At 34.8% G+C, this 72089-nt stretch overlaps 1 protein-coding gene across 1 annotated transcript; it reads left to right on the forward strand.

Annotated features, from left to right (window-relative positions):
• Positions 1–1555: 1555 nt before the first annotated feature.
• LOC137402599 (collagen alpha-1(III) chain-like) lies at positions 1556–26520 on the forward strand. Its single transcript, XM_068089104.1, has 8 exons — positions 1556–1606; positions 2245–2391; positions 2579–2641; positions 2979–5344; positions 21376–21523; positions 22439–22501; positions 23539–25674; positions 25895–26520. The coding sequence occupies exons 2-8, from the start codon at positions 2245–2247 to the stop codon at positions 25985–25987; spliced, it is 5016 nt and encodes a 1671-aa protein (XP_067945205.1). The 5' UTR covers positions 1556–1606; the 3' UTR covers positions 25988–26520.
• The last annotated feature ends 45569 nt before the right edge of the window (positions 26521–72089 follow it).

Raw genomic sequence — 72089 nt, forward strand, 5'->3', positions numbered from 1 at the left:
AGAGTTGATTTGCAACTGAGCTTACTTGTAATACAGAGTTGATTTGTAACTTAGCTTACGTATGATAGAGAGTTGAATTGTAACTGAACTTACCTGTAATACAGAGTTGATTTGTAACTGAGCTTACCTGTAATCCAGAGTTGATTTGTAACTGAGCTTACCTATACTACAGAGTTGATTTGTCACCGAGCTTACCTGTAATACAGAGTTGATTTGTAACTGAGCTTACTTGTAATACAGAGTTGATTTGTAACTGAGCTTACCTGTAATACAGAGTTGATTTGTAACTGAGCTTACCTATAATACAGAGTTGTTTTGTAACTAAACTTACCTGTCATACAAAGTTGATTTGTAACTGAGCTTACCTGTAATAGAGAGTTGATTTGTAACTGAGCTTATCGGTAATACAGAGTTGACTTGCATAAAAGCGAAACAAGATTAGCAATTGACCAAAATAGCTAGAATGTTTTTTACTATGTCCACATTCTTGAATGGTGTAAGTTTTGATATGGAGATGAACTTGATTTGCATACATTTTATCTGTATCAGTGTGCATTTTATGCATACACAGTGTTGTCGGCCAGTGTAATCACATAAGACTTTTTGCTAAGCAACAATATTGTTTTTATTTTCATTTGCTTCGTACGCGTGCTACTTTGAAATGTACTTTTATTAGACATTCGTTTTGCCTTTATATAACTCATAATCTCATTGTCATCAACTTTGTACATACGCCACCTATAAATCAACTTTTCTTTTAAGAAAATAATCTAATAAACGTTTCAAAGTCAATCTAGCATTAAGTGATGATTTATTAATTAGGCCAACATTATAATACACTTGTATTTTAAACTTAAGCCAACAGTCTAACTTCTTCTTTGCTGTCCATATAAGAATTTGACATTGAGCACTTAAACAAGTTCTACAATACTTACTGTCTGAAATGGGGCCATGCAGGTACAGCATCAAATATTTACCTATAACAAACGATCACCTTAGTTCTCTGGCAGCACTAGGGAGCTGCTGTAACTGTATCTGAATGGCATCACATCATCTGAGGTGTATGTATTGAAGTGAGCAATGATCCAGTGTACTTGATAGACTGTGAAACCACTATTGAGTATAACTTCAAATCAGTTGTTAGCGCTACCAGAGATACGGTTGATACCCTTTTCCATTCTATTTCACAATACCAAGTTTAAATATGCTATTCAGTACCAAGAAAGCCTTATTTCCTACTAACACTGTGAATATCCTGTTTAGATACAAAAGTTTGTGATGTCATGTAAAGAAACACTACCATGCGTGTTAGTAGTGGTAACAAGCTGTACTCCGTGCCGGCAATTTGAATTATTCACAGGAAGGCGCAAGAGATTCATATCGGCGAAGAGCAGGTCAGATGCAGAGAAGCGACCAGATTGCGCAGTTCATGTGATTGATGGGAAGATATTGAAGGATCCGAGGCGTGACGCACATCCTCCTTAGAAAATGCACTCGAGTGTGGCTCAGTATATAAGCCTTTACCAAACCTAAGGAAGAGCAGAACTGGTGTTGATCGCCAAGAAATAACTTTGTCAGCTGGACTGATCAGAGCACGCCTAACAAGGTAAGCTATGCTTATAACATAATGAAAAAAAGGTTTCTACATGAAGATTATGTTTTAAGTTAAGCAATTGAAACTGGCTTTTTTATGCATTTTTATTAGTGTTTGAAAATCGTTTTAATAGAGATTTTTGATCTTTAATCCCTTGAGATTGTATGTTTGTAGCTCTATTTTATGGAATATTTCATGAAAAGGTCAGACAGAGAGTGTTTTTAGACTTATTTTCAAGCAAAACCTATTTCATATTGTCTTCCCAGTCAATTACTAGGGCTTATGTTCAATCGAAAGAGGTGAATTGTTTGTAACCAATCATAAACAGCTAAACATATTTAACCAACCAAAAGATGATAAATGTTTATAACCAATCAAAAGAGGCTAAATATATTTAACCAGTCAAAATAAACTAAATATTTATAATCAATCATAAAAAGCTAAACACTCAAACCACTATAACCAATCAAAGAAACCGGCTAGGTGTGACAAAAGCATCTCATGAAAGCTCAAGATCGGTCAAACCAATATTATATGCCCTTCCAATTATTATTTGTGGTTTACATATATATCCATAAAGAATCCAGTATTTATAGCCAAATAATGGAATCAAAATTATTTGTTCACTGAAAGTACTTGCTATTTTTAAGATGGAAGGTAAAGAAGAGTATTATCCCACTGGAAGAAGCACTTCAAAGGCTCACAGTTTTGGAATTGTCTCCCTCGCGATATTAGTTATTGGAGTCATCGTTTCCAATGCTGTCATGTACTACTATATATTTGAGAAGATTGACCAGGTAAGAGTTGATATCTAAGGTGATTTTTACTAATACATCTCGGTGTTATTTGCCTTTCAACACTTTGACAATGCGAATGGCTAAAACTCGACTACAAAGGTTCAGATATGACCTTGACATGTAAAGCTATAAATACACAGTTTTTGTGGCCTCAAATATTTATTAATTTTGTAATTTTATATTGTAGGGAGACCAGAGGCTAGAGTCATTGATCCTCCAGAACACTCAAGATGAAAAAGAAAACTCAAGGGTAAGTCAACAATAATTTTAATAAAGGGAAGATGATATCCTGTGAGTTTGTGGAATAACTATGGCAAACCAGAGGCAGAAACCAATCAATGAATTTAATTTTATTTAAAATTTATTACAAAAATGTTAGTCTTGAATAGAGGTACAAATTAATGGTTTATTCTTAACTGCAAATACAAATCTACAACATGAAATGGATTATACAATTAACTCTAGAAAAATCTTTAGTAGTTGTCTTCTATTGTAACAAGGATATTGTCAGTGTGTGAATAAGATAAGGTGATATTTTGTTTAGCTTGCAAAGTCTCAGTATAATAATTCTTTTGTTTATATAACAGATAGTTAAGAGAAACTATTATGGAGGAGGCGGCTCAAGAGATTATGGAACTGGTACTAACAACAACGCTGTCGCTTGCGATTGTCCTGCTGGCCCTGCTGGTCCAAGAGGTTTCCAAGGTCTGCCTGGGCCCACTGGATCAAAGGGAGACCGTGGAATGCCAGGTTCCGCCGGAATACCAGGCTATGCGGGAGCCAAAGGTGACAAAGGAGAACCGGGTAGTGCTGGATCTGATGGATACCCTGGAGCTGTGGGAGCGACAGGTGTCGCAGGTTATCCAGGTGCATCTGGAGCAATGGGAGCTACTGGTGCGACAGGAATGCAAGGGTATGATGGAGATATGGGTCAACCAGGAGAGACTGGTAGCAAAGGAGAGCGTGGCAATGTCGGTGCTCCAGGAAGCCCAGGATTAACAGGTTATCCAGGAGTACCAGGTGCTACTGGTCAACGCGGAGCCAAGGGAGATACTGGAGCTAGTGGTGCTGATGGCTATGTAGGAAGAGATGGTACACCCGGACAAAAAGGAGCAGCTGGTGCTCCAGGTTATGATGGACTCAATGGTAAAGATGGTGCGGATGGAGCACCTGGCTTATCAGGAGCTAAAGGAGACAAAGGTGTTCCAGGTGCACAAGGCTTCCAAGGTTCTGCTGGTGGTGTAGGAGCTCCGGGAGCGCCTGGAGAAAAAGGAGATGCTGGCCGCCCAGGGTATGATGGTGCTATCGGAGCACCAGGAGAAAGAGGAGAAACGGGAGCGGCAGGTCGAGATGGGTATGATGGCACTGATGGAGCTCCCGGTCTTCCTGGTGCTGATGGACGACCTGGTGCAGTTGGAGCTGCAGGAGAACGAGGAGAGGCTGGTGCACCAGGGCTCAATGGTAAAGATGGATATGATGGGATACCAGGCAATGACGGGACACCAGGAGCACCAGGCTTACCAGGACTAAATGGTGCTGACGGTATTCCAGGTGGACCTGGAGCTCCAGGAGCTTCTGGTGCTGATGGCTACAATGGCGTAGATGGTGCTCCCGGTCTTAAAGGAGAGCCTGGTTCACCCGGATATGATGGAGCTCCAGGTGCTCCAGGAGCAACGGGTCTTACCGGAGCTGTAGGGCAAAAAGGAGAAGCTGGAGCCCCAGGCACAAATGGATATGATGGTAATAATGGTGAGCCTGGTCAAACGGGTGAACGCGGTTATCCCGGTCCAGCAGGAAATGATGGAGAAACTGGAGCACCGGGAGAGCCAGGAGTCGATGGCATGCCTGGCAATCCAGGACGTGATGGAGTCGATGGCGTAGATGGATATCCAGGTACTGATGGTAACACTGGCAGAGATGGAGCGCCGGGTGCTAAAGGTGAACCTGGAATGCCAGGAACTCGTGGAATTACTGGAATGCCTGGTCAACGAGGGGAATCTGGAGCAGCCGGAGCTCCCGGTGCTAATGGAGCTGATGGCCGAGATGGCGTCCCAGGACAAGATGGAGAAAGGGGATTGGATGGTTATAATGGCATCGATGGGCTTCCTGGAGCTGCGGGTGCCCCTGGCCCAAAAGGAGACCAAGGAGATATGGGACGGCCAGGATATGATGGACTTAATGGTGAAACTGGAACACCAGGAGTTCCTGGTCAAGATGGTGCACCCGGAATGCCAGGCCTTAATGGAGCTGATGGGGCTAAAGGAGAGCCAGGGCAAAATGGATATGATGGAAGAGCGGGTGCTCAAGGAGACACAGGAGCCCCTGGTGCTCCTGGAATGAAAGGCGCTATGGGCCAGGCTGGTGCACCAGGATCACCTGGAACGAAGGGTGAGCCAGGATTGCATGGCAGTGTTGGTATCCCTGGTGGCGACGGAGCCCCAGGACCTCAAGGAGAGCAAGGAAATACCGGCGCTCCTGGTCGAGATGGATTAAATGGTCAAGATGGCCAACCTGGTCTTCCCGGACCAAGAGGAGAATCTGGAGCAAATGGCTATGACGGCACCGATGGTACTCCAGGACGTGATGGTGCACCCGGACTTAGAGGAATGAAAGGAGAACCTGGAACACCTGGCGCTAATGGTGGACCTGGACCAAAAGGAATGAGAGGTGCTTCTGGTCTTCCGGGAACAGATGGCCGACATGGACAAGATGGTCAGAGAGGCCCAAAAGGCGATAGGGTAAGTTTAAAACAAACATATTGGGTAATAGAAAATAAACAAAACATTTTGTGTGGAACAAATGAGTTTGCAAAATTAAACAAATGTGAGTCCTCTTCCTGTTACAACGCTAACTTTCTAATAATCAATAATTATAGATTGGCTATGTTAGCCAAAAATATTAATTTTATGATTTTTAACAGTGTTTTCATTACATTTTTAGGGTGCCTCAGGAAGTAGGTCACTGAGAGGAAGTGTAACACCAACTGATAACAGCAACAGTTATGGCTATTCCTCTAACCGAGATTACAACTCCGACAACTATGATGGCTACAGAGCAACTAAGGGCTCTTACTACTAAACCTTAGTGACAGTCAGAAGACAACTCCAAAGTTCATGTGTATTTCATTGCTCAATCTTCTCATCTAAGCTTACTTTCTGCTATTTTTGGGAAGTTGCAGTACTTAAACAAACAATTAATTGTTTATGTATCAGATTTAGTATTGATATTGCAAGGTAACATAACTTTGGCAGTTACCTAGATGGCGCTGGTCTGTAGCCTTTTTTAAATAGCTATTGCCTGTAGCATTTGTTACATAGCTGCGGTCTGCAGCCTTTGTATCGACACACCAAATGACAAATTACTTGCTCAAACATATTTATGTGAAATCAGTTATAATATTATCTTTATTGTTATGTAGACAAGCAATCAGGATTCGAGTTGATCAGCTATTGTGCAATCTTTTCTAATGTCAATGTGATGTGTTTATTGTTATGTTTAAATATAGGTGCTTATGTGAAATAACCAGAGTGTTCTAAATAAAACTGGTATATTTAAAACAAATGCACTTTCGTGGAAATTAAACAAAAATTTTCCATCTGAAATTCTGAAAAAACCATGAACATAATGAAGTTCAGTATAGCTTGCAGAAATGTTGTTAATTTGCCTCATACTTTTTGCCACAGAGATCATAGCAACACGATTACTTCCAAAGGCTGGTTCACGCTACATCACCATATCTCGCCGTTGATGCCACAATACTTTGGTGATCATTGATGATAACAATGTTCACATTATCACAAACCCATCTGTGTTTGCATCCGCCAATACTCTGTAACGTTGTGTTCACACAAAAAAAATTTTTTTTGTTGAAAAAAGTTTTTTGTTTTCGCATGTTTGAATCAAATTCTAGTCTTGCAGCAACTATCATAAACGGAAATAAATAAACCACGCTATCTGAAATTGCGATTTACTATTAGAGAAATGGTTCACATTGACAAGGCGGTCAGTGAGGCTCGACAAAAGTTTGACAGTTGCAAACTTTTCCGACATATTTGCTTTGCTTCATCGATGCCATCGGTTTATGGTTCACATAATCGACGATGAACACCGAAATTAAAACTCCAACATACAGCGATAAATTGTGAACCAGCCTTCAAGCTATAACTGGTGCACCAGATTGTTTGGAACATAAACCGAACTGCCTGGCATGGAGTAAAACTAAGCATCACATAGATCCATGCATTCATAATATCTCAATAAACCTTTTGTTCCCGTTTAATTGTCGTTTGTAAAGCTATTGACACAGAATAGCCAGTAATGAAAATGATCAAATACTTCACAATATCCTTCACTTCCATAGATATAATAAGTTAATATCTCTTGTCCTATCAAATCTGTAGTTATCCATTCGAAACTGTTTAACAATTTTTAAGTTTTGATACTGGTTTTTTACAATACCCTTCATCTCCATAAATATAATGAGTTGACAACCCTTGTCCGATCAAATCTCTAGATATCCATTCGCAACTGTTTAACAATCTTTAAGTTTTAATTACAAGGTCAAAGGTGAAGTGCACTAGATTTGTGCTTCTTAATGTGGTTTGGATCGAGCCCTTAAGGTTTAGTGAGTCTGCCTCAGGATTTCTCTAAAAGTCTCTCAAAGGCAACAGAAGTCACTTAAATTTACAAGGTCTTAAGAAAGCTGTATGGAAAGATGGAAAGATATGTACTTATGGAAAGATATGTACTTATGGAAAGATATGTACTTATGGAAAGATATGTACTTATGGAAAGATATGTACTTATGGAAAGATATGTACTTATGGAAAGATATGTACTTATGGAAGGATATGTACTTATGGAAAGATATGTACTTATGGAAAGATATGTACTTATGGAAAGATATGTACTTATGGAAAGATATGTACTTATGGAAAGATATGTACTTATGGAAGGATATGTACTTATGGAAAGATGTGTACTTATGGAAAGATATGTACTTATGGAAGGATATGTACTTATGGAAAGATATGTACTTATGGAAGGATATGTACTTATGGAAAGATATGTACTTATGGAAAGATGTGTACTTATGGAAAGATATGTACTTATGGAAAGATATGTACTTATGGAAAGATATGTACTTATGGAAAGATATGTACTTATGGAAAGATATGTACTTATGGAAAGATATGTACTTATGGAAAGATATGTACTTATGGAAAGATATGTACTTATGGAAGGATATGTACTTATGGAAAGATATGTACTTATGGAAAGATATGTACTTATGGAAAGATATGTACTTATGGAAAGATATGTACTTATGGAAAGATATGTACTTATGGAAAGATATGTACTTATGGAAAGATGTGTACTTATGGAAAGATATGTACTTATGGAAGGATATGTACTTATGGAAAGATATGTACTTATGGAAGGATATGTACTTATGGAAAGATATGTACTTATGGAAAGATGTGTACTTATGGAAAGATATGTACTTATGGAAAGATGTGTACTTATGGAAAGATATGTACTTATGGAAAGATATGTACTTATGGAAAGATGTGTACTTATGGAAAGATATGTACTTATGGAAAGATGGAAAGATGGAAAGATATGTACTTATGGAAAGATGGAAAGATATGTACTTATGGAAAGATATGTACTTATGGAAGGATATGTACTTATGGAAAGATATGTACTTATGGAAAGATGTGTACTTATGGAAAGATATGTACTTATGGAAAGATGTGTACTTATGGAAAGATATGTACTTATGGAAAGATATGTACTTATGGAAAGATGGAAAGATATGTACTTATGGAAAGATATGTACTTATGGAAAGATGTGTACTTATGGAAAGATATGTACTTATGGAAAGATATGTACTTATGGAAAGATGGAAAGATGGAAAGATATGTACTTATGGAAAGATGGAAAGATATGTACTTATGGAAAGATATGTACTTATGGAAAGATATGTACTTATGGAAAGATATGTACTTATGGAAAGATATGTACTTATGGAAAGATATGTACTTATGGAAAGATATGTACTTATGGAAAGATGTGTACTTATGGAAAGATATGTACTTATGGAAAGATGTGTACTTATGGAAAGATATGTACTTATGGAAAGATATGTACTTATGGAAAGATATGTACTTATGGAAAGATATGTACTTATGGAAAGATATGTACTTATGGAAAGATGGAAAGATGGAAAGATATGTACTTATGGAAAGATATGTACTTATGGAAAGATATGTACTTATGGAAAGATATGTACTTATGGAAGGATATGTACTTATGGAAAGATATGTACTTATGGAAAGATATGTACTTATGGAAAGATATGTACTTATGGAAAGATATGTACTTATGGAAAGATATGTACTTATGGAAAGATATGTACTTATGGAAAGATATGTACTTATGGAAAGATATGTACTTATGGAAAGATATGTATTTATGGAAAGATATGTAATTTGTTGTGAGTTCATGCTTGTATTGGTTTTTTATTTGAACACAGTGATATTATTACACAGTTCATTTTGTGCACCAGTACAACATATACATATATCGTGAATGTGAAAAACTAACCATATTTTATTTTTCAATAAAGAAGGGTTTGTAGAAAGGGCATATGAAACTGGGGGAGGGTGTAGTACGTCCAACAAAGTTACGAACCATAAAGCTCTAGATACATATTTGCTAGTGAATCCACTTAGTCCGATCCAGTCAAGATTCCACGCTTTGGATGAGTCAAGCAGTAAAAGCTAGTGAATTCAAGTGTTTTAGAAGTACTTTGTATCAATGCCTGTCATGTTCTCATGATCAGCCTGTAGATTAACAATGAGTATGCTTATATATGACATACAAAAATATTAACAAGAATAGTTTGGTTTATAGTAAAAACCAAGGTGTCGTAGAATAATATAACGTTATTTGAATTTTTTTTTCAAATATAAAATTATCAAAAACATGCAGTATATATTACAAAATCACCATCTAAATTGATCTGTATTTATTTTAAGGAAACAATATTTGGTCACTACTGCGTTTTACAGAGAATTCATTTCATGGCATGTAGCTTGCTTCAGTTCTTCCATGAGTGTATTAAGGGGAAATATTGTAGATGCTTGTCTGGATAATTAGTTATTCTAAATATATTCCAAATATATAGTATTTTAATCTGACAGATGGATTTTAATCGTGTAGTCTTTGACGGACACTAATTGCTCTGAAATTGAGACAAAAACATTATGTACCAATGACGATGCCCTTAAATGATCTGATTAGATGAAGATCACGCCGAAGAAAGAAATCAAAACAGTAAGTAATATACCAGGAATAATATAAAGTATATTATATATATTATTATTGTATTTTACAACCATAAATATTATATCACAAATATTATATCATAAATAGTAGACCATAAATATTATACCATAATTATTATACCATAATTATTATACCAGAAATACTATACCACAAATACTATACTAGAAATATTACACCACAAATATTATACCATGAAAATTATACCATAAATATTGCGCCATAAATATCATACAACAAATATTATACCATAAATATTATACCATAAGCACTATACCATAAACTTTTCTGTAAGTAAACCAGGTTTCATGAAAGTTGAAAAAGAGTGACTCAAAAATTTGCCAAAAAAGCAAGCTTTCAGTTTTCAGTTTTCAGCTTTATAGTTTTTATTTACATATTATAATAATATATTATTACATATTATGACATAAATACTATAACCCAATATTACATACATGTTATAACATATTATTACATACAAATTATAATATATTATCACATACATATTATTACATGTTATTATAAAAAATTAATACCTTGGCAGCCTGGTGGATTGTAACAGATCCTCTGGTCTAACAGCTACCGTATCTGCACAATTTTTTCTGAATGCAAGAAGGCCTTTGACCTGGTGCAGGTGTAAAAGCTTTGATCTAACAAGCTGAATGTCATCAGTAAGAATTCTGTATGATTTAATCCTTTCCCCAACATCCAATCATGTCTTCGTACAAATGCACAAAAAGATATAACTCTTTTTATAGCAACAATCAATTTTTTCTTATTAATTTTTTTATCACTCTGTGCGAGAATTTGTTTTGGGAAGATACCCATAAACTATGTTCAAGTCGTCAAAGAGTTGTCCAAAGATGAATCTCCTTGCTCTACAATAGCTGACTCCATATTTACGTCATTAATCTTAATTAATCTATATCTGGTTGCGTAACTCTACATGAAACCTACACCCGTGGGCTTAAGTCGATGATTGATGGAAGGTATACTCTCATACCCTTATTGAATAATTGAGAGTCGAGAGATTGGGCTATGTCCGCTATATGAGGTTAACCGATAACCAAAGGTCTTAACCAATGCTAAAATGTATATAACTTTATTAATATTTATTCATTCAATTTAGCAAACATAGGAATTAAATGCTATATTTTATTAGCCTAAAGCAGAGCAAATAGTCTCACATATGCCAATAAATACCAGGTTAATTCTTTCAAGAGAAGGCAACTCTCTAATAAAGCTCACTGATTGGATGTTTAGGTAAACATTGAATTTGAGACAAGTCCAAGCTATAAGTAAAAGTTAAACTATCTTTTAGCTAATTGCCTTATAAGGTGATTATGTCTTAGCTGAAGCTTTTGTCTGTGTTATTATTACCCAAATCCGTTACGTTCTGAACAATTATTGAATCAACTATTTGGCAAAAATAAAGTGAATATTGTACTCTGTAATATGTGATTGTTCAATCATACTCAAGGTTTGGCTTTTCATGACTGAACAAACCAGACTGACGTTTATTGCGACGTAATGAACCTCAGCTGGCTATCCACTCAAATCAGCCAGACCAAAAAGAGATCCAACTGGCCAAAGGTAAGGCGGAAGAGAAATGACCAGCCGAACTCACCTGAGCCAAAGGGGTGGTGGGCCCAAGGGGATAGAAAGGCCGGCAAGACATTTGCTCGGCACACTATCCAAGGAAGCGGTCAAGCAAGACTGTTGTACTACCTTGTATTATAATTCATATTTCATTTTGCTAGACTGAGTAAATATACTTACTCACTGCACTCTAAGTGGCTTAGTGTGGAGATGTCAAGGTTGCACGATATTCTTTACAGCGGCTGAAAGCATCCAGTTTGTTGCTCTAAATTTACTACTGCTTAATATTCTACTGAACAGACTTACATACGGTTACCTAATTGCAACTGGTTACCAAGTTTATTAAAAGAAGAGAGATGCTGAAAAATTTTGACAATAAGAATTTCTGAAAGTTACCCACTATCTTTACAGGAGTTGTCCACTTAGTCTTTTTAGCAATGCTTTCATCTACACATTACATTACACCTGCTATCAGATAACAAAAAAATTGGTACAACCCGTCACATGGGTCGAGCGGTCAGCGACTTAATTGACCACCAGGCCCTCAGGCCTGGTGGTCTCTCAGGCCTGGTGGTCTCACTCAGCCCTCAGGCCCTCAGGCCTTCACCCATCAGGCCCTCAGGCCTGATGGGTGAAACTGGACATCTTGAAATTCATCACAGGTCTGTGATGTGACACGCCACAGCCACAAGAGCAGGAATTAACAAACTTTTTTTCTGGTCAGCTACTACAACAGCCTGTCTTAGCCTGTCCTTGCCACTGATAACCTTTATCACTGCCAAGTGTGTGTTATTGGTCCAGCAAAAGCTAGTAGCACCTTAAACCCTTTAGCAAGCAGTTTTTCTGAAATAGTCTATCGAAAATATGTTTGATGAGACAAAAATGAAAACAGTCATTGTCACATCAACAGAATGCTATGATGATGATGACATGTAATAATTATTAATTCTTTGTTGGCACTCTGCGGTGCACACTATATACATGTATATGAACCATTGCCTTAGTTTGTAAAAGCATCAAGAGTGTTCATATACCCGTGCCCACATTTGTGATAGATTCTGGAAAAATGTTTATGGTTCTTTTTGTAAACTTTTTGCATCTACATAAACTGTGTTGCTCTGGTTTATCTGCAACAATCTCTTGATGCTGCAAGTATTTCAGCATGATCAGCAACAACAACACTAATAACAATAATATCAACGACAGCGGCAGCAGCAGCAACAACAACAAAGAACTATTGTAATAAAGTTTCTTTCAGTCCCTTTTTAAGTGACCGAAAGACATTAATTACAGTTGTTAGGAGAGATTGTACAAGTGGAGGACAACTCCAGACTGGTTAAATGACCTGTAGAAGTTATCTGTTGGATTATGAAGACAGTCTAAAGACACTGTCTGCATAGACATGTGTTAGCAATCTCTTTTTCAGTTGATTCACTTCAATAGGACTTTTAGTGCATAAAATCTTGGTTGTTATACAAACTGTTCTTATCAAGTCGTCTCCACTTGTATTCATTTAATCTGCATTCTCTCCGTTGAAACGCGTCTACACCAAACTCAAAGTCTGTACTATGAACAATTAATGGAATTTGAACCAACTATTTATCATTGCTACATGAGTCAGCAGTCAGCAGTGATCGCTGTCGCTGTGATCTGTGGATAAGTTACAGTTGTGAACAGATGGAGACATTGACCGGCTCTCCTTCTCAGTCATTCAGCTGCGTACTTAAATTTTAAGGTAGCAGCTGTGGCCCAGTTGTCTAGGGGCCTGACATGCACAACAGGTTGATGTTCAATTCCCAACAAAGGCATCTGGTGGTAAAAAGAATGAAATCCAACCTTAAATCGCTCTCTGTAAGTGGGCAGGGGTCCAGTCATGGAGGTTCCCTTGCCACTGAACTCAGGCATGTCTAGCCAAGATCAGAGCCATTGGTTTAAATCTGCAGAAAAAAAATCTTCAAAACGTAGCCGCTGCGGAGCAGTCATCATACCCCATCTTTGAGAGACTGCTCACACAGATGTGCATCCACATCAGCAGAGATGAGGCACTATAACGCTGAGGTCTGCAGTGTTTTCGTTACTTCTTCTTCAACTTCTCAAACATGCTGAGTCATACAAACTTAGAATTCTGTGCCAAAGCTCAAACTATTAATAACTGAAGGTGCTAAGTAAATCTATGGAACAGTTTTCAACTCTATGTTTTGAGAGTGTGGCCAATAAAGCACGCGAGTTCTTAAATTGCGTTCTTAGCACGCAAATCTTAAACAAATGGTCAGTGAGATAGAGTCCGATTTTAACAATTTGTAGTTGTCTTCACAAGTAGCAATAAATATACTGTAAGTGATCATTCCTTTTTGTATGAAATCAATATGAAACTCTATATTAACATTAAGTTAACGGTTTACTTAACTTTTAGGATTTTGCTGATCTTAAGCTGCATTTACACCAGCCAATTTCATGCCGATTGTCTGGACGATTTAACCTACTGACCAAGAATCGCCTAGCGTGAAAAGAGCAAAGAAGCCTGAGACCGAATTTTTTCAGAGAAAAATTTTATTGGGCTGCACCCAATAGGTAAATAACCTAGATCAATTTTCAATTTAAATAGCCAATAAAATCACTCTTCAGAACGAATCACACATTGTAATTTAATGTAAACGCCATATTTGTTTTAACATTAGTGCAGGTTTTTTGTGATGGCTTCAAACGTGGGTGTTAATTCCTTTGATAGCACCCCAAAGGATACAGCTTTATACTGATTGAAAGACCAAGATACAAGAGTAGCTAGGAAATGGCGTAAGATAAACAGTCAGAGCCCTGATTGTTAATCCCAACATATTCCACACAATCAGAGTGTTTTTTACTGGACATTCAGAGATGAATAGTAGTTTATTGTATCTGAAGTGGAACCACAGAACAGAAAAAGAGGTAAGTTCTGTGGAGATTACAAACATTGCAACTACAAACATCTGAATAAGTTACCCTTGATTACTCCGAAAAATTACAAATTGAAGCAATTAAATGCCCAAGTAACTTGGAGGATACACACAGTACGTTATTTACTAATACTCATCAGCTGTTTGCCCTTATTATCGATGTTTATGTTATTAATCTAAATAAATATTTTTAGACTTGCGCAGACAACAACTTTTGTAAAAAGCTTCAATCACAATTATGCATCATATGAATATTAACATTATTTGTTGCTGTATATATGGAGTTTATCACCTATTACTGCAAATTATCACCATTTTTTTATTGATCAACAACAGACACAGCTGTTGTACTGATGCTGTATGTATGGCCTGAATAGTATAATACTCTCATTGCCCTTTCAGCCACTGACAATGCTTGATGACTAACTTTTTTGCCAGTTGATGCTAGCGTCTGTAAAAGAACACATTCCTTTAATATTTATGTATCTATAACAGAGTCTTTATTAAATGTTTCTTTATTATATTTATTTATGAATTTATGACTGTACTACTTGCCATTTACAAAGTCAACACATGGAAACGTACACACATATCAGGACTAATACCTTAGTGCAGATATGTGAGATTGCCTCGCAACACGAAACATACTTTTTTGTAAATAGCTGGCTATCGATAAACAAAATGACTTAAACTTAAATTGATATCTGTTTACATTCCAGATTGTTTTTTACATAAACGAGTTTAAAGGCTAATGCACATTAATTTCAGTTTATCCCTAAAGGATTATGTATGTTATATTTATTGCTAAAACTTTTGCACTTATTTTCTTTCTCTGTTCTATGATTATTGTTGCGGTAATTGTGAATCAAATGAAAAAAATTTCAAAGAAATTTTTTATCTAAAAGATATTTAAATGATGTAGGTAAAGTTGATGATTCATATATGAATGAACATGTACCTGGTTGCAAACATGAATACACCAGCTAGAATATTTTGACTGGGCTGCTACAGGAAGGATCTGAGGGTTTCAATACCCTAATTTGTTAGAGCAGCTGGTCTGACAGCAAGATAAGATCTCTGAGAGCTAGCTGGATATATAATATTAAAAATTACCTAGTAAACTAGCTGTCATGTAAGTGTATATATTCTACCCTTGTAAATAGCATTGGATTGTTCAGAAACAATTGCAACTAGTACATAAAACCTGAGCTAGAAAAAATAAGTAGAACCCTATGTGGTCACCTGCCAGTTAAAGAAAAAGGCGCAATGAAAATTATCTTAGGCTACTAAAATCAAATGTGGTAGTGGGGGTGGAAGTTTGCCTACCCTTGTTCAGTTGAGTGTGAAATTCTGAATAGCTCTGTTATCAAAAGCATACAATGGCATGATGTGATTAAAAGTACAACTTTTGGAGCAAAGCTGACTAAACAATCATTAGGAAAATGAAAAAGCAACTGCAATAATAATTTAATTAATTATTAAATAATTATTATATTATTAATTTTAACTACATATTATAATGTACATGTTATTATAAGATAAAATGCTCAGAGGACATGGGGTGGATGGGTAGGAGTGAGTAAACAGAGGTGAATACAAAAAGGTAAATGTGACAGGTGGAAAAGAAAGGCTAGATTTGAAGGAGTGGATAAGGGAGGGGTGGAAAGAAAAGGGTAGATGGGAAGAGTGGATGAGAAGGGTAGATGGATAAGGGTAAATAGACTGGGTTGAAAGGAAGGGGTGAACGGAAAAGAGTAGGTGGAACGACGTAGATAGGAATGGGGTGGACCAGAAGGGATGGATGGAAACAGGTAGATCAAGAAGGGGTGGATAGGACAAGGTCGAATAGGCTAACTCAGTCACTAATAGGAAAAATCTTCCATTGGCCCTTACGAAATTTCAAGTGACCATGTTAAGAAGCTAGAGCTATTTGTACCATCATGGTGAAGTATGTCAAGTCAGCATTCCGTAACTTATTCTCTATTGCAGTTATGCGGACCATCTTTTTGGCCACTGAAAGTTTGAGTTAATCGACTGGAATTACAAATATAAAATGGCAGGCACTAGTAAACCAACCTACCTTATAAACTGAAGAGCCTTGACATTACCGCTTTTATTTCTTGCACCAAGTGGACTATTAGTGGGATGTTTCTTTTAGGCGAGCGGCAAATGGTTGGAAGGCTCTGAGAATGCTTCAGAAAAAGTATTTCCCATGACACGTTCAGCAGTTTCTGCTAAACAGGTTTGTCCCAGAGCAGCCCAGGTGAGATTCTCATGTAAATGGTAGTCCACTGGAAACAAATTATTAGAGAAAGCAATCACTGGAAGACCCTAAAGACTAAAACTATCAATCAAGTTCTTGGACCAATGTGTTTGGCTTATGCTTCTGATAGCACCAGCACCAAGAGCATCAGGAACAGCACTGATAGTAGCATCAGAAGCAGCACCAGGAACACCCGCAACAGCACCCGTAGCAGCGCCATGAATACCACGAGCAGCACCGGGAGCAGCAACAGGACGAGTACCATGAATACCAGTAACAGCACCAGGAGCACAGCCATGAAAATCATAAGCAGCACCAGAAACAACACTGGCACAATGCCCAGGAGCAACATGCTTCTGCAGTTCTTACATGGTAATGGCCCGCTCTATTCTTGGTAAAAACACTTTTGACATCTCTAAAATTCACAGGAGATGACACGCTTTTTAATACAGGCATGCCTCTACATATGAGTGCCTCAACATGTGATAAATTTGAGATACAAGCTGACTTTCTAACAAGACTCTTCCCTGAGATACGAGTAATCTTTGAGATACGAGCGTACGAACTGATTCTCAATGGCCACTACACTGTTAAATGGCTTAGAACGCAAAAGGCAGATTTCGAGAACAGCATTGCTCGTTCTTTATTATCGATTCGATTTGAAAAAAGCGTTTTTAAAATGTTGGTTGAAAGTTATGGTGAATACGATGCAGAAACCCCATAAACAAAAACAAGTACTATGACGCAAAATTAAATTAGGTTTAGTAAAATATTAACATTTAGTTTAAAGTGTTTGTTTAGTAAGCTAAATTCATTGAAGTTAGATTTAAAGTTGCTATTACGTAGCGTCACAAAAGTTTAGTGAACCCGTTGCTCTCAGGACTCTTAGATTGCCGTTATCTACAACGTCTGTCTTGAAGGTAAAAACTCCACTCAGTAGTGTAAATAATGATGTTACATTTCAGATCAACACAATTAAATGGGTATTTGTTACTTTGTTAGGGTAGGTACTGAATTATAACAATTAAAAACACTTTTTTCACAGTAATATTTTCTTTAGGTGGTTTTTCATAATATGGTAATGAGCTAGATTGTACTTAAATAGTTTATAAAGAAAATAGGGCCTTCAGATACGAGCAAGTTGACATACAAACTCTGTCCTATAGCACATAAAGCTCACATGCCGAAGTAAAAGAATTCTCTTTGGGACTAAAAGTGAGAAAGATACAGTAGTGATGACATGGAATGAGCAACTTAATTGGACAATACTATACTGTTAGAGTATATTTTATTACAAATAAATTTGTGAAAAAAACATATTAGTATGCATCGTTGTAGCTGCAAAGTGTCAACAATATGCTCAAACTTCAGTAACGCATGCAAATGTCATCACAGACTTAGCTTAGATTTTTAGGAATGAAATAGAGGCACATTCTAACCAACTGAAGAGCATTTAGGAAAACAGTCAGTTAGTTGTCTTCTAAACAGTATAGTGAGATATGAATTAATGTTTACCTAAAATGTCCATCAATATCAAGCATCTACCTAGAACTGCAAGCATAAATTTGCCTCAGTATCTTTCTTTAATTTGTGTTCTATTGATATATCTATAGCTATAGATATCGCTATAGCTATATATGTAGCTATATATATATATAGCTATAGCTACATAGGCCTATATAACTATAGCTATATACATGTAGCTATAGCTATAATTATGTACAGTGAAACTCGGATAACTCAAACTTCAAAGGACCGAGCAAAAGTGTTCGAATTATCAGAGTGTTCCAGTTATCAGAGCACTGTCACAAGTCCATGTATTTACTTATTTATTAGTAGATACATGAACATATACAAACTATAATATAAATCAAAAGCACAAATGGCTTGTTTCAAATTAAATGCTTCTAATGTAAAGTTTAAAACGTTTTTATCAAAAAGTATAGAGATTTTTCTATCACTTGAGATTGGTTTGTTGTTTGAGGTGATGTTATTGCCAGGACGTTTTTTAGATTGACATTGGCAAAACTTGATCGTTGCTGAAATGCTCAAAGAAAAGACATCTTTTTCTTTTGAGCGTTCTACCCACGATCAATTTTGCCGATCTTTCTTGAAGTTTATGGAAAGATTACCTTACTTTACCTGGGATTCGTTGAGAGCAACACTCCGAGGCAGTTCAATTAAAAGTTTTACGAGGTTTTACGGTACATTGTATATCACTCACGCTTTTTGAATGGATACTTATTGAATGTACACACGTATTTTGTGTTTAGGTCAAACGATGAATAGTTTTTTTTAGCTAAGACAAAGTATACGTTTGATTTCAACAATTTTTAAGACGTTTTAAACATTCAACATTCCGACGTTGATTCAACACGGAATCAACTTCGGAAAACTATTCATCACGGGCTAGCCGGGTCACGCGCTCAAGGATTTTCGCCACGCAAATACAACAAAAACAACATGCTGTTTTTGTTTTGTATGTGCGTGGCGAAAATCCTTGCGCCCGTGACCCGGCTAGCCCGTGGTATTCATCGTATAGCAGTATAAATCAAATTTCACCAAACCTTTAGAACAGTCGTTAACAAAAATATTTTGCCGATGGAGGTAATAACGACGCTTATGAATTACGAAAAGTTGAGGTTTACCTCTATGGCTTGGAATAAAGTGATTTTCTAAAGCGATAGCAACCGTTTCGGTAGCCGTTGGGCAAAAAACAGTTCGTTATAACAGTGTTGAATTCGAGTTATATAGAGCCATTTATCATTGCGTGGGAACGGACCAAGCAAATCCAGTCGAGTTAACCATGTGTTCGCTATATCCGAGGGCGAGTTATCCATGTTTCACTGTATATAGCTTGGATACTGTTTGATATAAAAGTTGTTCAAGCTACCTGTACATGTATGTCCAATACTTTGGTAGCCATATCTTACAGACAATAAACTCTAATTGTTAAAATAGTCTACAGTTTACCTTCAGATGTAATAAACACATCTACTATAGTATTGACATAATATCTTCTCACGATATTTTAATTCGAGTTGTCGACTTCTCTTTCCGTCTCATTTGCATATTGTTTTTAACATTGATTCACGTAATCTCTCCCCTTTCAGCTACAGCCGCTCGTCAAAGTATTCACAAGACCCATTAAACTAACCAATATGATTATTCACCGACTAGCGTGTATGTCATTCTTTGCTTTTTATATTAGGTTACATATTTAATTTATTCCTCCATTAATCTATATCTAGCCGACACCATGTGTCCACGCCTACAGCATTCAATCAATCAGATGAGTAATGAACCACGCACTGGCTATTCTGGCTCTTGATGGCACCAGAAGTGATCCACTTAATTTGGTAAGTGTGCCCAAACCACAGCCTGTAGTCTGGCACTGCCAGAGGCTGGTGGCAAACTGATGATTATGCTAATTAGTTGGCAGGTGGTGGTACACTCTGGACATACATAAGGGAAGGACAGCTACAGATTTCACCAGATGTACGCTGAATTGATTGGTTGGTGAGGGTTCTGCAGGCAGACTGAAGCTGACAAGTGAAACAGGTGAGAAGAGAAATTTTTAAACTTTATATGCTTCTGGTAAGTTATAAGATGCTCAAAAATATACTAAGTGGTTCAAATTAATCTATTGCAAGCTAAAATCATGTTGAGGGAAATAATGTTAAAATTCATATTTTAAATGAATTTAAAATAATGTTTATGCATTTTGAAAGATAACTTTAGTTAATACTATAGTTTTAGTAAATCAATAAGCATATCTTTTGTTAATTATTGGCTTAAACTGATTTACTACAAACTAAAATCTTTTTGAATTAAATAAAATCTAAAATCAAGTTAATTTCAAATTGCTCCTAAACATTAATTATGTTTATGAATGATATGCCTAGTTCATTATATAACTTTGGTAAATCAAAAACTTATTGTGTTGTAGTTTATGGAAGGTAGAGACAGCAAATATCAATTATTTACATACTCTTACCTGCTAGTACTGATGATTGTGTCTTGTTACAGCTGATACTGATACTTCTTTATATATCAGCAATATTTTGCTGGACACGCATATCAATGTAACCGGCATGTTATAAGCCTTCTGGCAAACACAACAGGTCATTGACCTCATTTGTATAACGCGGATTCAAAATCAAACTCAGACTTGTTCACTTAAAAGGGCATTTATATAGTTGTATATATTATATACAACTATTTATAATATATCATATATAAAGTTACATATGGTATAAAATGATAATTTTATGATATATAAAGATAGCCTAAAGTACAGCCTAAATATAGTATATGTAACTACATAGGCTAAAACAGTACTGTCTGTAATTTGAGTATTAAATAAGTATATATATATATATATTAATATAAGTATATATTATATACTTATAATATCATATTATATATTATATTATATATCATAAACAATTACATATCATTAGTTATATTAATAATTATATGTTATATGTGATTATATATATTATGTATATTATATAATAATGATCACATATTTTATTAATATATGTATTATAAATTACTAATTATATATTATATAACAATTAAATATTATATATTAGTAGTTATATATTATACATTAATAACTATATATTATAAACATTATAGTTTAATAATTATATATTATACATTAATAACTATTGTATATATTATATAACAATATTTGTATATTATATACAGATATTGTAAATAGCAAAGAGAGTTGATGTGAAGAGAGTTAATTGCGAGTAAATCAGTTTAGATATGAAAAGTACTTGATAACCTCTACAGATAGCTACTACAAAGTTTAACTATTATTTCAGAATGGAGAGTGAGAAAGGAGACTCAAACTCCCTGCACAGGTCCAGAAAACTACACAGCGTAGGAATCATCTCCCTTGCTGTCTTACTGATTGCTGTGATGGTCTTCAATGGAGCAATGCACTACTACTTGTTTCACAAGATAGACCAGGTGAACCATTACTACTAATAGTTTTAACAACAAGTATGGCATAATAAATTATAATATAATTTCGTAAAATATAAAGCAAAATAATGAAATGCATAATAATATTCTATATTATAGCCTCATATACTACAATATACTATAATGTTATGTAACATAACATTACATGGTGTAACATATAGCTTCAACATAATATGATACAATACGGTAAAGTACGATACAATATGATAGAGTACTATATAATGTGGTATTATTTATATGCACTATATATTGTATAATGGTAATATACTAAATCATATACTCTCATGTAATGTAGTATAGCAGCCTGTATTACTCTATTGTACAATATTATACGACCTGATATGTCCATATGTAGCTTGTGTTAGAGCAACTTGTCACCTAATGGAAGAATTAGGATATTTAATACCACTATTACCTACTTACACTTCAGAAGGCATCACTGCCCTCCTTGGTCAGGTCGCTATCAAATTGAAACGATTACATTTCTATTGAACAGTAGTAGAGTAGGTCTACTAAACTTAGCTTCTGATGGCAGTATTATGAATTAGGATTGAGATTAAATCACTCTGCTAACAATATGTTTGACAGCATATGTCAGAAGCTAAGGCTTTCAGTGCTATCCTAGGCTGTACCAGAATAGCACTGAACACTGATCAATGACACCGACAGCAAGTGTCATAGTCACTGCTTCAGATGTTACCACTGGAAATAACTCCATTGTTATAAAACTGCTAAAGCTTATTTTAGTTAAGGTTGTGGATATGTAAATTTTTAAATTAAATGCATCAGAGATTGTAAGCAAGTACAGGTTGTGTTTATGACTAACTTATCTTTAATGAGACTGTCTTTTATTCCAATATGACTATCCGAAATCATTTCAAACAATCTTTGGTGTTTTAGGGAGACAAAAGACTCGAGTCGCTGATTTCTGCAAACCAAGATGTCCAAACAGTTGATGCTCAGGTAAGCAGCATGTCTGGCTTTTTGAATTTATTTTATCTACGTAAAGTTTGAGTGATCTAAGACTGTTACCATTTCCCTGTCATAAATAGCTCAACTGAGATAATAGACATACATGTACATCAACACTTTTGCAGTGCTATGCAGCTATGAATCTTTAGCACATTGCTAAAGTCAGCAAATGCTGATTATTAAAATTGCAGATAAAAATAAATGAAATATTTGAACTTATGCAGTTGTTAAAGTTTTACTTTTGAAATGCGAGTTATTACAGCAACTACAATAAAAAATCTTTTTTCTGTAAAGTAATGTAAACCTCAGTAGCAATGAAGAAATGTGACTGTACGATGCAGAGAGTTGTCTGCTCTTTTTCTAGCATACTTTTGAAATGTAAGCAGTTTTTGAATATGTATTCTTTAGATAGTAGTGAGCATTCGCTCATAATATATTAGTGATATATTCACTGAGCTGCTATTTGTTTTTCTAAAAATAGTTTTGGTGTTGATGTTTTTCAAGCAAGTAGCTAACTCCTCTATTATTGGTAAACCTCTTATAGAGAATGTTGACTTAAATAATCCACTTGAACTGGTAAGTGTTTATCTGACTTACATGTTAGCAGCAAATTGTGATTAGATTAAGGAAGCTAAACAAAATAAAATCCAGTTTTTGAGTTTTTCCAGCAAAGTTTTAGCCATTGACTTGCATCATGAATAAATGCAGTTGTTTTTATAAGGATCGTGGAGAATCCTGAAATGAGTTATTTTGTAATCAATAGGGCATGGGTATGTTTTGCGAGCTTGTATATTACTGTTTTGTCAACTAGCAAAAACACACATGAACAGTAGTGATCAGTTTGGGAACCAATGACAACAACACATAAATAACAAGAGCTAATATTGCAAGTCCCAACCCTTGCTAGAGCTCTGAGTTTATTAAAATAGTCGTATGTTTCATCATCAAAGTGCTGACTTATTTTATATATGATGTTCTCATACAAATCATTATTATAATTTAGTTACACAATATTATAATTATTTTAGAGAGTAAAGAGATACTATGCAGACTATCAACCAGCTGGCTCTGCAACGAGTTCAACCAACACAGGTGGTGCAGGTGGATGTGACTGTCCGGCTGGACCTCCCGGACCACGGGGTTTTCAAGGAGTGCCTGGTCGTTCAGGCATTAAAGGAGAGCCAGGAGTACCAGGTGTTAATGGTAATCCTGGCTATGCTGGTGTCAAAGGAGAGAAAGGTGCTCCAGGTGTAGATGGTTTCAATGGCCTTCCTGGGTTAGTTGGAGCCACTGGCTCCAGAGGTGCTCCTGGTTTTTCGGGCGATACTGGTGCTACTGGGGCAACAGGATATCGTGGTAGTCAAGGAGACATTGGAGTAAAAGGTCAACAAGGTGATGTTGGGGAGCCTGGCTCTCCTGGAAATCCAGGAACACCAGGTCTAGATGGAGTAATGGGTGCACAAGGAGCTACTGGTTTAACAGGAAGGAAAGGAGAAGTCGGTACTCCAGGTGCTGATGGCTATGTTGGTAGAGATGGAATCCCAGGCGAAAAAGGAGACCCCGGAACTCCTGGTGCTAATGGACTGTCAGGAGAAACTGGAGCACAAGGTCTGCCAGGTCAATCAGGAATAAAAGGACAGAAAGGTGAATATGGATCACCTGGATTCCAAGGAACAGCAGGTATTGCCGGTGCTCCGGGAGCAGCAGGTTCTAAGGGTGAACCAGGAAGACCAGGATTTGATGGAATTTCTGGAGAACCTGGACAAAAGGGAGAGCAAGGAGCTCCTGGAGCTGATGGGATCAATGGTCAAAATGGAGTGCCAGGGCTTCCAGGAACTGACGGAACAGATGGTGCAATTGGAGCCCCAGGACAAAAAGGAGAAGCCGGTGTTACTGGTATGCATGGCCAAAACGGGCTGATGGGGAGACCTGGTTTGGATGGGGAAACGGGTGCACCAGGCAGGCCTGGTCTAGATGGTGCTGCTGGTTTGCCAGGAGAGATGGGAGTTCCTGGTGCACCAGGTTCTGATGGAGCCAATGGTTTAAACGGTGCACCTGGGATAAAGGGCGAAGCTGGAGCCACTGGACATAGAGGGGAACAAGGACAACCCGGAGTAAAAGGTCAAGCTGGAGCACCCGGTCATAAAGGAGATGCAGGCTCTCCCGGCATAAATGGTATTGATGGTAAAGATGGAAATCCAGGACAAAATGGTATTCAGGGATTACCGGGAGTCGATGGAAAAGATGGTAACCCCGGCACACCTGGCAGTCCTGGAGCTGATGGCTTGCCTGGAGCTCCAGGTAGTGATGGAAGAGATGGTGCCAATGGCTTACCTGGAACAGATGGGCGCAGTGGTAGAGATGGAGCATCAGGGCTTAAAGGGGAACCAGGCATGCCAGGAACTCAGGGAAGTGTAGGGTTGCCAGGAGAACGAGGAGAGAAAGGAGATCCTGGATTAACAGGCCGAGATGGTTCTGATGGCGCAAACGGCTTACCTGGAACCCCTGGGGAAACAGGAGCACCTGGTATTAATGGGGTCAATGGGTTGCCAGGCTCAACTGGTGCTCCTGGAATCAAAGGAAGCAAAGGAGAAATTGGAAATCCAGGCTTTGATGGACTAAAAGGCAAACAGGGTTCAACAGGAATACCAGGAGAAGTTGGTCAGGCAGGCCCTTCTGGTCGACCTGGATTAGATGGAGCCAAAGGTGAGCCTGGTGAGAGAGGCTACAATGGTTCTCCTGGTTCTCCTGGCTTCAAAGGAGAACCAGGGCAAACTGGTGCACATGGATTAACAGGTCTTCCTGGTGCACCTGGCACACAAGGATCAAAAGGAGAAATGGGACATCCAGGAATGAATGGTGCACCAGGAGCTGTAGGATCACCCGGTATTAAAGGATCAAAGGGTGATGTCGGATCTCAAGGACAAACGGGATTAGCAGGTAGAGACGGGCTACAGGGAATTCCAGGATTGGCAGGTGCACCTGGTTTAGCGGGTCCGAAGGGAGAACATGGTGTTCCAGGATACAATGGTTTGCCAGGCACAGCGGGACAAAAAGGAGAAAGGGGTGCTCCTGGATCACAGGGAGTTCCGGGATCACCAGGATTACCAGATTTTCCAAGCACCAAAGGCCATCAATCCAGCTCAAGCCAATATGGAAATGGGGTAAATATTGTTTAGTATTACAAGTAAAAGCTCTACGTAGCGTACATTGTGCCAGTAACCAACAAAAAATGTATTTGAAGTAGGCTGCAGTTTACTGCCTGAGAGGAATGCCAGGTCAGACTCGGGCTTTGGAGTTCTGATTCTCTGATTTTAGTGAAATCAATCTTGGTTATTTAACGGGATTTGGTAGCGTGTAGTGATAAAGTACTTTATGTTTCAGGAGAGGGCAAATCCTGTGAAAGGAAGTATATATAGTTCAAGAAGAAGTAGACCTTCACACCGACGAAGTGATAGTTCAAGCTCTTCGAGTTGAAAAGTTTTATAAACTTGAGTTGTTACATATTTACACAGCATTGAAGAAGCAGAGGCTAGGCTGTGCTTTTTTAAATAGCTCACTTTAGTTTTCCATATGATTTACTCAGAGATTCTCTATTTTTACCTGAAATTATCAAGTATCAACCTTTTGGTGATTTTGGTGTCTTGTTTTTGTAAATGAAAGATGATCATGTATGACAGCATATTGCTTTGAGTGCAGATCAGTGTACATATTAATAGTACATTACTGTGTAGCAATGGAATTTGAAGGTTAAACAAAACTTCTATAGTTTCTCTACTACCTTGGTATAACTAACTTACAGATAACGACTGTAGATGTCAATGTATACACATGTATTTGTGTGAACTAGTTTGGTCAGTTGCCTTATAGGGTTTTTTATAATGACCAATTATTCATAAAAGTTATTCAAAAATGCTGAAAAAAGTATTTGGTCTGTGACATTACTGATTTAGCTTGTGATGCCTAAGGTAAAAAAATCAATAAATCTTGCCTTGTTCTATTACCCACAACTTTTGGAATTATTTTGAATTTAAATTTATAGCAATTTATAATGCAAATGATGGCAATATGTTAGCAATATGTTAGCAATATGTTAGCAATATGTGTACATATAATTTACACATATTGCAATCATGTGTGTTACTACTAATGAAGTATTATAAACTTCTTTTAAAGACATGTGTCAAGAGATACCCTCTAAATAAATATGTAAAGTAATAATTAAATACTTAATATTAAATATTAAAACTTGATTAGCTCTCTTACTTTAGATAAATTAGAACCAGTTTAAAGATAAAACTAAAATGCATAGGATGCTACTAAAACATTGACTAGTGACTGAGAGAAATTAAACTATGGTCTGATGCAGATATGATAAAGATATGATACAGATATAACACATATATGGTACATATATGATACGGATATGATATGGGTATGACGAAGATATGATGCAGATATGATACAGATAAAATACCGATTTTATACAGATAAGGTACATACTGTGTATGATACATATATGATACAGACATGATCTAAGTAGAGACTGGTAAACTATAGATGTGATACAAGTACAGACAAGGTACAACTATAGATAAGATATGATTGCAGACAATTTTAAATATGACAATTTGCAGTTCAACTCAGTGTACATAATAATAAGTTTATAACTTTAGAGACACTGGAACCATTGAGTTTGACCAATCAGGATGTAGAGACAACTCAATTGCGGTTAAATTATAAGCCTTCATTCAACAGGCAAGACTCAAGCTCTAAAACTTGCTAATCTGATAGAGCAGTGGTTCCCAACCTATTATTTGCTTTTACCCCTTTGCAAAATTTTAAAAGACAAATTCCTCCCCTGAAAAATGTGGTGTGAGAACCTATACTATATTGTATTCACTGAAAGGGCTGCACATGTACATATATGTATATGTAGGTCAGCAGCATATATACATGTATTTATTTGTTAAATAACTGAGAGTAGCATATATAGTAATAAATCATGTCAACATTATTGCTATTTCAATACACTCAACAGGTGTGAGTAGTATATAGAGAGCAGATCTACACACAAAAGTGACGGATCCAGCGGGGGGATAGAAAAAGGGGGTTGTGAATTAAATTGGCTAGGGGTGTAGATTGAATCGTGTGGAGTTGAATGAGATGTTGGGGTTTGGGGGGAAATTGTGGTGTAGAGTAGGGGGTTGAATTCGAGGGGTTACGGATCCGCTCCTGGCGTAATCGGCGGATTATCTGTGGATGAGTCATCCGATTAGCGGGGGATGAGTCATCCGATTAAACGCGGATTATCGCGGGATTAGTCGGGGGAATCGTCGCGGATTAGTCGGGCGAATCGTCGCCGATTATCGGTGGAATAGTGGGGGTGAATATCTGGGACATCGAGGGCTGGATGGTTTTCCGGAGTGGATCTCGCGGATTATCGAGGAGAGCGAGAGATTACCTACCGGATGAGTGAGGGGGTTAATATCTGGGACACCGAGGGGTTGATTTTCCGGAGATTGTTATATATTTGAAACATGGAATATATATGAGAAAGTGTTTATGTGCAAAGTGGAGAATGTTATATATTTGAGAACATTGAATATATATGAGAAAGTGTTTATGTACAAAGTTATTTTTTTTGAAGATTTGATGTTTTTGTAATGTTGAAGCTCTTGAATGGTTAAGAATTTTAAGGATTTTTATTTTCGGTTTTTTTATATATGTTGAATGAAAGATCAGTTTTATTACAAAATTATTCACTTTAAAAGATATATTTATATGTATTATTCATTATTTCCATCATCATTTCGTTTCAATAAAAATAAAATAGTTTATGTTTAACTTGAAATATATGAAATGTACAAGTAGATAAGTCACAATAAAGATAATATAGTATAAATGAAACATTGAATATATATAAGAAAATGTTCATGTACATTCTTTAAAACGAAGTGTACAAGTAGATAAGTCAGAATAAAGATAATATAGTATAAATGAAACATTGAATATATATAAGAAAATGTTCATGTACATTCTTTAAAACGAAGTTTGTATCGAGTTGTTCATCAATCACTCATCGTCATCGGAAATAAGTGAGATAGCAGGATCCTTTTTGCATTGTACCGAACTCTCGTAAAATCTGCTTGCTTCTTCATGTCCCATGACTACTACATCGTAGTATTCGCGAGTATTGTGAGATGTTACTAGCCCCTTGTATATAATGATACCCGGATAATTTTCTTTCAACGAAAGGGCACATCTCGAAGGCATCGTTAAAGTTCCTTGAACTTCCTCTCCATCAACTTTGGTTGAAAATGCTACAGTTGGTACCACATCCACATTGCCTTCACCATCTTTGTATTCACTTGCTCCAACATTGTGATAGTGGAAAATAGATGGTGCTTTGAACTCCTTGAGATGACGAATCTCGAAATGTTGTGTAAGTTTTTCAAGTCTCTTCGATCTCAGATTGGCTAGAGTACGTTTCATGTCCGAGGGAGTTGAGGTTCCTTCTGTTACTCTTCTTAAGTCATGGTAACTTCCCTGTCCATTACTCTTAGGTTTTAATCCAAGATATACCATAATACTTGGATAAGACAGCGATCCATCCAGAAATCGTTGTGGAGCAAATACAGCAGTAGATTTACTAATCCCATTTTCCACATAGTTGAAGTGAATGATACAGCACGCTCCATGGATCGAATGAGCTTCTTCCGTTTTTGTCACCTCCATAATCAATCCTATTGAAAGATCTGACATTCTCTGCAGTGATTTTGCTTCCATTAAAGTAGCCTTACTTAATGTTCTTAACTTGTCTGCCACATCTTTTACCCTTTGCTCCAAATTCGTTTCGATTTGGTTGGATTTCTTTTTCTTCGTAGGAGGAGTCGTGTTAGAAAGAGTTACAGGTGACATTTTCTTTTCCGACATCTTCACTGAACTATTCGATCCAGGTTTTATCACTCCAGATTGAGTATTATCCTCCATAGTTGTGTAGTGTGTTAATTCTCCGAGTTTGAATGAACAACTGATATCGTTTTAGTAAAATTCTGCTGGTTATATACAATTCTCCTCATCAAATGATTAATGAGTTTTGATAAATTTAGTTGCATCATCCATAATATCAGAAGACTTTTCGCGAAATTGAAAATCGCGATATTCAATTTCGCGAAAGTTGACTATATAATATATATAATATGTAATTTCGCGAAATTGAATTTCGCGAAATTCAATTTCGCGAAAGTTGACTATATAATATATATAATGTGTAATTTCGCGAAATGGAATTTCGCGAAATTCACTTTCGCGAAATTCAATTTCGCGAAAGTTGACTATATAATATATATAATGTAAAATTTCGCGAAATGGAATTTCGCGAAATTCACTTTCGCGAAATTCAATTTCGCGAAAGTTGACTATATAATATATATAATGTGTAATTTCGCGAAATCCAATTTCGGGAAATTCACTTTTGCGAAATCCAATTTCGCGAAAGTTGAGTGAGACAAGTTGGATTAGAAGTGATTTATAGCTTTTGTGCAGGTTCCACCTCCTTGAACTTGACTAGTATAAATACAGCCAAGTTTGATGGACTCACCATTATCGAGAGTTTTTTTCGAACTATTTCTATACCTAACTGGATTATATATCTCACAAAAGTTTGGATTAATTCTACAATTTGGATATCTACGTATAATCTTCTCTCAGAATTTTGGATTATCTCTGTTTCACTGGATTATATTTCTCCGAACTAACTGGATTATATTTCTCACAAAAGTTTGGATTAATTCTACAATTTGGATATCTACGTATAATCTTCTCTCAGAATTTTGGATTATCTCTGTTTCACTGGATTATATTTCTCCGAACTAACTGGATTATATTTCTCACAAAAGTTTGAATTAATTCTACAATTTGGATATCTATGTATAATCTTCTCTCAGAACTTTGGATTATCTCTGTTTCACTGGATTATATATCTCCGAAATTTGATTACATCGAGGAAATGTATCTGGCAACTCCCCATTCAGAAGGAGAGTGGAGCAAATCTGATGAGGTAAGTTGATTTACAATAATTGGTGGAAAAAATTTTTAATGAATGAATAAATGTAGAGAGAATAGTAAAATGAGTTTTTTAAATCTTGACAGTTGGAATTCTTCCTCAAAGATGTTCAAGCTTTCACGAGAGCATAATTTAATTTCTTTGGAAAATTCTACTCCTTCCACTTCAATTGATAATAGAGAAAGAAGCAGAAGTAGGGAAAGAAGTGCATCATCCGTTTCAGCTAATAAATATATCTGCTTAGAATGTTCGACTTCATTTAACAAAAAATCAATCCTCAAAAGACATGTCAAGCACATTCATCTCCAATCGAATGAAAGTTCAGAATCGTTTACATCATCAACTAATGATTCTTCGGAACAATATCGCAAATATGATGATGATGATGATAGCTCAATTATTATACAAGTTTCTGATCACCCTTTCATTTTTAAAAAAGTAAAGAATGATTCTCATCATTCTTCATTTCGTTCTGCTTCAACTCAAATTGGAAGAGGAGATCCTACTCGATCTAAGATAACAGTAACTCCTATTACTCGTAATCTTGCTGATGATGAAACCGATGAATCAGATGTATCAGAAGAAGAAAATACAAATGAAATCGAAGAAAATAGTTATTTATCTGATCAACCTACAAATCAAATCGAAAGAAATGAAAATGAAGTGGACGCTGATGATGACAATTTAGTTGGTATTAATGATAGAGTCGAGCCCATCGTTCCTATCGAAAATGAAAGAGAACAAGATAATCAGGATATCATTCCTGTTAATGATGATGAGGAATGGGATGAGTTAATAAGAAGATATTGGAATGCTATGAAAACAAAAAGACGACGAGGAAGAGTTGTTGAAACGTTAAACGTAAATTTATGGAATGGAAATATTCCTCAAGCAGAACTTCCAACTCCAAACCATTCGGAAAGAATATGGAACGAGATGTTGACAACTTGGAATGGGTTACAAACAAGAGCTAAGTTAAATTGTAGTGTGGGATGCATTCTTGAACATAAAACTTCAGGAGAATTAAGATATTTTCATGCTTCATCGAATAATGCTACAATTTTCAAAAAAGCAAAGCTGATTACAACAAGACAGGAACTACAGAATTTCTTTGAAGAATTGACAAGACAAGATCTTGCTGCTATAGCGATTCGAGAACGCCTGAATACAGCTTGGAAATTGAATGTAATTACTAATATTTCATTCTATTTCTATAAATTGATTGGAATGGGGCAAATAGGATTGGCTTCAGATCTTCCGACTCACATTCTTAACAATCGACATGTAATCACTATGCATAACATTCCTCGTAGCTGCACTCCTTACACAGACAATCTCTGTTTCTTCAGATGTTTAGCATTGAAGGTAATGTGTAAGTGTTCAAACCGATGTAGTTGCACCAGACAAAGACCAAAACAGCAACTTGTGAAGGTGCTATTTCAAAAGTACTCGAATCACATTTCTTCTTCCTCATCCTACAAAGTTCTGATGAATAATTTTCCTGGAATTGAGTTAGGAGACTTAATTTCTCTTGAGAAATGTTTTGACCTCCGTATAACCGTATTTTCTCTGAATGCTGATGAAACCTCAACAGTCATCTGGACATCGTCCCAAAAAGAGGGAAAGGAACTCTTCCTCGATTTGCAGAACTCTCATTTCAGTTTCATCAAGGATGTTAATGCTTATACTAAAGGGTTTAGTTGTCCTTCCTGTGAAGTGAGCTTTACAAAAAGAGGAAATTTCAATAGACATAAATGTAGTCAAGAAGTAGTAACAAACTTCATCTTCGAAGGAGGAAAGTTTAAGGCAACACCTACAATTTTCGAACAACTGAAACGAGAGATAGGAATATCCGTGGCTGAGGAAGATACTTATTATCCCTTTTTAATCACCTATGATATCGAGTGTTATCTTCCAAAATCCGACCTTCCACCAAATTCCAATTCGGTTACATTCACATCGAGACACGAATTGATGAGTATATCAGTTTGTTCAAATGTACCCGGATTTAAGGATCCAAAGTGTTTTGTAAGTGAGGGAGATACTGATTCTTGTATATCTTCTTTTGTTCAGTATATTTCCCAAATTGCTGATGAAGCCCGGGATATCCTTGAAAAAAAAACTTTACTACATTAGACAGTTGATGAAGGCAAAAGCTGAAAAGCAAGGAAAAGTTGAAGAAAGATTTAAATCCTGCAAATTTTCCAATCCTCGAGTATACCATTCAAGAGAGGAATTTTGTCATTTATTTAATCGTTTCGACAAATTCATCTCATGTATTCCGATTCTAGGATTTAATTCACAAAACTACGACCTGAATGTGATGAAAGGACCTCTACTTCGATGTCTTCAAGACACAGAAGACGAAGATTTTGATTTTGTAGTGAAAAGAACAAACAAGATGAGCTGTATTCAATCAAGAAGATTCAAATTCTTGGATATTTCCAACTTCATTGCTCCAGGATTTTCCTATGCAAAGTATCTCAAAGCTTTCAAATGCTCTCAACAAAAAGGATTCTATCCTTATGAATATATGGATGATCTTGAGAAGTTGAAACAACCGTTTCTACCAGCTAAAGAATGCTTTTACAGTTCTTTGAGAGATGAACATATTTCGGATGCTGATTATGAAATCTGTTTAAACATTTGGAAACAAGAGAAGATGAAAACGTTAAAAGATTTTCTAGTATGGTACAACAATCTCGATGTAGTACCATTTGTTGAAGCTGTAGAAAAACAAAAAGAAGTTTACAGAACCATGGGAATCGATATGTTGAAAGATGCCATTTCACTTCCTGGATTGGCAGTAAAATGGATGTTTAAACTTTCAGATTCGCCTCCTCATCCTATGAGTTCTCATCATCAGACAATCTCATCACATCATTTCAAAGCTTGTCAACCTGTCTGTCTGATCAAGGAAAGTGATAAAGATATTTACTTTACTATCAAGGACAATATCGTAGGTGGACCTAGCATTGTTTTTCACAGACTTCATGAGTCGAAGAAAACACTGATTCGAGAAAGAAAGTTTGGAAAGGAATCCAAACTTTGTGAACTTATTCTAGGAGTTGATGCAAATGCATTATATTTGTGGAGTATGATGCAAGAAATGCCTACTGGAAACCCTAGAATAAGACGATTCGAAAATGGATTTGCATACACTCATTCTCGAAAAAATAGCATGGCTGCTCATGGATGATTACAATTTTTGACTTGGAAGGACAATATTCAAATCTTACATGAAAACAACGATAAAGAATTTAGAATTGGACAACATAATCTTCCTGTTGATGGATATTGTGAAGAATCGAATACAGTGTTTCAATTTCATGGATGTTTCTGGCGTGGACATAACTGTAACAAGACCAAAGGAATAAGTATACATCCATATAAGAATTGACCCATGAGTGAAGTTCTGGAGGAAACGATAAAGAAGGAAGAATATGTTAAAGAACTTGGATATCGTTTAGTAAGAATCTGGGAGTGGGAATGGAACAAGATGATTGAGGATAACACCGAGATTAAGAACTTTATTAGTATCTTCAACGAAGAGTTTTATCCTTCCAATTCCTTTGCCACCGAGGATGAGATTATTCAGCAGATTATAAAAGGGGAGATATATGGATTCATTGAATGCGATATATCTGTTCCTGAAAACTTATACGAAAAGTTTTCAGAAATGAGCCCCATTTTCAAGAATACATCTTTGAATAGAAATCATCTTAGTGAAAGTATGAAAGAATTTGCTGAAAAGGAAGGAATGCTACCTCAAGAACAACGAACTTTGGTGGGGAGTATGTTTGGAGAAAAAATTTTACTACTCACCACTTTAGCAAAATGGTATCTTAATCAGGGATTGATTATAACCAAAATATATCAAGTCATAGAATACACCCCTAGAAGAGTTTTCCAGTCATTTGGAGAATCTGTCTCAAATGCTAGAAGAGCTGGTGACAAAGATCCTGACCAAGAGTTGATAGCCACAACCAATAAACTCATTGGAAATTCATCGTACGGGAAAACAATCACTGAGAAATTAAAACATCGAAATGTCAAGTATATTCAAGGAGATTATGAAGCATCCTTGAGAATACGATCACACAGATTTGAATCTTTGGAGGAAATCGTTGATAGCTTCTATGAGTTGACTCAACAGAAGCCTTCGGTTAGTAGTATATATTTATTATCTTATTGATATAATTGAATCATAATGAAAAATTTACTTGAGCTAATATATGTAAAGGAATCTAATAGGACTGTATATATATTTATTCAGATGAAAATGGATATACCTGTACATATCGGATTCTCCATATTACAACTGGCTAAACTTCGGATGTTGGAGTTCTACTATGACTTCATGGATAGGTAAGTAATCTCATTTGTATCTTTTAGAAAAATATGTATAATGGTAAACATTTGAATGATAATTTTTGAAATGGGAGTATTATAATACTAAGATAACAAGAATTAAGGATTGAAATTTTTTATTTTAGATACTTCGACAGAAAGGACTTCCAGTATGTGGCGATGGATACAGATAGTGCCTACATGGCTCTTTCAGCACCTATGGATAATATCGTTAGAAAAGAGATCGCTGATATATACTACAAAGAATATGGAAAATGGTTTCCTAGGATGTATTGCGATCGACACGCGGATGATTTCCAACTCTGTAAATCTGTTCCTACAAAGTTGTGGGAATTACAAAATTGTTGCAAAGAAGTATATCAATATGATATAAGGACTCCTGGTTTATTCAAAGTAGAATTTTCAGGTCATGGAATAGTAGCCTTAAATTCTAAGACTTACTTTTGCTGGAATGATGAAACTCATTCTACAAAGCATAGCAGTAAAGGATTAAGTAAAACTACGAATAGTTTTACAAAAGACACTTTTTTAAAAGTATTACATTCAAGATCTCCTAAGGAAGGGGTAAACAAAGGTTTTGTAAAAAAAGACAATAGAGTGTTCTCATACACTCAACTTAGAACTGGATTAACATATTTTTATTCAAAAAGAAGAGTATGTAACGATGGAGTGAGCACAGAATATATTTTAGCATAATTTTTAGAAGTGAATTTGTTGTTAAGTATATATGATAGTAGAGTTTTGCTCCTCGATGTATTATTACTATAAAATTTTATTTTCTTCATTGGCTCTTCTTTTCGTATATACAATATCAATAATATATAACTAAGCTCATATAAATTCAATATACTATCCAATGTAAAATCATTTCGAATGTAGACTTTCTCATAGTAACATGACTCAAAACATTCTGATTAAAGATTTTGTTCCATTCGAGGTTGCAGAAATAATCCCAGATAACATCTTGGTTCATCTTGACAAAAATGAACAAATTCGTACACATCTTACCGAGGAATGTTTATACTACATTCTAGGAACAACTGCTTTTAGAAAAGTTGTGTCATTGAAAAGATTAAAGTCCAACTGTGTCTGCAGTGCGTTGGAATGCAGGGAATGTTTGGAATCAACATTATGTGTAAAAGAAATATCGATAACACCCTCAGATTTGAAGATGACCTTTGAATGGGTTGATCTTGAAGCTACCATTCGAGAAGGTAAAATTGGAAAAGAGGTTGATTTAGAATGGATTAACAGATTTATCGTGACCGATTTTAAAACGATGGAAGAAACGATTTTTGAAACCGTGTTTTGGAATAGAATTCGGCACTACATGACTCATCCTACTCAACGTGATGAAACGAAACAACTGCTCTTCAGAAGACTCATTCATATAGCACAATTTCCATTAATCGGAGAAAGAGTGGAAGAGGAAATCGAGCATGAAATTGATGATGTAATTATAGATGAAAAATCTGTTAAATGAAAAAAAAAAAAAAAAAAGATTCGGAATGATATTAAGTCTACTCCTCTAGATTTCTCCACCATTCTTCAATTTAGCTCTGTTGGTGAAGGAACCAAAAAAAAAAAAAACGAAGAAAACAGAAACAATGTCGGTTATATTTCTAGAGGAGTTTATTCCAGCTCATCTTAAAGATGGACAATTATCAAGAGTGGTTGTAAAGAAAAACACAAAAAAATTCATCAGAAGAGTTACTGAAGAAACTTTTTACTATGTTATCGGATTCTATATCTATAAAAGTTTCGTAACATATTTAGAAAGTCGGTGTGGATGCTTCGAGGGAGCTCGAGGATGTCAATATTGTATTAGAATAATGCAAATACGATATGGAAATGAAGGATTGACTCGACAAGAACTTCATGAGACTTTTGCCGAACTCGATATTGGAACGTGTTTGGAATCTGCTCAAATCGGACCAAGGAGTGACAAAGTCCAACTATCATTATTATCCTCACTTGATTGGAACACACCTTCAAACATAATATTAACCGAAACAAGACTTTATCCATATTTGAGAGGAGAAGCCAATGATCAACATGCTACAAATCGTTACTTCAGTGAACTCCTACATATCAATGGGAAGAATTGATAATCATCACAGTTAGACTTTGCATAATTCTTTATATTTAATCACTTTATATCCAAGAAGGATTGACTCATCAAATAGAATTGAATAACTTTTTTTTGTATAGTATTTCAAGATAATTTTGAAGAATGAACTATATATATTATATTGACATACTTTTTTATGCATTTTCTTTGCCTACTTCAGTCAAGAGAGTAGTATTTTAAAAAGACACTATGACTATAATGAATTTGCACATTATAATATTTCTCATTTTACGCTTTACGGGAATAATAAATGGAAATCAAAGAATTCAATATGTTACCGATGCGAATAACTGCTTAAGCAGAACACTCAATGAATTTGAAGTTTCATTACTACTTCCATTCGAAGAAACTACTTTATATCACAAGAATAATGAAACATGCGGAAGAATATTTCCATTGGACTACTTTTATTGTGGTTATCCATTACCAGGCAATCACAGATTTGCGTGTAAAGAACTACTAAATGAAGATGAAACAGATGGAAAAAACCTATACCTTAATCCTATAGTGTCAGCTTCATCGGAGCAAGTTCTAACATATTCTGAATGTGAATATTCAGTTCAAAATTCCACAATCGATATTCTAATTGATTTCAAATTATTCTACAGAGGAGAATTATGTGGATATAACTCTACTCTTTCAATGTTGCAATGTCCTCCAGGATCGAATTTTCAAGATATTGACTTTAACTGTAATCTTCAACCTATTTCAAATTCTACTACACCTAAAGATACCTTCATATATGATAATATTGGAAATAATGAAGGATTAGATTTGTTACTTCCTGTTCAGTTTCTCAATTCTTTGGGAAAATCAACTCTTATTTTAGTTCTTCGATGTGACACAGAAATTGATGAAAGATGTATTCCAAAACTTTCCTTTTTAAAACGAATGACAGAATGATTTTGAATTTTTTGTAACATTTATAGTTTATATTTTATAATAAAAACTTATCTCTCATTCAACCAAATATATAACAATCTCCGGAAAATCAACCCCTCGGTGTCCCAGATATTAACCCCCTCACTCATCCGGTAGGTAATCTCTCGCTCTCCTCGATAATCCGCGAGATCCACTCCGGAAAACCATCCAGCCCTCGATGTCTCAGATATTCACCCCCACTATTCCACCGATAATCGGCGACGATTCGCCCGACTAATCCGCGACGATTCCCCCGACTAATCCCGCGATAATCCGCGTTTAATCGGATGACTCATCCCCCGCTAATCGGATGACTCATCCACAGATAATCCGCCGATTACGCCAGGAGCGGATCCGTAACCCCTCGAATTCGACCCCCTACTCTACACCACAATTTCCCCCCAAACCCCAACATCTCATTCAACTCCACACGATTCAATCTACACCCCTAGCCAATTTAATTCACAACCCCCTTTTTCTATCCCCCCGCTGGATCCGTCACTTTTGTGTGTAGATCTGCTCTCTATATACTACTGGTGTGGGGTGAGAATATGAATTTTAATGAGACGGCTGCTGCTGCCTCTGTGCAAGTTTACACAAATCAGGCTTTGTTTTTGATAATGCACATCTCAAGTCGCTCTCAAGCTCAAAGATGATTTCTTTTCTCAGTTTTAGAATGCAGCATTGATGAAAATCCTACTTTGCATAGGTAAGTAGAGCTAAATGGCATCAGAATCTGTATTGCCTTTTCAGCAATGAGTGAAGAAAGGTTTCTCGCTGCGAGCCAAAACTGGTCAATAGACATTGATCTGAGATCATCTTTTAGTGCAGAAATGTTAACCAACTCAACAAACTCCTCTTGTAGCGCCTCTGGGATTTCTTCAACAGTGCGTTAAAATGGGTTTTGTGTGATGTTGAGCATCTTCTTTTTCTCTGAAGATAACTCAGAGAAGTAGCATCCAAATTCTGTTTTGAGATCAGACAGGTGTTCAGTAATGGTTACCACTAGACTACCAGAAGCAGGTTTGTCTTCCAATAATTTAGTGAGTGTGGGAAACAATAACGCGTTCCCAGTGCAGGCTCTTGTATGCCACAGTACCAGCTTTGCTTTGAAAGCATCAATGCTGTCATGAATGGCAAGGACATGATGATTGCTCCCTTGTAACTTCAAGTACAACTTGTTTACGGAGGCAAATACAGTGAAACATGGATAACTCACCCACGGATAGCTCGAACACATGGTTAATTCGAACGGTTTCTTTGGTCCGTTCCCACGTAATGATAAATTGCTATAGATAACTCGAACTCAACACTGTTAACTCGAACTGTTTTTTCCCAACGGCTACCGAAACGGTTGTTATCGCTTTAGAAAATCACTTTATTCCAAGCCATAGAGGTAAACTTCAACTTTTCGTAATTCATAAGCGTCGTTATTACCACCATCGGCAAAATATTTTTGTCAACGAATTTTCTAAAGGTTTGGTGAAATTTGATTCATACCAAACATCCGCTTAGCGATCGCCCTTCAGAAGCAAGGTAAAGTTTGTTTGTTTGTGAATATTATTTATTGAAGTTTTCATGAGAAAATAGTGTTCTGTTGACCTCATAGTTAAAAGCGAGGTAATCTTTGCATAGACTTCAAGAAAAATCGGCAAAATTGATCGTGGGTAAATTGCTCAAAAGAAAAAGATCTCTTTTCTTTTGAGCATTTCAACAACGATCAAGTTTTGCCAATGTCAATCTAAAAAACGTTATGGCAATAACATCGCCTCAAACAATAAACTAATCTCAAGTGATAGAAAAATCTCTATACTTTTTGATAAATACGTTTTAAACTTTACATTAGAAGCATTTAATTTGAAACAAGCCATTTGTGCTTTTGATTTATATTATAGTTTGTATATGTACATGTATCTACTAATAAATAAGTAAATACATGGACTTGTGACAGTGCTCTGATAACTTGAACGCTCTGATAATTCGAACACTTTCGCTCGGTCCCGTTATGTTCGAGTTATCCATGTTTGACTGCATATCAACCAAGGCCTTTGAGTCCCTATGCAGTCTCAAAGGCATAGTTATCAGCTTTTATGGCAGCTAAAAGTTCATGCTGGCCTTTACATACTTTCAAGAAATTTCATAACCTCAGATTGTAGCTCAAAGAGCTTGCCTAACATGTTTCCTTTGGTCAACCACCTCACTCAGTAGGAAATAACAAAGTTGTAAACATGACATCACTTCCAGAACATAGTACTCAGAACATTCTGGTATTTAGTGTTGATGCTTTGATGTAATTCACAACCTTTATCTTCACATCCAAGTTTGATTTCAATGCTTGTGGAAGAGTTTTTGATGCCAATGCTTCACGGTGAATGAAGCAATGCACTCCTTCTGTATCAGGGTTCTTCTGCTTGATCTGTTTTACAAAGACTGATCTACATCCTAACATAGCAGGTGCTCCATCAGTGCATACATTTATTAGCTTCTCCCAACCTAACTTGGCCTTTTAATGGAAACTTTCAACTACTTTCAACACATCTCTTGCCGAAGTTGTTATAAGCAAGGGCTGACAAAACAGAAACTCCTCTTCAAGGGATGTGTCATGCGCATATTTACCATACACCAATAGCTGGGAAAGACTGGCAACATCAGTTGACTCATCAAGTTGTATGGCTCCAAATGGGGATGCTTTAATCTTAGCAACTACTTTCTCCTCAATATCTGCTGCAATACCATCAGTTGGATAGTGGGAGGTCTTGAAACTTTTGCTCAGCTGGTTTTCCAAGTACCACGGATCGGCAGTCTAACATACATGGCTTGATTCGGGTCTCTCCTATTGTATGTGGATTTTTAAACTGAGCATTACGGTAGGAAACAGCGTATGAAACTGTAATAAGTGCATTACTATAAGCATAAAGATCTCCACTTGCATCAAGTCTACTTCGCTTTACTTGCCGCTCTTTGGACTGAAAGTAATCCTGGTGTTTTTCAGCTAGTGGGGGGGGGTGAGTTCTTTTGCAAGTGTTGCTTCAAATGAAATGGTTTCATGAAGTCATTTGAGAAAGTTTTTAGGCATATCACACATTGAGGAAGCTGGAGACCGTTTTTCATGAGATACGAAAACCCATAAGCCAAGTTACTCTCATTGTATAGGTCCATTCCTTTGCCTTTGACATCCTGCACTAATTGATAGTTCTCACCAGATTTTTTTTTCATTCACACGTGATGCAGTAGTTAAGAAGTGAGTGTGTCCTTGTGTCAAATACATGTGCGCTGTGAGCAGCGCACCGTCAAACTAAGCCTTAGTTTTACCTTAGTTGCTAAGGTCATTAATTAAGGTCAAGCTGGCTTATTGGAATTTTTCCAAATTGTTGGCAAAGATTATTACATGCGCAGTACATGCAGATTGTATTACAATGAATGTACAGTAAAAAGCACTAAGTCTACCCTAGCCAGAATAAACATGTAATAGAGGAGGAAAGAGAACAGAAAACGCATCTAGGATTTTGTTAAGGCTTAAAAGCTTCGTTCGCCAAATGTGAAATTATAAAACCTAAAATTTCCCCCTTTAAAATGCCAAATTCTCCCTAGAGAGAATTCCCCAGGTTAGGAACCGCTGTGGTAGAGTATAGGACTAAATAACTGAAAAAGTTGACAAGGTGTACATAACCTATATGTAATGTTGACACAGCTTTGATGAACTATAACGTTAAACACTGTACCAATGAATTCCTTTGTCAATAATTTTAAACAAATTTTTATTTACCTGTTTTATAATACATATAATGCTAGTTGATGATATTGCACCATCAATGGTTTTACCTGTTTTATAATACATATAATGCTAGTTGATGATATTGCACCATCAATGGTTTTGAAAAGAAGGAAGGTATCAAACCCTTTTATTGCTGACTGAGTTTAGGTAAACTCCTATTTCTTTCTTGAACAGGTTGGGTTAGTCAGAGAGGTATAGCGGACACCAATTCTGGTTTATTCTGATACAAACAATTATGAACAATCTATTCAACACAAACTTTCATTGTTTTATGTTGTTATTTACTCATCATGAGAAAATCTGAAAAATAGTCAGATATATGAAGTAATAATAAAGATGCCGTCAGTCATGATAGGATTAATGTATTATCTGCAAGTAACTGGAGCAGAGATTGGACAACTCCAACTATAATCGCTGGCTTCAGACTGTAATATAACAAAGGCCATTATCTGTTGGTACTTGTTTCTTACATTGTACATTTCCATTAAAACAACCATATTATTTTTTATACTTGAAAAGAAATTCATTTCTTATTCTTCTCTAGAAAAAAAGGATAAATTCTAAACAACTAAATTGTTTTTCATTAATGTTGAGTACAGCTTTTTGTTGGTATAACTACGCTATTAAAATATATCATAGCTTAAATCACCATCTACTTCAATCAATCATGGTTATGAATCACATATTGTATTTAAATAGTAATATTCAACCACAACCATCCATCAAGAGCTGTTAATAATAATGCTTTTGAAGGTGTTTCTTCCCTAATCAACTACCTGCAGGTACCTGAGTTATGTTACACGCTTATTGGCGCACAATTAATACCATGCCTGTTCTTCAGACTATTGCAGGCCAAACTGTAAAATATTATAATCAGTTGGTATGCACTAAGTCTATTAGAATTAAACAAAGTTAGTAAAGCTTGTAGGTAGGGTGTACTCTGCAGTTCTCAGATAGACTTGTATCAGCTGACTTGAAGCTCTTTTATATTGGAGATACTTGAGTTGGTAAACTTGAAAAACTAGCAATTAAATATTTTATCGTCATCATGACAAACTGAGATGTTTGTTGGGATAGAGCACCACCTGTTAGCAGCTGACACTCAGACTACATCACTACTGCTATCACATTGTCAGACACTTGCTCTGTCATGTTAACCTAATATGTCATAACCTACAGCACAGCATGGAGATGGAGAAAGAAAACCATATATTAAAGGGGAAACAACTCCAAGGATTAATAGCTTTATAAAAGGTCACTTTACCGCTGCTCATGATTGACCTGGCTGTTAGTAATGTGGTGCATAATAAGAAATGTGCAATGCTACAACTAATATTGGATCTACATGTAGTATAGATTAATATCAGGTGAATAGAATACCAGGTGACTTTAAATACATACATTTGCAAATACAAGTATTTTTATAATAGAATATGTTATGGCTACAGCTGCTTGATACAACAGTCGTCTCATGAGTTTGCAACGAGTCAAGAGACTTTTCATTTAAAATGTATATCTTATTTATTTGAATTATTTAGGTTGTCATATTAAAAGGTTCAGAGACTACGTTTCTAGACAAACAAACCTTGTTTGCTTACTTCTCTGAGAAAAAAAAACTGCCTTATAGAAATATTTTCAAGCGAGATGACTTTTGTTACTGAAGCTCAAGATAATATATAAATAATACATAGATATACCGTAGTAGTTATACAAGTGACACTCTAACTAAAACATTCCTGATAAACTTGCTAAAGTGTAAACTTGTTGCTAGGTAACCCACCTACATAATTACTGTGCAAAAACCCTTATTGTTATATTTTAAAATACTCGTTTCCGCGTTTGATATTGACTGATGACACACTTCCAAGATGGCTGTCACAAAATATGGCTAGTGGTAGAAATGAATCACAAATGAAAACTTTCCTTGTTTTAAATGCCAATATTAAGGAAACTTGTTGCCAGGTTATTTAGATACCTAGTTATTGCGCAAACAACTTTTTATTTTATTTTTGAATACTCATTCTCACGGCTGATTTAGAATAATGGTCAACTTCAAAAATAGCTGTCACAGAAGATGGCTACTGAAAGAAATGAATCATAAGTAAAGTTTTTCATCAAAAATAATATTGACAGATAAAACCGTTCTTAAATGTATCAAAACAGAATAGTGATAAACATGCATTAATACAGTTATATAAGTTGGTATATTGATGAATTGGTGGTGATTTGTTTATCATATTGGTGTGCATGTCCCAAGACCTTGTAATAGATGGTTTAATAAATTACAAACAGTGGAAGCATAATTGAAGCATTATAACTAACTAATATTTATCTCAATATTGATCTACTGATAAAATGATAATTCAATCTCGTTTGTGTTTATCTAGAAGTATATATTCAATCATCTCTATCAAATACGGATATCAGACATTCATGATCAACAAATTATCATATATACTGACAAAACTAGCTCTTATTAGTTTTGCTATTAGCTAGAAATTAAAAATAAGTTCTTTGAGTTACCAATCAGCTCCTGCTTCCCTTTTCTCATTGGAACATCTGGGCCACAAGCACAAAAGTAGAGGAGAGGTGCTTCTTCAACTTGTTGAAGGCAGCCCGCTCGTCCTTGCTCCACATTTACTCCTCTCTCTTACTTGTCAGTCGATTCGAAGGCCGAGCTTTGGTGGCAAAAATAGAATTGTATTGTTTATAATAGCCTACTGTTTCCAAAAACGAGGGCAGTATGACTCTGCAAAAAGAACCAATCTTTCTCTTTATATACACTTTCTTTGTTTTAGGCTTCAACTAATTTTTTCTCTATGTAATGCTTAATCTTATACTCAGATTACTCAATCGTCCGAGTGTCCTCAAAGTTGACCGAGCTCTCCGGTAACCGGAAGGTTCGGCCCATTGATTGGGATGATCAGGAAGTCAATATCTACCGCCCTGTTATGGCACTCTGCTGCACTAATATACAAACATTTGATAGTAAAATATATTATATGTATAATTGTTATAACAATTTTCATAACTTTAAAGAAAAAGTCCATGGCTAAGCCGTAATGATCGATTTGATATCTTGAAGGAATTTAATATGAAACCATTTATAACAATACAATACCTTGAAGTACAGCTAATATTGTTGATGTAGAATATGAAAGTAATTCTCTAGATATACATAATATAACATACTAAAATACAAGAGATAATACATATATGTTATAGTTGAGTAGACTATAAAATGTCATAACACCTCACTGACAGAGGTGATGATATGAATCAAGTTCACCTCAAATTAGTTATAGTTAGTACACTGACAGTTTTGTGAGCTGGAATAAATTATCAGATGTAATAAATATGAACACAATTATTCTCAGAAGGAGGTAGGTGATTGAGCAGAGTAGTGGTAGCAGGAATGCTTTTAATTCGATGCGAGCCCGGTGCAAATTCTTTCTGGTTTTGCTATTACTATTATTACTACGGCTTTAGATAGATGGATGGACATGGCTCTCAACTTAGTAAATATTTAGATATCTTGAAATAACTAGGAATTATCTGCTCTCTTTTTTGTTAAAACTAGACTGGACCAATTTGTTTGTAAAGTCAAAAACATAAGATATACCGTAAGACCTTTAATTGAGTGCCACCTCTAATTGAATGCAACCTCTATTCGATTGCCACTACGAAAAAAGAGTTGAAAAATAAAGCATCACCATCTATTTGAACGCCGCCTTTATTTGGCCGCCACTATCTTTGAGCTTTATGAACCCATAATATTAAGTGATCTGTAGAAAAGTGTCCACAAAATTGTATTAATAATGAATCATTTAAATTATCAACAATCAGTTCTGTCGTTGTCCAACTCAAAAACTTTTAGCATTTTTTCATTAAAACTTTAAAAGCAACACCATAGAAATAATCAATAACGAACACAAGATAATAATAGTTTCTTGTTCAATGCAGTTTTGATACTTTGAAGTACAAGTACTTATATAAAAACAGTTTAAATGTACGTCGATAGATGAACTTTGAAAGCAACACTACAAAAATAATTAATATCTCTCTCAGGCGAATAGTAGTTTGTTGTTTCAAACAATCTTGATACTTCAAAGTACCTGTACATATAATTATAAAACACGGTTTAAATTACTGATGGTAAATGAACTTTCAAAGCAACACCACAGAAACAATTACTGTCTTAGGCTAATAGTGGTTCCATGCATATAAACAAACGGTTTGCAAGCTTTGGGCCAACCACATTTGTTATAGCTTGTGTTATTATTTATACAGAAACATAATAGAAGTTATTAGCGAAAATGACAGGATGTTTTTGAACAGTAGATAATTACAAGAATATAGTCTCAAAACCCATACAACAACCTCAGTATATATAAGTATGTCTTTGGAAGTGGATAAGTTAATTGCAGCAGTTATGGTTCAAAACCAAAAGATGGAAAAGCAGCAAAAAGCCTATCAAGAGCAACAACAAGCTGGAAGAAAATAAGAAACTAATAGAACTACTGGTGAAGGGCTAAACTGAGGCAGCAGCTAAGCCAGCATCAGCAACAGCACTACCCAAGTTTTCAGAGTATGATCCAGCTACTGAACTATTGACTTATTACATGAATCGATATGACACTTTTGTAGCAGCTCACTCTATACCTGACAAGAGGAAAGCTAATGTGTTCTTAATTAATCAATCACTTGCTCTTTGCAAATTAATCAGCAACATGGCTGGACAACTGAAGACTCCGAAACTTATAAATTAAGTTACCATGAAAGAAATAGATAGCTTCTTAAAAGAACAACAAGATCCTACACGATTTTTAGAATGTGCATGAACGTTAGAAATTCTGGGGTACTATGAAAAAAAACCTGGAGATAGAATTTATGAATTAGAGCAAAGAATTTGACAGGAAGTGATGACTTGTGACTGTTCTAATATTAATGATCCAGCTGAAGCTATGAGAACGCGGTTTGTCTGCTCAGTAAATAATGAAGCAGTTCTCAAAGCACTGTTCAAAGTAAAAGAAAATGGGCTATTTTTTAAAAGAACAATTGAAATTGCAACTGAAACAGAGGATGCAGCCAAGATAACCAAGGAAACTATATATAGAGAGCAACAAAGAGTCAACAAGGTACAACCAGAACTAAGACACCAACAAGTGCTTCAAACTACAAAGAAACAAGACAGACAATATACTGCTAAGGAATGTCTTTACAGATCTTCTACATGTAATCTTTGCCAGAAATTAAGACATCTAGGAGTTGCCAGCCAAAAAAGAAAAGCAACTACTAATAAAAAGCCTATAGCACAGAAATCTACACTAAAACAACAGCTTCAAACTATTCAAAAATTCATATAGAAAAACTTCAAAAGAATACTGAAGTTGAAGTACAGATTGTAGAGATGGAGTTAGATACAAGAGCCTGTGACAACTTTATTACTGAGGAAGTCTGGCGTAAACTTGAAATTTTTTCACTTTACTCTTTACAACAGCTACAAACTACAAATCTGCTTCAAATCATCCTATTGAAGTAATTGGACAGTGCGAGCTGAATAATAAAACAGCAAAATGAAACAGTATTGCCTTGAACTTTGTAGTTAGCCGTGTTTCAAATCTCAATTTGATAAAAAAAAGAGCATTCAAACTATTAGGGATATCAATAGACAACCTGCTCAACAAACAGATTACTACAACTTGTAAAGTAGTAGATCAGGAAACAGCTGACAAAAGCCTACAACAATCTTGTGAGCAACTCTGCGAGGAATTTCCTGATCTATTTAACAACGATTTATGCTGTCTAAAAGATTACGAGCTCGAAATAAGATTTAAAGCAGATACAAAGCCAGTGTTTCAAAAACCTCAACCTGTTCCACATGTTATTTCTCGATCTGTTCCATTTGCTATTTAGATGAATTAAATCTAGCTTACAAACCCGAATTCAGAGAAGAATTTGGAAGTCAGTACAGTTTAATCAATATGGCAGGCCTGTAGTTCTGGTCAGGAAAGCCCGACTTTCTAATAGTCATCAAAGATCAATCAGAGTATGTGGAGACTACTCACAAACAGTCAATCCACAATTACAGACTCACCGACAGCTTATACCTCTACCCGGAGACCTGATGAGCAAGTTAAGAGGATGGTACAGATACACTAAAATTGATCTAGCTGATGCATACAACCAAATCCCCCTGGGGCCAAACAATCAGAAAAAGCTTGCTCATAACACTCAAAAATGAGTACTACTACACATGAGACTTCTGTTTGGAATCAGTTCAGCACTAGATATTTTCAGAAGATAATGGAACGATGAATAGCTGATCTACCAGGCGTAGCCGTATATTAAGGTGATATACTGGTTAGTAATACTGATGTTACAAGTCATTTTTTAAATTTGCGAATACTACTTACAAGACTGAATGAGAAAGGTTCACGATGTCATAAAGAAAAGTGCTATTCTGGTCAACCCTCAGTAGAATATTTTGGTCATCACTTATCAGCAAAAAGAAATTTTTAAAAGACTGAAAGCAGATGCTGTTAAACAGACTCCGGCACCTACTAACATAAACAGTGTAAAAGACAGCTTTATATACTGGACTGTTTATCTAACTCTTCTATTCAACTTATTTAATAAATAAAAACAAATTCACCTTGTGACTCCAAATATATCAACATTGATGCTTTAACGAAGCTAACAACATTTTGTCAGTGTGTGTGAGTGGAGCAATGAAATGATTTGGCTGGGGTACGCCTTCGCCGTTGCGATGCGTCTGGTCACGGAGCGGTGCAGTGTCGACAGATAATTTTATTGCCGTTTGATGGGTGAGTCATGCGGAGCGGCTTAGGTTTTATGCGTTTTCATCTAGAGAAGGTCAGTGAGGCACACTCGTTTCGGTATTTTTGTTGTGTAAATATACCGTGAATTAGACAACTAAACTACTCAATTCTCAAGTACAAGGTGTTTACTACTTAATATATCATGCAATTCCTGATTTTATTTTCTTTTTAAACCAACTTGAATTATTTGTGTATTAATGTTTTCTTAAAAATATGTTTTCTTCATGAGTTAGGTGCCACTAAAGGGAGACAGCTCATACAGTATTTATAAGCTAACATAAACCTAGCTGTACCAGACCAATAAAGGGCAAGAGGTAATTATCAATATTTTCTATAAACGTATTTCTTATCGCATTCACAAATTCTTGCCGATTTTTACGAATTTTATTTATTTATTTATATAATTTTATGCTCACATTTGAAGATCTGAATGACCCAACAGCCGTCCTCTCACCCCAAATCAGCTGCTGCACTTCAAATCAGATGTTTGCCTACCACCACCAGGAGCCTCAAAGACACAGATGCCTACTCTACTCTAAAAAACAGTGACGAAGAATACAACAATTGGCCAACATCTTCTGTAAGAATTGGCGACTGGGAGATCTGCAAACCCTGCAGTGTAGACAGAAATGGACTGATGAGAAAGGGCCACTAAAGGTCAGTGACATAGTTTTTGTAGGAAATCACTAGTTAATTAAGATTAGGCTCTCATAGTTTTGTATTTGTTCAAACAGGTAAATAAAAAGGGAACAGGAAACAATAAAGTAATAAGGTTTGCACACATAAAAACAAGAGCATTATAGAGAGTTGCTCTTCCTTTGATTATTTGATTAACATAACGAAACAACTTCAAACTGTGTGCATGATATTATGATTTCCATAAAAAACTACATAAACAATACTCCTACATAGTTTTTACAAATAGCAGAGGAAAATAATTGATGCACGTAACCAACGAGTAAATTATTATTGTCAATGAACAAGTAGTTTACGGAGCTCTTCAAATCGAGGATGAGCGAGCAGTTTTATGAAAATGTCAGCTATGTTTTTCTCAGTCGGGCAATAAGAAGTTACTATGAAACCGTTTGTGATAGCTCCTCTACAGTAGTGATACTTTATGTCAATGTGCTTAGTTCGTTTCATGTTTGAACCTGAGTTTGCTATTGTGATAGTTGAATGGCTGTCAACATAGACATTAATTGCTGCAGTTGAGCAGTTGGTGACAATGTCGTATAGCTGACGAAGCCATGTGGCCTCCCTTGCAGCATCATACAGCGCTACATATTCTGCTTTGGGGGTAGATACAGCAACAATACTCTGCGATTTACTAAACCAGCTAACAGGTGTAAGGCCATGCATGAATACTACCCCGGAGGCTGAGTGTCGGTTATCACAATTGTTCGCCCAACTAGCATCTGTTTACTCGAACAGTTCCCCATTATGTTCTTCAATGTGAAGACAGATATCTATACTGGCTTTGAGATATCGGTGTACTCGTTTTACAGCTGCCATGTGTGTTTCGGTTGGTGTTGAGTTGTACCTAGATAACACTCCCACTGCATGTTACATATCAGGAAGAGTAGCAGATGCCACATACCAAAGACTATCTACCATCGATTGGTACACATATGCATTTGCTGGCTTACTACAATCGTCTTTCATAAACATTGGTAGCCATTGGGGGAGAAACTGAATTAGCATTTTTCATTCCATATTTGCGTAAAACTTGCTCAATATAATGTTTTTGACTTAGCGTCATGGTGGTTTCACTTTGGCGGATGGAAATGCCCTGGCAGTAGTGCAAGCTTCCAAGATCTTTCATCTGATACTCTGAGGCTAACGCTTGTTTAATCTTGCTCATCTCACATTCAGTATCTGACATAATAATTAAGTCATCGACATATACATGAATGATGGTTTTCACTTCACATATGTTGCGTACATACACACAATGATCAGCATTTAAATTACTGAAACCAAGAGATTTGAGAAAGCTATCTAATACAATGTTCCAACACCTTGGAAACTGCTTTAAACTGTACAACGACTTAGTGAGTTTACAGACTAGGTGTTCTTCTCCTGTCTTCTCAAACCCTGGTGGCTGACACATATAAGTTTCTTCCTCGAGTTTGCCATTTGAGAATGCCATCACAACGTTCATCTGTTGCACTAGCATACCTTGATCTATGGCCTGAGCAAGCGCAGCTCTGAGAGATGAGTGTCGAACTATCGGAAAGTATGTTTCATCATAATCGATGCCAGCCTTTTGCGCATACCCTTTCGCTACAAGGCGAGCTTTGAAACGATTGACTTGACCATTGACATTGTACTTCGCCTTAAATACCCATTTGCATCCACTTGTTTTATGTAATGAAGGCAGCTCTACGAGTGTTCATGTTTCATTGCTCATGAGAGCATCATACTCAATCTCAGCTGCAACTAACCATTCATATTGCTGCTCACACTTTTCTACTTTGATAAGGTTCAATGGTTTGACAATCTCACTAACATGACCAGCGGTGTTTATACCTAGGCGCTGTGGCGATTTGCAAGGGTGGTCAGATCGGCGAAGCTGAGTTTCATCAGCATTAGAAATATTTACTGTTACAGTAGCAGGGTTGTCTGCCCTTAGACTTGCGGCTGGGACAAACGATACATCTGTGATACACAACTGTTGTTCATTGAACATAACATTCCTTCTTACAACCACAGAATTAGATTGATGGTCGTACAAGCAATAGCCTTTAGACCTTACACTATAGCCCACAAATGTCATGGATTTGTCGTCAAGCTTTCTACAAATAGCGCCTGGTATGTGAGCATATGCTATGCAGCCGAATACTCGAAGCTGATTTATTTCAGGTTTCTCACTATACCATATCTGATAAGGTGTTGTAGGTGCTTTGTGTGTGCGAGTCGGAATTCTGTTTCTCAAATAAACAGCAGTGGCAACGGCCTCAGCCCATAGAGATTTGGGAAAATTTGCATAGGACCACAAAAATCTGTGTCTACAAGTTCAAGGACGGGCGTGGACTTGATGTCGCTATTGGGCTCAGAGGGTTTTCACGACATTTTTCCTTTTTGCACACGGTTCACACAAACCTAGTTTTACACCAGAGACATTAGCGCCATTCACCAGTTGTTGCTTGTCTATACGATGCATAGCGGCTTCATGAACATGACCAAGTCGTTGATGCCATAGCTCACCGCTGTGAGAAGTGATGTGCGCACTGTCGTTTGAAGTTTCTATATCCAGGTAATACAGTTTATCTATGAGTGTTCCTCAGCCACATACTTGTTTTTGTTGGTTTCTTATCCAACACTGACTATGTCCAAATTGAACAATCAAGCCATTAGAGGCTACAGCGCAAACAGAGCACAGGTTTGAGCTTAGGTCAGGTATCTACAGTACATCATATAACGTAGCTTTGCGATTTACTCTCCAACCTAACTGTGTTGATACTTTAATGTTACCTATTACAATGGCGTCTACAAAGCTTCACTCAGCTACTTCAACTTTATGAGGTTTGTCAAATTGAGTGAACTCGCTGAACAAACTTTTATAAGAAGTCATGTGTTTTGTAGCGCCTGAATCTATCAGCCAGCGTTGATTAATTTTATTGGTGGAGACACTATTCGTACCAGCCAAAAAGGCTGACTCACCCGTGTCAGGATAGTTATCTGCTGCATGCTTAGCTTGGTGTGAAACTTCTTTGGGTTCTGCATCTTTTCTCTCTCCGTTTCTCTCTCTACAGAAACGTTGAACATAGCCAATTTTATTACAGTACCAGCAGGTAACCTGGCGTCTAATTTGTGGTCTGGTAGCCAAGAGAGCAGTATCAGGGTTGACGGCAGCATTTATTCTACTAGCGACTGATACAGAGCTATGTTCCTTTCGTTTCAGTTTCGTTTAGAAGAGTGTGTTGAACAATTTCTAGCAATGGCATATCTTTCTGCATTTTGAGAGCTGTAACTACAGTTGAACAACGCTCCGAAAGGGAGCCTAGAAAGGTTACAACTTGCTCTCTTCAGCAATAGATAATTTGATAGCAGCTAGCCAAATCGTGAGATCTTTCATATTCTTTAGATGACCTTCAATTGATGTGCTTTCAGACATTACTGAGGGAAAGTAGCGCTTCTTCAAGAACATTTTATTTGCTAAAGTGTTTCTCTCAAAATGTTTAAACAGTTTATTCCATGCCTCCTCAGCCATTTCACACTCAGTTATAAGGTAGAGCAACTTATTGCCAACTCATCACAATATGAGATAGTGCCTTGCTCGAGATTTTATTATAGTCAGCTTTCACAGCCCCATCAGCTGTGTTTGCCGGAGCAACTATAGTTCCATCAACATATCCAAACAGCCCCCTTAGCAATCAGCAGATGTTTAAGCTTAAACTTCCATGTGGTATAGTTGCTGCTAGAAAGTTTGTCTACGATCCATTTTTTGTCCATAATTATTACAGATGAATAATCTAACTAGTTACTCAGTACATAGAAAGTTTCTGAGCCCATAACCTGTAGGAAATAACTAGTTAATTAAAATTAGGCTCTCATAGTCTTGTATTCGTTCAAACAGTTAAATACAGAGAGAATAGGAAACAGTAAAGTAAAAAGGTTTGCACAGATAAAAACAAGAATATTATAAGGAGTTGCCCTTCCTTTGATTGTTTGCTTAACATGAGGAAACAACTTCAAATTGTTTGCATGATATTATGATTTCCATAAAAGCTACACAAACAATAGTTTTTGTGATTGATGCTGACTCACTACAAAACCAGTAGAAGCTGGCTAAAGTAACAGAAATGATCGAAAGCAATGACGGAAGGAAGAGCTAGAAGAGCGATTTTGGCATTAAGCAACACTTAGTTAGATAGGGAAGGTAAAGCCATCACACGAGCTGAGAGATAGAAAGACTGCTGAACAAGCTGATCATACTGATTCGAGTTTGAAATCGTTCCTTCCAGGAAAGATTTACGGGGAGTGTAAAGGACAGCTTTATATATTGGACTGTTTATCTAACTCTTCTATTTCACTTATTTAATAAATAAAAACAAAATAACCTTTTGACTCCAAATACATCAACATTGATGCTTTAACGAAGCTAACAACGCAATGTCAGTGTGTGTGTGTGGTGTAATGAAATGATTTGGCTGGGGTACGCCTTCGCCGTTGCGATGCGTCTGGTCACGAGGAAGTGTGGTGTCAGCCAATAATTTCACTGCTGTTTTATGGGTGAGTCATGCGGAACGGCTCAGGTTTTATGCGTTTTCATCTGGAGCAGATCAGTTGGGCTCACCGGTCTCTGTGTTTTTGTTGTGTAAATATACCATAAATTAGACAACTATACTACTCGATTCTTAAGTACAAGGTATTTACTAGTTAATATATCATGCAATTCCTGATTTTATTTTCTTTTTAAACCAACTTGAATTATTTGTGTATTAATATTTTCTTAAAAATATGTTTTCTTTATAAGTTAGGTGCCACTAAAGGGAGACAGCTCATACAGTATTTATAAGCTAACATAAACCTAGCCGTACCAGACCAATAAAAGGCAAGAGGTAATTACTAATCTTTTTTTATAAACATATTTCTTACGGATTTTTACGAATTTCACTCGTAACATTTTGACTTGTATTTTATTTTTCACGGTGCATACCAAGTGCTAGTACATATAATAAATTAACCCACTCATCCTCACACAGTTGTGTCTAATCCTATCACACCCGTAGACGCATACCCTCAATTATAACCTGGTACAGCTATTATAAACAGTTTACATTCATTCTTTGGATCTGTACAGTTTTACAGCAAATTCCTACCTAATCTATTAATTAATGATTACAGAACCAATGCACCAGTTAAATAGAAAGAATGTGCAGTGGAAGCGGTGTGCAGAACATGAAAACAGTTTTTGTCAGCTAAAGCAACTGCTGACACAGTTCTTACACATTTCAACTCAAAGCTGCCTATAGAAATAGCATGTGATGCTTCCAAAACATGAATTGGAGCTATCTTATTTCACAGATATGAGGATAATAGCGAAAGACCTGTTATGCATGCTTCTAAAACATTGACTGACACTCAAAGATGTATGGTCAGATAAAATATAGACACTAGCTAACATATTTGTGTTAAAGAAGTTTCACCAATTCCTACACTTCTTCATGGTTACTGACCACAGAGCATTGCCATCAATGTTTGCACCTAACACAGGAACTCCTGCACTTGCTGCTAACTGATTAGCAAGATGGGCTCTCTTACTCAGTCAATACAAATATGAATTAGAATATAGATATACTAACAAACATGGGAATACAGATGCTCTTAGTCGACTACCTGTTGGACCAGATGTTGAGTTTGGCAGAGAAGAAGACGATGCTGACATAGACATCATCTGCACCATTAAACTTATTGGAGCTCAACTCAATCCTACAGACTCAGGAATAATAGTCAAGGAATCTTCTAAAGGCATTGTTATCTCTACAGTAATGAGATATACAACAGAAGAATGGCCACATCGAGAAGAAACAACTCCAGCTCCTTCTAAAATAAAAAAATTTAGGAAGGTAGAAAACTCACTATCTGTGTGTAATGGTTGTCTACTTTATGAAAACAGAGCAGTATTTCCTACCAGCCTACAAAAAGAAGTACTGAAGGTATTGCATCTTAGACAATTTGGGATAAAAAGGATGAAGCAGCTAGGACGCACAGCAGTATACTGGCCTAGAATAGATGTTGATATTACAGTGACAAACAAGTTGTGTACATCATGTGTGGAAAATCAGAGACTACCTTCAAAGTATCTCGTACATCCATGGATGATACCGGGGGTGCTATGGAGTTGTCTACACTTAGATCATGCTATCAACTTTATGGGAAGTAACTGGCTAGTTCTCACAGGTTCTTACATTAAATATCCCTGCATTCACATGACCAGTTCAACCTCGACCAAATCGATTACTGATCTCTTAGAACAAGGTTTTTCACTCTTTGGCAATCTACACACGTTAATTACAGATAATGCAACGAGCTTTAAATCAAAAGAGTTTCAGCAGTGATGCAAAGAAAGAGGAATTACACATTTGTCAGGAGCTCCTTATCATCTTGCAACAAATGGAGCTGCTGAGAGAATGGTGCAATCATTTAAACAAGCTTTGAGGAAGTCTAGCTTACCACCTAATGCAGCATTATTAGAATTTCTGATGCATTATAGAAGAACACCTTTAGATCCCGGATATTCATCAAGCCAACTGCTACATGGCAGGCAAATCTGATCCAAAATTGACACAATTATTCTATCATAAGCCCATTTGGCTCAAGTGAGACAATCTAGAAGTGCTTCTGAATGACACAGCAAACAAGATTCAAAACTATAAAGCTGGAGATATATGCTATGCGTTATACTGTGGCCCTGGAAGATCCAATCTGCCTCGATGGGTTCCAGTATTAGTGACTAAAGTCTATGGCCAGCGAAGTGTTAATGATGGAGTATGATCAAGTGGACCTACATGGACATGGAGAAGATATGTAGAACAACTAAAACCGAGATATAGCGCATGGAGATATATCTCAAACTTCAGATAAAGATATTGACGGACTATTTATTCCTGTACCTCCTGAAGAACCAGTGCTTCAACCAAAGAGGCAAAATCCTAGACATCCTCTAAACAGTGATTATGAACCAGATAAATAGATAATATCTAGATAGATCATCCAGAAGGAGACAGTAAATGAAATTTTATCCTTAACATTTCGTCTGTTCATTTTATTTCCATACTAGTGAGGGAGTGATATATTGGCTCAAACAAAATTTTATCCTTAACATTTTGTCTGTTCATTTTATCTCCAGACTAGTAAATTGATATATTGCCAGAATAAAAAGTTTAGGTCAAGGTAACTTTGCGCTATATATCTAACACAAGTTATGCTTTTGTTCAACTATATATTAAATAGCCATAGCTAATGGTTATATAAACTAAGTTTTGAAAGCAAACGTTCATTACATATGATGAGAGTGAAAAAACCACAATTGATATACATGTATCTTGTGTTATTATTCATACAGAAACATAACAGGGCCAAAGGTTACATTTAGCGAGCAAACTTTTATGTGTGGCATTTGGGCTAAATGCTGCGCGTAAAAGTTTTGCTTGGGTAAAAAATTGTTTGGACACTAATATCAACTAGTTCAGCAATGCAGAAGAAAAATCGAGGCCAGAAAAAACTTTGGAAGATACAGACAACTAGATGATGTTTATTCCATCGAAGTTACAATCAGAACGTAGCTCTCTGAGCAAACGATGAAGTATTTTTGTTTTGAAAGCACTAATTTTGTTTTTGCATGCAATATAAGTATGGCTAGTTTATGTCTTTTGTTTAATGAATAAATATTTGTATCATTTGATAGATTATCATTATACAACTATATATATATATATATATATATATATATATATATATATATATATATATATATATATATATATATATATATATATATATATATATATATATATATATATATATATATATATATATATATATATATACATATATGTATTATATATATATATATACAACATTAGACATATATAACTTAATAAATGTGCAAATTTGTAGCATGTTATTCAATAGCATTCTTGCGGCTATCTTAACTTGGCTTACAATGGATCTATGCTCATAACTCAACTTCTATTGTGCATAAAAAGCTAGTTTTGGCTGCAAACTGTAGCATACATATCAATAAGTGCAATGAGCTTTTATGCAAAATTGTTAAATATATAATTAAGATATAAGCTAATATGAAACGAGTTAATAATCTTTTACAGTAGCGTACAAATTGTTCAAAGAGCGAAAAATATACGCCAAAAGTACTGCAGCAAGTTATACGTATTTTATATTTCCAGTTGCTATAGCCAGCTACATCTCTAAAAAAAGATTTATGATTAGAGCCCTGATTATTCATCTATGATTATTGCACCAATTTATTAAAGTACTTATACAATATATCACAATGTATACATGTAATATTTGTAATTGGTTACTTCTGTTTGGTGCCTTGAAAATCACATTATTTTAAAAGTAAAAAGTACATCATTTTCAATAGTGCTTTCATTTATTTTAGATTGTTTTGATTTAAAGGTAAAAGGTTGTTCATGAACTGTCACAGCAAATAAAAATACTGTGTGAAAAAGAAGCTCCAACTGAATGCTATAAGTTCTGGTTATTTGATAGAAATGTTTTATGTTTTTGCCCCTGGTGGGATTTAAGTGCCAACTCAGTTTCAAACTCACTAATACAATCCCGAATCAGACACCAGAACCATCCGCATAAGGGACACTTTCCTGAAGTTTTGTCTTCCCCTCTAACCTTTGAACCCTTGTCACAATGGCGACACTGTTTTATGTACGTTGAACTTTGGCTAAAGTGATCCGTTCTTCTGTGCGTCTTCCAAGCATGGATAGTCAAGAAGTTTTGGTCGCAGCTCTCTATGAGACACCATATATAGTCGCATTGTTGGTAAGGACATTTCATGTAAGATTGACTCGGGTCCCGTTGCTTCGCATAATTACAGACACAATACTTATAGCTGTCATGATTTGAAAATAGCTCTGAAGCATGTTTAACTCGCTGGTGTTTTTGAACATTTCCTCTATACTTTGAGCAGAAACTACACAGTTTGTAATTACATATATAGTAACTACAATGGCAACATTTTAAGACCTTGAGACTTCTAATTGGAAGAAGTTTCCCACAAAAGCACTTTTCTTTTTCCTTCAAGTGTAATAATTCTTTGCTGCTCATGTGCTTTTCAGAAGGGTAAACTAAGTGTTTTAATCTGTAATGCTCTGCAACTTCAAATTGATATTTGGAAATAAAGTTGCAGTCTGAATACATGCAAATAGAAATTTGGCACTTTGTACATTTATGACTCATGTAAATTGATTTGCCTGTTTTGCATCCACATACACACATTTTTTCCGTTTCTTCTGATATCACTTCATCATTACACTTCGACCTTTGCTGTGTAGAATAATTTAAAGAAGCAGAAGAAGGGATTTCACACACCTAAAAATGTAGAAATAACATATTTGAACTACCATGGCTTTCAATAACCTGCTTATACTGCCCAAATTAGAGAACTACCTTTTTATTCATGGTACTACCAAATCAATTAATAGTTGCACCTACTAATTTCAGAATGTTCCATTGTACTAGTGCAGACTTTGTTTAGGGTTAAACCTTTTCAGCATACAAAAGTTTTTTTATTAATAGCAATCACCCCTCATGTGACCTTTAAAATAATAATTGCATTGCAAATCGTGCATACTATTCCTGTTTGTCATTTAGAGGGATATTTATATTATTGATGATGCAGAAAGTTCTGATTGGCTGTCTTGTTTGTGTTAGTGCGACAAATGTACATAGCATGAATTTCAAAATGACCATGACTGGGAAGCTGGTCTATTTTACCAAGTATATGTATATATATGTATATACATGTTTATGCACTTATATATACATATTTACCATATACATACAGTATATACGTTTTATATTTACTATATTCATATACCATATATATACAATGTCGATGTAGCATTTATATATATCATATAAAATTTATTATTATAATTTACCCATATTCACAAATTCATTTATCTGTAAACTCTTCTTCTAGAAGTTTAGGACACATAACTTTCACTCACCGCTTGATTAGATGTTTCACCTTCCAAGCATGATGTTACCACAGCAACAATTTTTGACCAATTAACTTCTTGGCTTCCTGACAGCTCAATAATCTTTGTCTATAAAAAATTTAAACCACACCATGTAATCAGTTGGAACCAATGAAGTTTTTTTCATTCTTTGTCAAATGTCAAATATGTTTCTCTCTTTTCAAACTTATTTCACAGAGTGCTAAATTTTAGTTGATTACAACAAATGCCATGCTTTTAAGCAAAACTTGTAAATAAATTTACAATTTAGTAACTGTCAAAAATTCACAAATCTTGCTTTGATGTTTTACAAGATACATGTAATCAAATAGAGCACCACTGATACAGGTAGTTGCTGCCTCAGCCATAAAAAACATGAAATTGCATGAGCTGTGAGACTCTCAAAGTCAATGAATTGGTCAGCGTATGAATCTAACTCAATTGTGCAGCTAACATTTGAGTAAGCTTATAAACATTCTACTTCTAATTAAGGAACAAGTAGAAATTACCTTGATATATTTTTAAAAATCGCAGAGACTAACATATGAAACGTGTTTTAACTAGGCGAAAATGACGACTTTTGCAAATCCATCAAGGATATATTCCTCTGGTGTCATTCTCATTAAGGGTCTTTTATTTGGTTATATAAAATTTATAAAATATTTCCACAGCAAAAGTAGTTGCATTAGATTGAGGAATATGTAAAATTCCATGGTTATGGCACTTTTTCCGTCATTACTCGCAATCCCAATACTTGATAAAACTATTCAAAAAGCTCTCAATTGTAAAATTTTTGTCTCGAACCCTGATATTAACCACTGAACGGAGTTATGAATTATGATTTATGTTATAGAGCGTGTGACTCACCCATCCACCAGTTGCAGCAATATTCTCATTTATGGTATAGTCATTGACTGAAATCTTTTCAAAATAGTCAGTCAGAACAGGAGCAAGTTTTAGATGCTTTGGTTTGTATACTATAATGACTGCAAGCAGCTCTATGCTCTAAAACAAAACATATAGCATATGTTCACTAAATATGTGTGTAAATAGTAGCTTGGACACAAAATATCAGGTTTGGCACACATATTGTATTTTATCAAGTGGTTCAATTTTCAACTTTATGCTTTGAAAGCAGTCAACTAAATGCTGAAAGTATTTTGCTGAATTGTTGCAGTGATTGTTTATCAGGTATTTCTTTATTTTTTAAATCTAATTAAGCTTCCAATACTCAATTTTATGTGAAAAAAATCCTTAAATAGTTTAGGTAGCATTTGTCCATTTTTTTACTAGGATAACAGAGGGTTTATGCACATATTTTTTAATTGAATAGCTTAACAAGTTATAAGTGTGAATATTGTTTGATCTACATGTTGCTCAAAAGTCATACCATCAATATTCTCTCCCAGTTAACAATTCCATCAGAAAAGAAAGCATCTATAGCTTCTTTAAAGCATGCCAATGCTTCTATTGAGTTGAACTTTGTACATAACTCCCCAACAGAACTCACCAGTTCTTCATCACTGTCTGTTAAATTATCTAAAACTGAATCAGGATCAGTGAGAATGGCAGATTATATGTGTTGCAGCCTTGTTATATTAAATTACTTGATCTCTCAGAGTTACAAAACAGAGAGAGTCGCAGTTCAGAGCGAAAAGAAAATTCACACACTTAAAGAACTAGTTGCTATAAATACTATATTCAGGTAAGAGGTGCAGTGCATGGTTATTTGTATCTCAAAATTATATTCTACATCATGTCATTTTCTAACAATTTTTCTGATTTGGTAGATTTTACAGCTAAACCATTCAATTGCATGCACTAAATACTAACTATTTCTTTAACTCAACTTATAAAGGTTTATTGCATAAGTTAATATCAATTTACTCTACTATACTGTGCAAGTGTGAAAACAATATAAAGTATAACTCTATCTGGTAAACTTTCTATTTTATTTGGTTGCTCTACAAATTATTGAATGCTGTGGATGAGTGAGTTCTACTCAAATGTTTCCTTAAACAGCGGTTGCTATAATATAGTCAGAAAAACCCTTACTTTCAGCATTCAAATGCTATTAGTTTATTAGTAGTAAGTGTGTAAGTTTTATGGGAATCTTGATAAAACATAGGAGTTAAAACTACATTGGTCAGACTGGCTCTTTTTACACCCATTTCTAGCAATGACCACACGTACATTGTAATTTCATTGGTTAAGCAGTTATTTCCTGTTTTAATTTTGTAGGTGGTAGGGCAAGGAGTTCAAGGAATGCATTATATTCACTCTTGCTCTACATAACTTGTAATAAAGTTGATAAATCATGTTATCATAGACATCTCACATGTTTTTGTGTTTTGAAAACGTTTGAAAAAATAATAAAAGAACTTAAGTATATGTTTCACCATACTTTGCAATGCTAAAAAGATCAATACAAGATACAGTAATCTGTGTGTCATTGGAAACTTTTTATACAGACAACAGCTTCTACTTTAGGTGATAACTAGTATTCCAAACAAAAAGCTATTATTTTACAACTTTTTCTAAATAACTATTTTGTTTTTTTGCCAAAAGATAAAATTGTTTTTGTTAAACATTGTTTGCTAAGCTCATAAGTATGTATACAAATATTACCAAATATTTAAAAAAACTAGGTTATTTTAAATATTTGAAAAAAGAACTTATGAAAGAAATATCTAAATTTCATTGCTTCTAACTATTGCTCTTAGTAAAATGCAAATGATAATTCAAATGTTCTATTTTCATGAACATAAAGAGTAATACCTATCAGCCCCAGGTCTTCCAGAATTTCTAAGACATCCTTGTTCTGCAATGCCTGTGAAAACCTCTTTTGAGAAGTTTTGCTTTTTAATATTAATTCTTTGTTCATTGATTTTAGTCTAAAATGGAATATTTAACAGCTAAAAATACTAAAAACAAGCATTTAAGAAAATTTTAACATATATTTTATCTACAAAACATTGTATAGGCCACTAATTTTGAGTGAGTTTTAATATAAAATCATGTAATATAAAGAGATGGTATGAAAAGCTAAAGCATCAAGTTGTTGCTTACTTCAACAATTTCTTGTATCAAATTTTTTAGTATTAGTCTGCAGTTTGCATGTCAACCAAAAGTTTAAAATGAAGTTTTTGGAGGATGTGCTAAGTAGTAACAACACACGCAGTAGTTGCAATATGGTGTTCTTAAAATTAGTTTGAAGCTCGACTTGAAAGTTTTATAATTTGTTTTACAAACAGCTTTGACCGTTACATGCGTTTTGTGGTCTACTTCACAAAGTCTGCTTTAATGAAAATATTTTAGTCTCTTCCAGTTAACTTTATCTTATTTCATGTTCTAAAATATACATTTTGATGAAGTTTTCTGAGATATGGTTTTTGGGCTTTTGTATACTCATACAGCCTTATTAAATTTTTATATAAAATTATGTAAATCTCACTGTTTTGTTCATCTTTCCTTTATTGATTTTACATTCATATGTCCAGTTCCAGCTATAAAGTTGCATAAGAAAATATATACAAGTTGCAGTGCTATGTACTACACTACACAGCCCACTTGTGAATGTGTAGAATAATTAGCACACTTGAATACTTCAATCATTTCTTAAGAATCTTGATTGGGTGAGAGATCATGATACAAAGCACTTAAACTTACAATAGTTTTTTAGCAGTGGCAAGCATGCTGGTTTACTTGGTGCTAGTGCCCTTGGCTTCACACTCGCGCTTCCAACAAAGGTATAAGTTTGGTTTATGTGAGGTGCACTATTTTTTCTAACACCAGTATTGAAGGAAGGACACAGCAGTAATTATAGCAAAATATTATACTATGTTAAGTTATGTGAAATCATAGGATAAAGAAATTTAGACAATGGCAACTACATTACCTGACACTGCTTAAAAGTTTTTTTCAAATCTTAAAAATATGTGTATCTAAAAAAAAATGTTATCAATCTTTTTACCAAGGATTCAACTTTTTAAATATCTGAATTATGCGTAGAAACAACACAGAAAGAAGCAAACAAAAACCTTTATTTTAAAGTTTTTAAATGGTGAGTTTTTTACGTGTGGAAAAAAATTAGCAACATTTTTATTACACAATCAACACCAGGTATTTTGCTAGCGCCTTATACATAAAGTAGTTTGAATACTAAAAATTTTGATCGAGGTTACAGACATTATTAGAAGGCAAAGATAGGGCATATTCTGAAGTATTGAAAGCAACCGATGAGATTATGTAACTCACATGTTTTTCCCACATTTCAACAGTCCAATTTTTTCCACCATGCGCAATGACTTTGTAAAGGTTAATCACTTACGTTTGGCAATGTTCATTGAACCTCTTTTTTGTCAAAAGTCTAGTCATGCTGCATTGCACTTTTATAAATACTTCATAAATATTCATCAAAAATAATATATGGTAATTTTAGTACTTTGTTATGAAATGAAAAAGCTCATTGATGTTTTAAAACTGTATATGCAACTTCTTAAAATAATCTGAAATGAATCAACAAGTTTGAATTGTAACCAACTTCATATTTTTACACTTTATTTAATTTGAACGGTAGTATTTAAAAAAATTCATTATTTCTTTACATATGGAATTTTTTACTTAGTGTGGATGTTATGTAGCTAAAATGCATTAACTGCTACAGATTACAAACATAATAGAAATAATATATTTTAATTTATATACTGTTGGGAACTTCATCAAAAATTTGGTTCTTACATGTATGTGCTAATGTTTAATTTTTGAACCAATATGACACAATATTCCATCTTTGGTAATAGTTTTTTTTGTGCCCTCTGGTCAGAAAAAAAATAGAAATTTTTTTTTTTTTTCAAATTTCAGATCTAAAGTAATACGTTATATTTTTGTAAAAAATTTAACAATTTAAGAATGAAACAGCATTCATAACTTTCAGGATAATACATGTAATCTAGCTTGCGTAGCCTGAGATAAATTTCAAGCTCTAAATTACATGTTTTATTAAGTATTATATTTATTTATTGTATTAAGCATAGTAAACAAAAATTATTCTACAATGATAAATTTTTCCAAACTGTGGTCTGAACTTTAACAGTATCCATTGATGAGCAATAGACAATGTTTTAGTTTTAATAATTTTTGTTAACCTTCTATTAATGATGAGTTTTTATGACAACCATAATTGATAACAAGGAACTTTAAAGTACCTATAACACTGGTACTTATAAATTGATGCAATCAGTTGGGTTGTAAAAAGCCTCTGTTGAATCGTTTGCCTGTCATATCTATTCAGTAGTCATAGCTATTATATCATGCAAAATAGAAGGAATTTGTAACTAAGCCTTGGAGTGTCATTGAGAAAAAAGTTATTAGTTAGGACATTTTTATGCTTTTTATGCAGTTTGACAGGTATTCTTTCCAAATGCATGTTTAAACCAGCTAAAAAGATTATAAATCTAGTAGAGTAACAGAAGATACATTAAGTTTAATTCACAAAAAAACTTACATGTAATTATTTTGATCAATTTCCAAGAATTTGGTTTTAATTGAAAACCTATTTACCGATAGACCTTAAATACTAATTGTTTATTTTTCATGCTAATGATTTTGTTTACTGCTGAGAGTGTACCATGTTCCTAACATTTTTTTACTTCTAGGTGAGATACTAATATTAAAAATCTGCTTCCTGAAAGCCTAAGAAAAGAGGAACTAAAAGTGACGTGAAATGCAATACTCTGAACTTTCTAGAATTTAACAATTGTTCATTCTATTTCTCACTACCATTTGCTTAAATAGAACTTCATGAAAATACAATAATAATTATAGTTTCATCATATCTAAATAGTAATGACACTAATAAAAAAGGTCCGGTATATCACATGGTTTAGTTTTTGTTGCCAAAAAATTAGTTTTGAATGTTTCTTATTGTGCTTTGAATTTTGTACCACTTCATTGATAAATATAAAATGTGCTGCTTTGAATCAACATATTTTTAAAGATATTCTTAAAATTTACCTGTACAGCAGATATAAATAGATAATTGCTTGTGATGATTTATACATACTAAATGTAGTTAGTTGCTCTGCCTTGTTGGTCCTTTTAAATATTTTGGTGCAAAACAAAAATTTGAGGAATTTAGTTTAAGCAATATACGCATAGCACTCAAAATAGGCATAAAGAAAACGATACAAAAAGAAGAACATTTATTTCTCCAAAAAATAAAAGTTAAAAATAATAGAGATCAAGAGCACTGGCACAACACATAATAAAACATAATTTGATCCTTGGGAGATAATATCGATAGAGTAATCGTTAATATGTCTCTTTCTCTGTCAGGTAGCAAAAAGTCATGTAATTTCCTATCCAGAGTTATGCAGTTCTTGTGGGGTGGAAATGTAGTTTTAACAAAAATTATCCTCTTTTTGCAGACATGTAAAGAGTTTTTTTTTCTAGAAAAACCAACCATTCAGTGGAACCAAAGAGTCCATTTAAGTCAATTGTTGAATGAAAATACTGAAAACTTTATTAAATTAAACTATGGTTTGTCACTTGAAGAGTGCAGTTGCATTAAATAAGTTGTAAAATATTTTTAGCACATGTTTTGCCTTAACCATAGTATTCTATAAAAATATATGGTACTGCCTACAACACGTTTACAAACACTTGTGGAAAGTAGAAAAATTAGTTTAAGATCATTTTGGTAAAACTTTGTTAAAATTAATTGAAAATTACAGTGATCAATTTTACAGAAAAATCAAGTCGATTTTGGTGGTGAGCTTTGGAACTGCGCTAGCATTTAGAGCTTAATCAACCATGTTTATTAAAATTTTTGAAATATTTTTCATAAGATTTTTTCATCATTAATTTTCCTTAAAGGGATGTTTTCCAAATTAATTTGTTCCTTATTTTCATATGAATTATACTTGTCTAAAGGTAACTATTTACAGCCCTACTGAATGGTGCATGAATCATTAGGTAGTAGAGTTCTATATTCTGCAGAAAATTATGAAGTCTTGACAAAATTAAATAGTTATTTTAATATAACTAGTCTTATTATATGTGCTTAGTGCAAACTATTGATGTTACATTGGCAACACAGTCTGCCTCTCAAATCCTGATTGCTAATTTCTTCAATTTTCAATGGAATAGAATTTGGACAAAACACGTCATTTTAATGCATCTCTTAAGTTGTCAGATAAGTGTCTAGTGTGCTACAAGATATAAATTTGTAATTTGTAAAAATGATTTGTTTTGCTGTATGGAACATTTTATATTGTCACAATAAAATTCTGATAAACTAGTAGGATACTTTTCAAATTATAAGCATCATCAAAAGGGTGTTCTTTAAATGTTCGAGTTTAAAAAACGGCAGTCATTGGTGTATTTTTTCATAAAAATCTAATGATGCCTATAATAATTTGTAATTTTGGTATTTTCAAAGTGCACCTAAGCATACTTGAGATATTTGAGCGTGCTTGAGAAGGTCAAGGCATAAGTTGCGAATAAATCTAAAAGTACTGTAGTACACGGAATTACCATATTAAACCCATTGTTAAAGCCACACTAAAATGAGTTTTAGTAACACCGCTGATAATCTATATAATTATATTCATGATATTGAATGTTAGGACATGTCAATATGTAAAGTATATGTTAATATTTTACTATGTGCTTTATCACTTAAAACACTTTTGGAACAAGCTGAACCCTCATTGCATTGATCGATATCTGGATAGTTTATAAACGTTTGTTATCCATTTAGAAACTTGTAAAAATTTTGATAGAAATTTGATCATAAACAACTACGCCAAAACTTTTAAAACAATTATTGACAGCACATCAAGTGATCATTTTTGACAGCCACGTTGTTCTGAACAAAAGGGTAATCCATTATGAATCAATAACTTTTTTGTCTTTGTTATCCAGGTTCCCTTGAAATTGAGTTCTTTTACTGGCTGTTGTAAAAATGTTGCTTTTGCTGAATCACTAGCATTTGAAACTATCACGTTGAATTTGACTGAATATATTATCAAAATGACTAAACAATAGTTTCAGAAATTCAAAATACACAAAAAGAAGGACATTCCACTTAGTTCGTATTGTCAATTTAAATATTTAAAACAACATTATTTTAACTATGAAAATGAAAAGTATTACTTTAACATAACAATAGTGCCCCCTAATTATATGTTGAGCTTCAGACCGACAGTCCTATTTTTGAAAAGATACGACAAGGACAATCTTTTATGTAATAGAGAATTACAGTTTATTGCTTATTATTAAGATTTTAGTGTAGACAAAGCTGAGAGCAAAGGTTTATTGTCGCAAAAATCTGTAGGAAAATTGTGAAGATCCACAAGCGTATAGACAATGGGATGAGCTAAAGAATCATTGAGCGCCCTTTTATATGATAAAATTACTTGCTAGAAAAATTAGAGATGGTAAGTTACATAATTTGAGTGACATAAAAATTATCTGAAAAACCTTTAATATTTTACAGTTTTTTCAAATTACCAAAGCCAACTTAAATATCCATATCACTTGTTTCAATTGGAATATATGGTCATTTTAGGCATTGTATTATAAGCAACTGGTGTTTGCAGCTTTGATATAGCAATATGTTATAATGTGATGCTGTAAAATGTGTTGCACTTGAAGTTATTTAATTTGGGTAAATTTAAACTAAGTTATAATTTGGAAAATAAGTTTATAATGAATAAAGTGGCAGTAATTTGAAAGCAATGTGAACTGGTTTATATTATATTGTTCAACAATACATCGTGTTGGTAATATGAACAATTTAGTTTGTTAAAATGAAAATTTATCAATCAAAATTGAGTGTGCTAGGATATCAAAAATCTAAACAGCGTGTTAAAAATTGCGAACGCAATATTTTGGTATGGATAGTATAGTACTATGTACATGAAGACAACATGATGCATCGGAATATTTTTAGGATGGTATTTAGATATATTCCCACGAGCAAACGAGCGGAGCGATGTGTGCGAGTTTTTATGATAAATGCATGTGCACACAACTTGCGAAAATTATTCATCAACAATGAGACGAACCCTTGGCTAGAAATTTCATCAAGAAATTTAAGCATCGGAATGTAAAGTCGTTAAAGTATAATAACGATACAAAACACATTTAAACCTATTTAAATATGTTACCAAGTCTTTGTAAACCGTCGGTATTATCTTTAAACTTACCCATCTGATCGGATTATACACAAATAGACAGATTTATTTGAACGAAAATTCCCACAAAAAGTTTGAAAAGCTCGGTTTAATAAAAGTTAAGACCGAAAATTGAAACGCCAATAAAGCCGTGCGACCGATTGTAGAACTATTTAGTAGTGTGTATTTCACGAGAAAACCGTGTTCATTTCACCAGTCTATGGTGCTGTTTACTTGTAATCGAATTTATTCGAAGGTTTTTGTAATAAACGTAGACCGTTTGAGGCGTAGACCGATTTACAGGTACGAAATTATGGTACACCGTTTATCAGCCTATGTTTTTTGTCCAATCACCGAAGGTTTCATTATTTAAAACGTTAGCCAAAATTCTTTACAACTTACGTACCAGCTAGGGCCGAACTACAACGCCCGTTTATGACGATAACATTTTTTTTATTTTGCTGCAGTTTTATACGCGTGAATGCTCCTACTGGCTTTCTGTTAAAGATCGCTTATCAAAACCTTTCTACATTCAACGCAACCAACTTTCAAACTGTGTATAGTACACAGTTTACATACATTACAGTAAATTAGGCCTACAGCTTTATAACACTTTTATAACAGCTTTTATTTTGCTGCAGTTTGCAGAAATCTTCGAGACGCGTGAACGCTCATAGGTTTTCTATTATTGCTGTATTACTATATTAACAATATTGGTTATTTTAATAATATCAGTGCATTTTACTTGTAATATTGGCCAACATTGCATTTCTCCTATTGCAAGGGAGAGATATAAACGTGTAATATTTTCCTTTCATTGTTGTTGTTTGTCATGACCAAACACTTTTTAAATAAATTTTCTAAAAACCTATATAAATACCACAACTTCTCGATATTGCTACCTATGACGTTTTGAAATGTAAACAAAATTGTGTATTGGTTTTCTATTATTACTATATTAATAAAATTGATTATTCTAAGAATATCAGTGCATTTTACTTCTAATATTGGCCAATATTGCATTTCTCCTATTGCAGGGGGAAAATATAAACATCTTTTCCATTCATTATTGCTTATTGTTGTATATAATAACACCCACACCCAGTACATTACAGCTACCATTGCAGTTATCCTATTGCACTGCAGAGCCATTTGATTGCTAATATTGCATTTCTCAACCATCAGTACCCTTTATTTTTTTGCCAATATCTCTGGCCATCTCTTTGGTCGTGGGCTGTATGACAGTGGAATTTCTAGTATAATGTATAATATATTTATAAATATTATTATATAATATATAAATATATAATATTATTATAATATATAATAATATTGTATATTTATTTATATTTTTATTTATATTTATATATTTATATTTATTAAAATGTGTAATATATTTGCAGTAAGCATAATTAAATATATCGAAATGCAAAGAAGACTCATATGGCCTCATTTTAACTATAAACTGTAAGCAAAACTTTGTGCAGCATTTCAAAGTACCTTAGTCTGTGATGAACAATTTCATTGTAAAATTAAATTTTGTAAAATGCTATGCGAAGTGCATATTATAAAATAATAGTATATTAGGCTTCAAAACAAATATATATATCACGATATGCTACAGTTGCAGTATACAATTTGTTCATGTGGAGCAAAATACACTTCTTATGACCCATTTTATAGTCCCTTCAAGCATAATATTGTGTAAAAATATTTTATGTAACAAAATGGAGTTTTTACAATAAGACTTAATATATCAAAAAATTAATGACATAGTAAATTGCAACATCTATTAAAACACTAAAACTTATAAGATATAATTTAGATTTTGAAAGTTGATTTGCAATATTAAACATACTTTAATATAAAAAAATATATAGAAACAAATTGACAAAATACAGTAGAACAAAATACAGTATGATCCAATAATCTATAATGAGTTTATAAAAATGCTGTAAGAAAGTTTGCCATAGTATGGCAGTATATAAAATACCGTATTTTAAAATAGTATAGCAAAACAGCAGAATGAATACTATTTTATTAGAAAATATACTAATACATACTACAATACAAGGTACTGAAATATAATACTTGTATACACTCCTTGGTAAGCACACTGGTAGATAATATATCATCTCATGGAAGAAGTTAAACAACAATGATAAATTTCCCTTAGATATACCTTTTCATAAGCTATCATGGTGTTTTGCTCCTTGGTCCGCCAGTGTCTTAAATCGGTAAAAAATATTCAGAGATTCTATTGTTGGAGCTGCATAATCGTTTCTGAAGAATATTTGTTTTATATCCATTTGGATTACTAAGCATTACCCCTTTCTTTAAAATATTTATGTATTTGCTATGTAAATAAGTGTTGAATTGCGAGCTCATGCTTCTAAAGTACTTTAAGAAGACAAATATGAACCTTTGCATTCAGTAATCTACTTACATCTGTTTTACAGTTTAAGTATATGGAACGCTTTTTCTATCATTTTAGTGAGAAAAAAAGAAAAAAAAAGAAGATCAAGCAAAGGTCACTTTTATATAAAAAGGCAAATTTTATAAAAAAAATGGTTTTCATTATGGTTCCAAACAACCGTCATTTTTATTCATGAACTCAAATAAGCCCCAAAAACACAAATTGAATAAAGATCATTGCTATTTGAGAAACTAAAACTAAATTAGCTGATATAGCTAGTAGTGTAAGGTTTTACAATGAAGCTAAGATACTTTGATGAATATATGTAATTAAAAGTAAAATTGGTTATAAAAACCACTCTCTGGTAGCTAAACTTATATTTTCTCCCGCTTTTTGACAAAATGGTTTAAGATTCTAATTAGAAAACTAGTTATAGGTTTACCTCGGGTGTAACATGGTAGAAAATTTATTTCTGTGCTCTTTTATGTACAACTAGCTAGTCGTGACGGTATACATACATATATGTTATAATAAATTGGTAGCATCTGATGTTTAATTCATGTTTGAAGGAATTTTGATGTAAAATTGATGAATAGTAAAACAAATTTGATACTGTTTTGAAAATACTTATTTTACCCAAAACCAACCGAACAGTCATTTTTTCAAACATGAATAATTATATATTCCTGCCTTTTCATCTAATATGACATGTACAACTTTTTTAACTGGTTCTTAGACCTGCACTGGTTGAAAGAGGGTGTTACATATTGTAGGTAAGTCAGTGGAATAAAAAATTATTTAGTGCTAAAAACTGTGTGGCCTAAAATGTGATTTTTTTTCCAGTGAATAGCAAAAATAATTTGGTACACCATTTATCTAGTTTGAAAAAAACTGGCACAATAGAACTGATGACAAGAATTTATAGCAAACCATGTAATAGATATTCTAACAGATTTTAGTGTCAACTACAAATACATTATTCAACATTTGAAGGCTTCAACATTTCTTTTGGCTTATGTCTTGATGGTATAATACACTAGGTGTAAAACCAAAATATGGTTTTATTCAGCAATTATCTGTTTTCACAACTCTTTTGAATAATAAAGACTTTTTCATTAAAAATATGGTTTACTAGAGTATGTACATACAAAT

The sequence above is a fragment of the Watersipora subatra genome, chromosome 8 (genome assembly GCF_963576615.1).
Source record: "Watersipora subatra chromosome 8, tzWatSuba1.1, whole genome shotgun sequence".
In the NCBI taxonomy this organism is placed as follows: domain Eukaryota; kingdom Metazoa; phylum Bryozoa; class Gymnolaemata; order Cheilostomatida; family Watersiporidae; genus Watersipora; species Watersipora subatra.

Coding starts and splice junctions, on each gene's coding strand:
- LOC137402599 (XM_068089104.1), top strand. CDS start 2,245: ATGGAAGGTAAAGAAGAGTATTATCCCACTGGAAGAAGCACTTCAAAG. Junction 21,524..22,438: donor TGTTTCACAAGATAGACCAG/GTGAACCATTAC, acceptor TTGGTGTTTTAG/GGAGACAAAAGACTCGAGTC. Junction 22,502..23,538: donor TCCAAACAGTTGATGCTCAG/GTAAGCAGCATG, acceptor TAATTATTTTAG/AGAGTAAAGAGATACTATGC.